A 72,089-nucleotide genomic window follows, 5' to 3' on the forward strand; every position below is an offset into this window, starting at 1 on the left:
CCTCTTTACTCTGCCTGCTGTCACTCCCGTCCCGCCAAAGGCTCCCTGTAATTAAGAGCTACGCACTGGGGAGTGTGTGTGTGTCTGCATTTATCTATGGAGCAATGCATGGAATGAGTATTATCAACAGGGGTAATAAAGCATACTATAGAAGATAACAGGGACAGGTTAACCCTGTAAAAATAATCTTAAAAGTCAGCTTCTGTGATTAAACTAATGTAAAAAGACTAAAACCAGCAATGCTTGTTCTGTAAACCACACGGTTGCAGGAGCTTCCTGCTGTGGCTACTCCATGTGAATAAGGGAGCAACTGAAAGTAGCTTCATGTATCGAGCACTACGACCTAATAATCTTTTTTTTAATTGCATACACAGAAATAAACGAGTGAGTTTCCTCCTCATCTCTAGTCCATCATAGTGCAAGTGCTGGGTATGCATGCGCACTGTACAGTAATAGGTGTAAATAAAGGGAAAAATGTGTGTGAGAAGACTGCTGAGTGCTGTTTATCCCTGCAGCTTTGCCTCATGTTTTCCTGCCGCCTCTGCCTCCCTGACATGGACGAAAGGCGAGGTGAGAGCGGAAGATGATGGACTCACTTCCTGCAAACGTGCTCATCAGTGCGCTGCATCGACTGCATTAGTATGTGCTTTGCAGCAATCAATGCCTCCATGTGCCGTCTCGGGCTGTGCTCAACAATTTCACCTGATATCATCGTGTCTGGTTTATGTCTCACTGCTGTTTTGTCTCCATCATCTAAGTCTGCTATCATTTCTATACTCACTAGCAATAACATAAAAAAAAAAGTTTAAATGATAATTACATAATTTTTGCAGAATTTTGTCTTTTCACTAATTCCTTTTGTTCTTTTACTACATGTTCATTATCCAGTAGGAAGAAGATATAGAAATTACAGCTATAATTCGACCCTAACAGAGCTGTTACCTGTGACTCTTGTGCGCTCTCCATCTCTGACAGGGTGGCAGGTGTTAGATGAAATAGAGAAAATGAGCTCAGTGGAAAGACCCATTAGAAGCCAGCAGCGGGGGCTCAATTGAACAAATAGAAACACTTTTGTCATCTTGGTTTCACCGTAGCCAACTGAATACAATCCTATCAGAGGCTAAACAGGAATGTGCAAACGTGCACATACAGTACATACAGGTTTGGATGTAATCCAATAACCACCCTGGCTAACTTGCAAGAATCACAGACATGCAGAGATGTGCATACACATACAAAATATTCCATTTTAGATCTAAAATGACAGAATGCAGCAGAGTTTTAGGTAGGATGCAAGATTTCACTTTCAAAACTTCAGCGACTTCATTTGAAGCCTGTGAAAAACACTAACTTCTCAATTTCAACATTCGAATGTCTTTGTACTGTTTTCATTTACATTTATTGGCAATATAACTCCCTATTCTTCAGATTCTTTATGATTTTTCATCATATTTACCCTTTATTCAGGTACTGCAGCCAATTCATTCTTTCTGTCCTGTAAGCTATTAGACAGCTTCTGTTTTCCACCTACAGGTTGCGGTAAATCATTTCTGTCCTGACCTTCTTTAATTCTGTATTTCCAGCACTAACTCAGTACTTACTGGACTGTACTGTATGCCATCTCTCCTCCTCCTCCTCTTCCTTCATCTGTTGACTTACTGTCACTGTCCCGCTCACCTTCTGGTGCTGGCACATGTGCTGAAATCCTCAGAGCAACTTCACCCCTCCTCCCCTAACTCTCACAAATTTATTAATATGATTTACATAAAGTTAAAGTTCTCCTGGCAGCCAAGGAGGCCGCTCTAAAATAAGCTGTGGCGGTGACAGAGTCAATGTGTTATGTGTGTCATAGGCCCGCGGGGCTCTGGGGGCTGTTGGGCAGGGAACGTTATAGAGGGGTCCCCGGGGGTCTGCTGGCCTGGAAATGACATGGAGTGAGGGAAGAGCCCCCATACTCCAGAATCAGTCATCTCATCTGCATGGGGAGAGGAGGAAGGACAAAGACGCATCGCTCCACCGCAAGGCACAATACACACACTCGTGGGAAATGCAGGCACGCACTCTCGCTCTCACACACATGCACAGACACACTCGCCAGAATATAATATTTTGTGTGTGATTTTTAAATATGGCTTTAGAGAAGGATTATGCAGGAGATGATGCGGGCCGATTATGGTTTCAGGACATCAGGGGCACTTGGGCTCTCCACAGGTGCCCGACACAAGAGTTGATTTTTTTTTTTTAATACAGCAAGTAGATTTTAAAATGAGGGGAAAGGACATTAATTTGGTACTTTTAAAGGGACTGAGCACTCAAATTACAAACATATGATAATGTATTTTTTTCCTCTTAGCTTTATTAGCAGATCGTTTAGGGCTTAAGGGTAAATTTAAAAAACACATACACATTTTTGAGAAATTTATTCATTAGAAAACACACATACTAAAACAAACAAAAAATATTCAAAAGTGAAATACAAATATTTGAAACTCAGTGTGTGTGTGTGTATATATATATATATGTATGAATATGAGCACTCATAACTGTTGTAGTCACCACCGCTTTCAGTTACTCAGTGGCTGCAACAAAATCCGCTGTGAACATCACTGACTGACCACCACATCTGAAAATAGCAGCGTGCAGTGTTGCTTACCACAAGGTCAATATCCGCCTGCACCTGATGACGACCCGCTGATGTCAGTCCACACTGACAGCTTTCTAGTGTGCTGATTTTTGAGAACACCCCCCCCCCCCCCCCCCCCCCCCCCCCCCCCCCCCCCGATGAACGCTCTAGAGGCTTTGGCCAACAGCGCATGGGACACACAATCTAGTAAAGCCAATAATGGAACAGAGGTGGTTTAAAGAAGAAGCAGAAACTCAAACCCACAACAACAAGTCGCACTTGAAGCTATCCAAACAAAACTAAAAGAGAAAATGTGAAAATCAAGACCTGCGAAAAGCGTTTTGCGCCTGCCTTCCATAAGCTGAAGGCCCCCCCTTTTTTCACCCAAGGAAGAATAAGTATGACTGCAAGAAATAACTCGCCATGGCCTGTGTTACAGCTGTGAAATTATCTCTGTGTGTTTCCTCTGCGCTGCATGACAATGAAAAGGCAAAATGTCAACACCTTGTTTTCCCTGCAAATATTTAAGAAAACTGTGACTGAAGGAGAAGTCCTGGGAGAGGGAAAAGAACACAGAGGGGAGAATCAGCCGAAACATTCATGTGCCGGTTTTTCCCCGATGCTTCATCTTAATTACCGCCGTGCAAGCCATGCAAATCCGATTGGTCGTTTATGCCAGGAAATTCATAACCACGGTGCGATATTAATTACTCCGGTAGGATTCGCTCCGTATTTGATATGCACAAGGCATTGCGGTCATTACCAGCCTTGTGTTTCAGCCTCAGCCCTGCGTGTCAGCGGTAATCAAATCTAAACGTTGACAACAACACATTCACTAATCAATATAGGATGGGAGGGATCCTTTGATGCTGGAATTTTAATCTCTTTTCTCTCGTGTGTGTGTGTGCGCCTCAATCTGTGTCAATATTCCATTAGTATCTCTCACACACAACTCTATTAATTTCTCTCCCAGGATGCTCATTGGATTTCCTGATTTAAAGCACGTCTTTTATGTCCCATTGTTCCTAAAGACATTAGATTAAGTGGAGTCAAATGCAATTACGGCACACGGTTGTTCAGCGAGGGCAAGTAGGGTTATGTGTCATATTTGAGGGCAGTATAGGGACAGAAGATGTATGCCATACTGTGATAATCACATAATGTTCCCCAGTTCTCCTAAAGCATGACCCAGAGAGAAAGATGGGGGGGCACGTGAGAAAGAGTAAACTGAAAAAAGAAAATGGACAGAAAGTGATGGACAGATGAAGAGAGCTGGCCCTTAACTTCATCAGTGGAGCAACACTGACCTCTCCTGGCAAACACGCCTCTCTCATCGGTGTCATTCATGCGCTTTAACTCCCCGCCAGTGGCTTTAAAATTGCTTTCTTAAATCATCCACCGCGTGAGTAAGAGGGAACATAGATCAAGCACGCTGAGGAGTAGAAATAATGAGGAAAAACACAAAGCACACTGCCAATTACTGACTCGGGTTCTACATTGCTCTTATAAAAATGTAATCAATCACTCGCTCCAGTGCAGGCCGCACACAATGCAACCCCCAGTTTAACACCCTGCTGCCACAGAGACAGGGAAAGGTCACCGGTGGGAGGGGGGTAACAGTGAGTTCCTGTTTATAACACAGCCGCACTTATAGTAAACTTGGAAACGAGGGTTAAAGAGAAATGAAGCGCGCACAGTGACAGTCAGCATTTCACTCTCATCCATATTCAGGGAAAACGTGCAGCTTTTCCCTGTGAGAAACCCGAGCAGGGCTCGATTCTTCTATAAGAGCTACAGTGCATTTTAAGACCGGCACCGAGGATGCCACCTGAAACTCATAGCAGCTTGGGCATGTTGGGGAGGAGACAGGGTGGAGATGACGGTTGCCCCAGGGGTCCTCCGAGGCCCAGACGTGCTCATTAATATCTCCAGCTTATGTGGGGTACCGTGGACAAACAGAGAGTGAAAAGGAAGCCAAAAACTGGAGGCAAGTACACTGATGTGAAAGCATGTGACGTGGTATTTATCCATGGGCTCCCATGATGCTTATGTGTGCTCATAAGCAAACATGAAACATCCACACACATGCATAAGCACACACACACACACACACACACACACACACACTTTACTTTCCCACTCTCAGTTCATTTTGACCATCCACACACTGAGTTTGTTCAACTGCAGCCAGAAAACCTTAAAAAATCCAGCTCCTGTGCAAACAGCTATCAGAAACCATTATTATGAAAAAAAAAATCTGTGTGTGTCTCCCTCACAGCCGTCCTCTGCCTCGACTAATGATGTATTGGCACGTGCACTGCAGCCACACAGCCATTCACAGGGCTGGCGCGTGTTAATGGTCCTGGCACCCCGAGCCCCCAGTAAAGTGATACATCCAACTGGCTTAGTGGGCGCACATGCAGTCAGGACCGAACAGATGCCACTCATTTCTGCTGGCCAAAGTGACCCAGCAATAAGCTGGCTAAGCACCTAAAAAAATCTCAGCAAGCTAGTAATGAGAGAAATGAAGTCTCTGCTGTGTGACGACACAGCGTGGCGCCCCGCCACGGTGACCACCTTTCTCGCTCTCCTACTTTCTGTTTGTCCTTTTCCTGCTCTTGCCAGTTTTTTTTGTTTTGTTTTTTTTTGGGGGGGGGGGGGGGGGTGATCCTGGCTTATTTGATATTTTTGCTGACCCTCACTCAGTCTCTTTTTCCATTCTTTCTCTACATCGCTGTCCTGCTCTTCATTTGCTTTCTCTATCACACAAAATTCAATATTCTTCTGCACCACTGTCCTTTCACTGGGCAGCACTGGTATGTCTGTGTGTGTGTGTGTGTGTTCATGCTTGTGCGGCTGTGTGTATTGCTGCTAGCTGATGCGCTCTATGACATATTGAGGAAATAAAAAGCTCCTCTGCGGGGACGGCTGTGGCCCACTAATTAAACACCTCCTATGCGACCTTATTGCAGGCGCCAGTTGCCATAGAATCCAGCTACATCTTCTGGGGCCTGCGTCAAACTGCATCTCCTCCTTCCCTGAATCACAGGAAAGAGGGGGAAGGAGAGGAAGGGCAGGAAGCTGCAAGGTCATTACCAAAAAAAAAACCCCTCAATTACCAAACAAAATAAGCTTGCACAGAGCACAGATATTGACTTGCAAGACAGACTTGTTTTCACAGCTCTGTGAATACTTTCAGTGTGGCAATTTTGGAACAATTTGCCCATGATCTGTTCATGTAAATAGCTTAATATGTAAACAGCGGCGTGTTTCACAATGTGCGGCTATTTAATAGCTTTTTAACACCATTCACTCTTAGGCGGCTTACTTTATACACAAGATTATGTTTATCTCACAGACGGTGACTCAAATAATGCAACAGTAACATAAAAAAACTGGTTTGTCAAAGATGAAATTGGTTTCATGACGCTAGAATCAACCTTATAAGCATTTTGATAACATAAAAAAATAAATAAATAAAAGCAGAAGCTTTAGCGGAGCTCTTGAGAATTAGTGCGGGTGACACTAAATATTGTACTGCATGGGAAAAAAGGAACGCAAACATCAAGGCCCGAGGGGAAATGTTTCTACAAATGTCTTCCTGAATTAGAAAACCAGGGACTAATTTGCACTGTCTCGTTTGGCCTTTCAGGTTTACTCCTAACAGCATTGCATCTTTAGTCGTTAGATGAAAGTACTTTTTGCGACTTGTCTGATTTCTCTTGTGGTCACTTTTTTTTTCTCTCAAATCTCTAAACCTGCCTGCGTGCATGCCCTCCTATGTCTGTGTTATGTTGTTTTGCTGGCTGTGTCTCAGGTCATACTCAAACTTTATCCACTGTATATACAAGTTTTAAGCACAATAACAAGGTTTGCAAAGTTAGGCCCAACACAACATTTAGAAAGTTTTTTATTCTCACTGGCATAGAAAAGTTTAATCTTCAGAGCCGTATAATAACCAAGGAAAGTCAAGAATGAGGATCCTACATGTGCACTAAGGATGGAGGGTTCCCCACAAGTGTAAAGGTGAATATGCTACCCTACCAGCAAATGAATGTAATAGTCGGAGAGATCTGTGTGTGTGTGCTGGTGTGTGTTTGTGTGTCTGCAAGGGTCAGGCCCGCTGAATGAAGGTGTCCTCTGATTTGGTCCGTTGTGGGTCGGGGTTCAGCGCAACAGACGACTCAGCACCTGTCACCGGTCGAGTCCCACTCATCACTCACCGCCTCCATATGCTGCCCATTAAAATCAGACATGTGGGCACTCGGCTGGCAAAGTCCACACACCCGGTGACCCTCTTCACATCTGTTGACAAAGTCTTAAACACATGCAGCACGGAGAGGGGGGAAAGGAGAGTCGGCAGGGGAGGCAGAACAAAGGGAAACATTTACATGCTAAAAATTCCCTTTCCCGAGCACACTGGAGTAAACTGTGTGACAGATATACCGATTTCATTGTGTGGTTGCTAGGTTAAAATATGCCCATATGGAAACAATGGCCATGGCAAAATGATTATTCAAGAAAAAGTTATGCTATAAAAGCAGCAGATACTGGATGCAAATCCAGTTATGTGCACAGCCCCCTAAAGGGTTTCACAATTTGCTTGCCTGAGGTGGCCAGAGGGATGGAGAGGAATTAGTCTGTGGTGGCTGTGGCACTGAGCGACTGGCTACACATTCCTGTCTTCTTCCCTTAGAATTTGTAATTTACACTTTCTCAGTAAAAAAAGGTTAATTTATTCAAAAAATAAACTACAAAATACTTACGTTGTGTTACTTTTAGTGGCAATTTTAGTCTTACAAGTCCAAATCTAAAAGGATAAGGTGTGATTTTATTTTTTCAGTGTCAATGAAATGCCTAAGTCACAACTTTCTAAATCTCCTGTAGCGCAAAGCCTCAAGTGCACTGATTTCAACTGCATACTTTTTTCTTTTTTTGTTTATACACGTAGATTTAATGCAAAATAAACTTAAAAAGCCCACGATCACCATAACAGCAACACGTCTCATGGACAGACATCCTCTCTATTTTTAAGGTTATAAAACTTTTTGATAAAGCTTATAATTACAGCTGGATCAGGTGACCCCGATCCATCCATTAATTATGCTGCAATAGACTTAGGCTGCTGGGGGACTTCCCATGACGCATCAAGCATTTCATCTTCATACATCTCTTTTTACTCCCTGTGTGTTTATGCACCACCATTGTAATTAGTAATTATTAAACTCTGGCTCTCTCTCACATAGTGTGCCTTTTGTCCTCTCTCCTCTTTCCCCTTATCCCCAACCAGTCGAGGAGAATGGCTGCCCCTCCCAGAGTCTGGTTCTTCTGGAGGTTTCTTCCTGTTAAAAGGGAGTTTTTTTCCTTCCCACTGTCACCAAGTGCTTGTCCATAGGGGGTCATCTGATCTATCAGAAACCACCTGCTCTTATAAAAATGTAATGATTTCTAATCTTGTAGGGTCTTTACCTCACAATATAAAGCGCCTTGAGGTGACAATATAAATAAAATGGAATTGAATTGAATTAAACTACTTTATACCAAACTCTGGCTAATCAGATACCTGAGAATACCAATAAGTAAAGTATGGACTGCTCCATACTCACATAACAAAATGTCAATGATAGTGACAACATGGCAGCTAAACCTCCAACCCTAACCCTAACCTTAGTCATATAGCAACTTAATTGACCTTAATTATATTGCCTACGTATACCTATACCCAGGGATTTTTACTCATTACTTCCAAGTTTCTATATGCAACACATTCACAGAGAGGGCTGAGATGAAACCTAGACTATTCTGCTGCTGTTATAAAATACTCCAAACATGAGTAGCTTAACTCAATTATTGGTTGTAATGATAACGGCATTAAAGTGAATTTGTAACAGCAGTGTATTTTGTGTTTAACAGATCTCAAACTCTCTTTTTTTTTTAAAATCAGGATAACTTTACTATAGTCAGGTTATCAGTATTTAGGCATGCAAACACAAAACACTGCCTGATTCTGTTCTACAAAGTCAACTTTTGTGCACAGTAAGTTAGTGAGAATATACATTTGTACCCTGCTTCATTTGTGTAAAACTTTTATCTTACTTTCTACAAAGGATGAATGGTATCTAGGTAAGTTCTAGAGCAAGTGAAACAAACTGTATCTGCATGCCTTGATATGATTCAAACTAAAGTTCATTAATTTTCTTTTTGTATTTTAATAGATCCAGCCATATAACTGCTTTGTTCAAGGCAGCAGCAGGAATAATCAGCTGTATGGCTTAAAAGCTGCATGTAAGCAGTTTAACCTGAATTAGACCTTTACTGGAGAATAGCCAGTAGCCAAGGTAAGGCCATGCATATAAGTGCAGTCTGAGAGAGAAGCAGAGAAATCAAATGAGGGACTTGGAGTTGAAAGGAATGAGATTCTCTGTAGAGATTACGCGGCTGGAATTTTATGTACTAGGTGTGCATGCATGTGTAATTTGGAGTAAATGTGTGAATCTGAGCATGTGTGCAGGCGTGTATGATTGCAAGAAGTCTAATATGCCCATGAGTTTGTGTATGTGTGTAAAAAAAAAATAAAAAGATTCTGAGAGTATGCCTGAGTGACTGTAAAAGAAATGCAGAGGGCATTCGCTTCAAACGGATAGTATTCAAAGAGCAGGCAGTTTCAAAAGAAGACAGCACTGAGGGCAGCTGAGTTTGAACGGTGTTTGTGCAAAGCAGTCTGCATTTAAAATAATTTTTTTTTAAAAAGACAAGAAGAAAATTAATTCCTGAAGTGCATCCACTGAGTTTTCTTAGAAAGGGAGCAAATATTAGGGAATATAAAGAGAAAGTGGTGGAGTTAGACAGATTTGTTTATAGGGTGTTTACTAACCGACCAGGGAGCAGAGAGAGGAGGGAGTTGTGGACTGGAAGGCAAGTCAGAGACCTACAGGGAGGGTAAGAAAGGGAGAGAGAAAAAAAAGGGACACATAGAGGAAGAACAGTGGCCTGGGGCACTGCTACGTGCTGTGCCTCCTTTCTCCTCTTTCTTCAGGAGACTCAGAGAGAAGGAAAAGACAGGAGACTAAAAGAACAAAAACCCACTTTCTGCATGTGCCTATGGGAACACTTGAGCCAGTGGTGCCCCATATAGCTGCACCGATCTGACCTCAACGCTGCAGGAGTGATGGCTAGTGAATTACCATGTCAGTGGCCCAGTGCCCTGTCATGCCAGCTCCCTCACACATAATAAACACACTCTATCACAGTTCGGCCCAACCACACCGCCCAAAGAGAGCATATTAATTATAGATACACATTAAATTACTTTCATTACCTCCCCTGCTCAGTCGACGGGACAGAGACAGGAATGATGGATGGAAAGGGGTTTGCTTTACCTCCCCCAAGTAGTGAACGCCCCTTCTTTTACTTTCTCTCACCCTTTTTCAGCATGTTCATTCTTCATTCTGCACCTGTGACTTGAATTTCCATGTTTGTCTTTCCCATCTTTCCCCAAATGATCCCAACTTTTTAATTGTGACAGGTAGACAATGTGAATGTCTATTCTTTGTCACATGGGAGAGAGCAAAGTGTCCAGTGGGTTGTAATGATAGAAAGATGCACCCTGGAGATTGCTGCTTGGATTAGCTGAATGAATGAATGAATGAATTAATTAATTAATGAGGAACCATGGTACCATCTGGACTAATCGAAATCTTGTACAAAATCTTTATTTTCCTTATATTGAATATTAAATGTGAATCATAGAACAAATACATTACCTAACTTCATCATGGGGATGTTGTAATACAGAACTGTGCAAATGAAGTTGTTGCTAATCAGAGGATTTCCAGATGTTATTGTGTGGTGCATCAAAATCTGACTGTACTTTTCTGCTTTCATAATTCCATCATTTTTAACAAAATCTCCAACACCACTGACTGAAATCCAGCCCCAAACCAGGAAAGAGCCACCACCATGTTTTACAGATGGCTGAAGATACTCATGACAAATGACCTCCTCCAGTTTGAACCCAAAAATTTCAAATTTGGATTCATCACTTCATGAAACTTGTCGCCACTGATTTTTAGTCCATTTCTGGTATAATTTGGCATGCTTCAGCTTTATCTTACCTTTTCCACCTCTTTGTCTTCCTTAAGAATCACCTTGTTGGTGCAAAAGTACTATTTTATGCCTGCCGGGCTGCATTATTTTTGGCATTTTTTGCCTCTTCAATTTCTAAATGTCTTTTTGTGAAAAGCTGCTAATAACAAAGTACTTAAAGATACAATTTTAAATTGGTTCTTTGAAAACGTGTCTGTTATGTGTAGACACAACACTTGTTTAGCCCTTGAGTTAAGTGCTTTTTTTAATGCTTGAATGATTCATTGGTCAATGTTTAGTGGATCAACAAATGTAAAAAAAAATCATTCCTCTGAAAATGTTCAGGTTCAAGCACTGGACTGAAAATGAGTGGAAAAAGCAGCCAATGTCCAAAGAAAAACTTCAGAGAGCCTGGAGAACTATTTCTCAAGACCCCTTTAAAAAATACAAGAATGTCTGGCTGCTTGGAAGCAAAATACAGTGCTCAAAAAAATTAAAGGAACACCTTGAAAACACACTGGAGCTCAATGGGGAAAAACATAATGGTAGACTGATATGGACTGGGTAATGTGTTAGGAATTAAAGAATGCTAGATTGTTTGATGGGAGTTAAAATAAACATACACAGGGCTGAATTCAAAGACACCCAGAAAAATAATTGAAAAATTTATGTGGCAGGCTAGTCCATTTTGCCAAAATTTCATTGCAGGAACTCAAAATGGTTCTCAGTAGTTTGTTTGGCCCCATGTGCTTGCATGCATGCCTGACAATGTTGGAGCATGATCATAATGAGATAACAGAAGCTGTCCTGGGGGATCTTCTCCCAGATCTAGAGGAGATCCCCCAGAGGATCACTGAGTTCCTGGACAGTCTAAGGTGCAACCTGATGGTGTCAGATGGACCGAAACATAATGTCCCAGAGGTGTTCTAATGAAGCTTGGGCATAAGATCAATAAGGAAGATCTGTATTTGCTGCTTTGGTTGCCTTGCTGGGTATTTGGCTGCTAGTTTATTCTTCACATCATTTCTGCTTTTCCATGCTGTCAGACTCAAAGCTGACTCTAGTCCAGTTGTCTCACTGCTTATCCATCATTCTTCCTTGCAGATTCATTTGTGCAATCCACCTCTTCCCCACTGCCACCTCATCCAAATCACTCAGTTCACCATCCAAGCCTCCATCTTTATCTTCACCACCATCACTACCAGCGTCTCAACTCCAGGGAGTACTGCCCTAATTCCCATCATCGCTGGAATTCCATTCTGCTTCAATGGGCCATTGGAGTCCAACTGCCAAATGGCTTAATTGAATTCTGTATATCAATAAATAGTGTTCAGCTTTTCCTAATGATTTCTTCTTATTGAACTGGATTTAGGTCAGGCGAGCATGCAGGACAGTAAATGTATCAATTCCTTCATCCTCCAGGAAGTGCCTGCATACTCTCGCCACATGAGGCTGAGCATTGCTGTGCACCAGGAGGAACCCAGGATCCACTACATCAGGTCTGACAGTGGGTTCAAGGATTCCATCTCAATACCTAATGGCGGTCAGGGTGCCATTGTCTTGCCTGCAGAGGTCTGTGCTTCCCTCCATGGATATGCCTCCTCAGACCCTCACTGGCCCAGCACCAGACCGGTCATGCTGAAAGACATTGCAGGCAGCATAACCTGCAGAGACACTTTCACATCTCTCATCTAGGAAAAGCACAGGGTGCCAGCGGTGGACCTGCCAATTCTGGTATTCTATGGCAAATGCCAGGCTTCGCGGTGCCGGGCAGTAAGCACAGGGCCCACTAGAGAGTGTCAGGTCCTCAGGCCACCCTCATGAAGTCTGTTTCTGATTGTTTGGTCAGAGACATTCACACCAGTGGCCTGCTGGAGGTCATTTTGTAGGGCTCTGGTAGTGTTCATTCTGTTCTTCCTTGCACAAAGGAGCAGATAGCAGTCCTGCTAATGGGTTAAGGACCTTCTACAACCCTGTGCAGCTCTCCTAGAGTAACTGTCTCCCTCCTGGAATCGCCTCCATTTTCATGACACAGCAAACCTTCTGGCAATGGCACATATTGATGTGCCATCCTGGAGGAGTTGGGCTACCTGTGCAACCTCTGTAGGGTCCAGGTATCACCTCATGCTAAGAGTAGTGACAATGACACTAGCCAAATGCAAAACTAGTGAAAAAACAACATGAGGAGGGAAAAAATGTCAGTGACCTCCACCTGTAAAACCATTCCTGTTGTGGGAGTTGTCTCATTGTTGCCCCTCTAGTGCACCCGTTGTTGATTTCATTTACACCAAAGTAGCTGAAACTGATTAACAACCCCCTCTTCTACTTAACTGACCAGATCAATATCCCAGAAGTTTATATGACTTGATGCTAAACTCAGATTAAAAACTGTTCAGTTTTTTGAGCAGTGTATAAAGAAATGAGGGGTGGCTCAATTTTGCACCGTACTGTATTTCCATCAGTACTTGGAGAAACTTGCTATATAAGATAAATTTGATTAACTTTTTCCAGTTATTATGATAAATTCTAAATCAATCACAAGAAACCTGACATCTAATGAAAATGTGGCTAATGTGGAAATAGCATCTCTCCTGTGTTATCTGGCCTTATACCACAGTGCAGTCCCTGAGCAAATAACCATGCACCACATCTCTGCTTTAACCCTAAATGCCACTGCAGGCTTCTCAGTGTTTCCGTGTATGTGTGTGTATATATATAAATATATATATATATATATATATATATATATATATATATATATATATATATATGTGTGTGTGTGTGTGTGTGTGTGTGTGTGTGCGTACACTTCTTTACTGTGTTCTATAAGTTTGATCTCACTGCAGCAAGGAAAGCATTACATTGGGCGCCTCTGCTTGCTCAACAGCCCTGGGTCTATCTAATCTCTGCTGCTCCGAATCATCCCATTCAATTTCTTGTGTTGATAGATGCCAGTGCTCTTTGAGCCCTTTGGGAGTACATTCTTTCTCTCCTGCTTGTCTCCAACTTTTCGTTTGTGTAAGACCACTCCAGATTCATCAGGTCAGCCCCCCTATTGTAAACAACTACGATCTGATTTGCACAGATCCAAAGGTCAGGAGAATGGCTGACAATCAACATCCAGACACCAGTCTGTGAACCTTATGTGGAGTAAATAGGATGCCTTATGAAGAGTGATGCCCACTTAGATTCACGCACTCCCGAGCTTGCTACTTGTTTAACAAGAACTGACAGCTACTGTAACTGATGGCTGCCTATTACACTTGGCACATGGGGATGCATTCTAATTGTAGTCTTCATTAAGAGATAAGAAAGAGGCACTCTACACTAGTTCTACTTATCCAGTTTAGGACCTCACTTTTTAAAATTTACAACCAGATGCCACTTACTGTTTCCAGCTATTTTGCAATTAAATTACATTTTGCTGCAACGTCAGCAGACCACCTTTGAGAAAAAAAGAAACTCCCTTCCTATTGAGGTATATTGAGCAAGACACTGCAACCCGTGATGCAAGGGGAATGAACACCAAAAGTACCCTTTAGTAAGGATGTGGCCCGTGTTTATTGAGAGCACGACCACATAACATTGCATTAACTGTGAAAGAACTACACAGCAACGCAGGAGCGCAAAATTCCTCAAGGCATTTTATTCACGACTGTTTATTTTTTGCTGCACAGCACTTTTCAACCAGCATTGCCTAGTCACCCGACCACCTCCAAGACCCTCTGGAGAGCCAGAAGTCTTTTTTTTTTTTTTTTTGCTATTGGGCATGGAGGACAGCATTTATGGAACTCCACAGGAGCAAACATTATGAGAAGGACAGCCTGTAGAGGAGGGTCAGCAGGCCAGAGGGGAGCACGAGGTGAGAGTGAATATAATAATGACAAACAGATTCCTGGCCGCAGCACCCGCAGCCTCGTCTCTGGGGTACCTTTCCACCTTGTCATGTCCAAAGACCTTGTATAATACTCAGCAAAGGGACAGGAGATGGCAAACACGTGTGTATGTGTACTCGCCTGTGCATTTCTAATTTATTGGCCCACTGATTTGCTGATGCGTGTGAGGCCGCATACAAGAGCACTAGCCCGGAACGCCCAGGCTTTGCTTCATTAGGCACTCACACCCTTAAGCTGCTGACATTTCCAAACTTGTTCCCCAGTTTTCTAATTGTCGTGAAACACAGCCACCAACATTGAAAAGCTGCACGCTATATGTTGATTTGATGGCATTTCTTGAGCATTGCTTACCTCACTGGGTGAAGCATGCTTTCATACATGCTGAGTGGTACAAAAAGTGAGGAAGGAAATGAAACAGGACTATTCTTCCTTCTCATTTGAAGACCCAAATAATCATCTACAACAAATAGCAGACCAGATTTAATAGATTTGGAATTATTAAGGCTAACCGCATTTGATTTGAAAAGAATCAGGACAGTATCAAAAAGCTACTCTAACCTTCAAACATAAACCTTAAAATTAATACTCATACACTCAATAATACAAGCAAATACACAGCATTAAATCAATTAACAGTTCATACAAATCCATCTTCCCTCTATAATAAATGTCACTGCTAAATGTCAACACAAAATGATTTCATCATATTTTATGTTTCAGTTTGAGCTGAATAAATACTGACAGAAAGTTCAAAAGATATTTGCTGTTGATTACAGAATGATCACAAGTCAGTACAAGAGTCTAACAGCAGGCTTTGTGTATGTTCATTACAGATTTTACAAAGAATAAAGATTAACCAAAGAGGGGATTAAACATCTGTTTCACCTGTAATATGTCTGGACTTGCACATAGAGTATTTAGGAGTTTACAGATGCAATCACTGCATGTGAGACAGTTCACAGTCCCCTGAGGTTACATACAGCGTGTTACCACACAGTGGAGATAAGAATCGCATAAAAGGAAAAGCAAATGTGTGTGTTCATGATCAGCGATAGAAATAATAGACACAGCCAACTTATGATCTCGCATTTTAAGGCTGTGCAGCTTTCGGGACGGTCTGTGATTCCACTGAGACGCCCAAAGAAGGACAATGGTGAGTTATTCTCAGCAATACAGCGCAAACAAAGATGGAAAACATCACAGGCTTAAAGGAAAACACACAGTTCAACATTACTGAAGAGTCGAGGCAGGTACAGTTGTATTATGCCTCTAGAGTGTAGACAGACAAACTTACAGAGTGAACCACTGACTATAAATTATGGTTGAAACTAACAATAGTTAGTTTGTTATTAATAACAAATAATTTTTTTCATTAATACACTGAATTTTAGTCTAAGAAAGAAAATGGTAAAATATAAAATAAACTTTGGAACAAAAACTGAAATAGAGAAATATAGCTGGAAGCTGCAAAAGTTTGACATATGTACTGTTTTTTTGCAACTGTGGCTCAGTCGACCACTTTGGTCCAGACAGAAACGTCTCTGAACCCTACCCACTTTGATCCACTGACTTTTACCTGCATCATCATCAGCAAGAGTTAAATGTCTTACCTTGTACCTTGTTACAGTATTATTATTTTTCTAGTAACAAGTATTGTAACACATGTTGCAATTCATGTCATCAGTTCGGTTCATTACTACTCAAACATTAATTTTTTTTTTTTCAGCATACAGGTAAACATGAGACCCCTGAAGGTTCTGCTCTATAACAAATATTATGATGTCATCACGCTGCCTCGCAACCACCCACCAATGTCAGTGACCCGTTTCCAATATTTATGCACCTGTAACACCTTATAAAACCATTGTACCATTTTAATTTCACAATTATATCATCTCATTTATATCCACAAAACTTATTATCATATATACGATATACAGGTGCTGGTCATAAAATTAATTCAAAAAGTGAAACTTGTATAATATATTCATTCATTACACACAGACTGATATATTTCAAATGTTTGTTTCTTTTAATTTTGATGATTATAACTGATAACTAATGAAAACCCCAAATTCAGTATCTCAGAAAATTTGAATATTGTGAAAAAGTTCAATATTGAAGACACCTGGTGCCACACTCTAATCAGCTAATTAACGCCAAACACCTGCAAAGGCCTTTAAATGGTCTCTCAGTCTAGTTCTGTAGGCTACACAATCATGGGGAAGACTGCTGACTTGACAATTGTCCAAAAGACGACCTTTGACACCTTGCACAAGGAGGGCAAGACACAAAAGTTCATTGCTAAAGAGGCTGGCTGTTCACAGAGCTCTGTGTCCAAGCACATTAACAGAGAGGCGAAGGGAAGGAAAAGATGTGGTAGAAAAAAGTGTACAAGCAATAAGGATAACCGCACCCTGGAGAGGATTGTGAAACAAAAGCCGTTCAAAAATGTGGGGAAGATTCACAAAGAGTGGACTGCAGCTGGAGTCAGTGCTTCAAGAACCACCACACACAGACGTATGCAGACATGAGACGGCGTCAGAAGCGTCTCGCCTGGGCTAAAGACAAAAAGGATTGGACTGCTGCTGAGTGCTCCAAAGTTATGTTCTCTGATCAAAGTCAATTTTGCATTTCCTTTGGAAATCAAGGTCCCAGAGTCTGGAGGAAGAGAGGAGAGGAACAGAATCCACGTTGCTTGAGGTCCAGTGTAAAGTTTCCACAGTCAGTGATGGTTTGGGGTGCCATGTCATCTCCTGGTGTTGGTCCACTGTGTTTTCTGAGGTCCAAGGTCAACGCAGCCATCTACCAGGAAGTTTTAGAGCACTTCATGCTTCCTGCTGATGACCAACTTTATGGAGATGCAGATTTCATTTTCCAACAGGACTTGGCACCTGCACACAGTTCCAAAGCTACCAGTACCTGCTTTAAGGACCATGGTATCCCTGCTCTTAATTGCCAGCAAACTCACCTGACCTTAACCCCATAGAAAATCTATGGGCTATTGTTAAGAGGAAGATGTGATACGCCAGACCCAACAATTCAGAAGAGCTGAAGGCCACTATCAGAGCAACCTGGGCTCTCATAACACCTGAGCAGTGTCACAGACTGATCGACTCCATGCCACGCCGCATTGCTGCATCAAAATTAAAAGAAATAAACATTTGAAATATATAAATCTGAGTGTAATGAATGAATATAATATACAAGTTTCACTGTTTGAATGGAATTACTGAAATAAATCAACTTTATCGTGATATTCTAATTTTATGACCAGCACCTGTATTATGGCACCATGACCTAATTAACCATCTAAAAGCCTAAATAACATTTACATAGTAGATCAATACATGGACACTGGCATGGATTTGTTATAGTACGATGGGTCTTACTGGCAGATAGCTGCATACTAGTGGAAGCTATCCAAACCTGCTCGTGTAAGATGGCAGATATTACAGAACTGATGTTTTGTGCTGTAAGTATGAAAAGAACAGCAACAATAGAAGGAATCGCAGACTCTGCCTGAGAGAAGAATGTCTCTCAGCTATAAACAGCTCTGCTTGAAATTTGATGAAGCACCTGCAAAATTTAGCAGAACTGCTTCACAATGCTGCTGGTGGAGAGGTCCACCGATAAAGGGGATGATGCCAGAGAAACATCTCCAAAATAATAACTTGTAGGTTTAGTTTCCCATGTCACTCCATTACAGTAAAGGAGCCAATATTGATTTGCAATGAGGTTGATCAGTACAATCAAAGGTTAATGTATTATCGGTTACATGCCTTCAGAACAGTATAACCAGCAGGCTCATGAATGAATTGCAAAGATGTTTTTGGTAACACAAAGGTGCTCTAACAAGATGCAGTTCCATCAGCCTTTGCTCTACTTTTTGCTAAATGGCAAATGTAAACATGCTAAATTAACACAGTGAATATAGTCAAACTTGTACCAGTGAGAAATCTGCATGTTTAACAGTGTTAAGCAGGTTAGGACGCCGATATTAGCAATCAGCTCAAAATGCCATACAACCTGTTTGCATGTCCGCAGTCTCTGCGTTGTCTGCTGGGTGAAAGACTTTACAGTTCATCTAATGTCAAAGTAATTGCTGGCTGACTGAATGAATAAATCAGTGAGTTAAAAATGAGCGTGAGCGAGCTCAAAGCAATCTGTACTGAGATCAACTTGTGCAGCTACACCTATCATCCCACTGCATTCAAGCTAAACGACGCAATCACATTTCATTTCGTTTCTGCGCTCTCTGGGTCCTGCTGGGCTGTGCTCATCTCCGCCTCCTCAGATCCAGGCTGCTCCATCTCTGCCGCTGAGATGCTCACCTGCTCCTGGTTCTCTGTGTTATTTTGGTTACGCTCTCCGTCTTCTGCTCTCTTTTCTTTCTCCAGCATGTGGTAGTAGTAGATGTTCATGACGAAGAGAAAGAGCCCACCAGCTGTGATAACTGAGCCACACATGAGGAAAAGGTACTTGTAGTCATGAAAGAGGTCCACCAGTAACCCTGTGTGGAAGAGGGCAAAAAAAAAAAACCCAAATCAAACAAAACACAGCATAGTGAGAATAAAGTGTGTAGATTGCAAGTTTGAAGGTGAACAGCAAGATCAGACTCAGATTTGGCTTCTATGTGTGTGCGAGAGAGTGAGCGTGAGCACAGGCCAATTTGTGTAGAGCCATTTCGGAAATGACAGGGGGCCATTACACCCTTCTTGGCTCTCCTGCATCTCTGGGAAGGCAATTTGGATGGCTGCTACCAAAACGAATCAGAAGAGAGGCCCATTCTCAGAACCACAAATATCCAGCTCAAGTCTGCAGAAAAGTGACAAATGTGGTTTAGATCAGATTTGAGCCTGCAGCTTTTTCCTAAGTGCAAAACTCGCCCCGACCCCCTTTTTTCCCCCCTCCAGACATGGATCGATGGGCGAGTGTTGCGGTCTCGCTCAGTTTCAGCATCTGTGACTCTCCACCTCACTGTATCACAATCCCTCTTAAAGCCTCGTGGAATCAATGGCAGCTTGCCTCAGAGGCTGAACTATTTTGAGCAGGATTAGTCTCTCTTTATGGTCCTTAGAGTCACACTTTTTATTTCCGTTATTACCATATAGTTAGTGAAGATGATTTTTTTTGTGTTATCAGTTCAGGAGTGTTTATGACAAATTTTGAGTGAACTGAGTTCACACAACTTTAAAGAAACATTTAAATTTGATAAGTCTGTCAGACATATTAGGAAGCACATTTAGTATAAACTATTAAAGAGAACATTAAACTATAAAGCAATTAAAAGGGTTCCCTTAGCAGATCGCCTTAAGTATACCACTTACCATCTGTACGATGAATAATCATGTTATAATAACAATAATGCTTGCGTGTATGCGTGCACTGTACCGTACTATACTAGGAGGGGGTCACTTTGCATTTGGATCAATTTCAACCATCTGAATGCAGGCTGTATTATCTGATTGATAGCACTCATCTGGTGCCTGTACTCCAATGGCCATCACCCTCATTAAGACAGCCCTTGATTGGCTAAGCAGTAATTAAGTCCATCTGGCATAGTCACCTCTTTTTTAATGTATTCACAGCTTAATTATGGCCCAGGTACAGGACTTTAATGACGAGAGTTTGAACTGAGCATCATTAAACACCCAAAGCAAAAGGCTAATTACACCCGCTTACCTCACTTCCTCCTAATTGGATTGACCCGAAGGTTTGGGGGAGCAGTAACAAGCAGAATAGGGAAGACATAACGATTGAGCCCTCTGGAGGAGATTGTTAGACGTGCAGGGAGGCACTTATTTACCCTATTAAATGAGCGCCTCAGAACAGGGTCGCTCCAGACAAACTGGGGGGCCTATAACTTTTCACCTCATTAAAAGTCAGGTTGGAGGCAAAAGGACACGTTTGTCAGCGGGATGATATTCACAGCTGATTAAGTCATGTGCAGCTAAACTACTGTACACCCTCACCTTGTTTATTTAGGACATTAAACAGGCCTGCCTATATGAACACTGGTGAACAAGTTGAGCAGTGTGCGTCTGTGTCTGACAGTTTTTAAACCCAGACACAGCAATGCAGTGTGTATTACTGGTAGGGATGCCACTAAAAAATGATGCTTAAAATATCTTTTGATACCAAAACACTTGTTTTTGTTTGTTTTAGCTTTTTTCTTTTTTTAGTACTGTATGTACTGTAGGTACGATAGGCAGCGCGTGTACTACGGCAGCAATTCTTCCAAAACTGAAGGGAGCAGCATACACCTACAAGTGTTTTAGTCTATTCTTACATGCAAGGAGGAGGACGCCCACAAACACAGGAAAAAAAAAAAAGCTACACATGGAAGAAGGTGACACAATAGGTCTGCCTTTCTTAACTTGTTTATAAGAAAGGCAGTAAGAACTGGGTGACAAAAGGAATATTCTAATGATGCTATTGTGCTTTTTTAGACTGAGTGAGGAAATACTTCCAGCACCTAAAAAAACATTACCCAGCTCTGTCGATAGAATTCAAGGAGAATGACTTTTAATCCTGAAATACACAAAAAATACTTACGCTAACATAATGCAACTCCCCATATAATGTATAATGTGTCTTTTATACTTTCTATGTAACTAACGTTGTATCTCATAGTAACGTTAGTAGGCTACTCAGCAACCATCAGTTGAAAACAGTGTGTTAACATTTTCAATAAGCCGGCAGCAACATGTCTCAAAAAAGCTGGGACAGGGCCGTGTTCATCGCTGTGTATCGCCCCCTCTTCCTATAACGACAGTCTGTAAACATCGAGGAACGCTGTCCCATTCTTGCCTGATAGAGGATTCTAGCAGCTCAACAGTCCTGGGCCTTCTTGTCATATTTTTCCATTTCGTAAAATACCAAATGAAAACATCTGGTAAAAGGTCTGCACTGCAGGAAGGCCAGTTCAGCACACAGACACTTCTAAAAAAAGAAATATTCAAGGCCTTCCCTGAAAAAGACTTCAGCATATGTTGCTCTAAAACCTGTATGGAGACTAACTATTGCGAAAAGTATTCACTAATCCATCCAAATCATTGAATTCATGTGTTCCAATCACTTCCATGGCCACAGGTGTATAAACCAAGCACCTAGGCATGCAGACTGCTTTTACAAACATTAGTGAAAAAATGGGTCACTCTCAGGAGCTCAGTGAATTCCAGCGCAGTACCGTGATAGGATGCCACCTGTGTAACAACAGCAACTCAGCCACAAAGTGATAGGCCACATTAGTGCACAGAGGTCCCTAACTTTGAAAGAAGATTTGAAGCTGTTATAGCTGCAAAGGGTGGGCCGACATCCCATTAAACCTTGTGGATGAAGAATGGGATGTCACTCAAGTTCATGTGCGTGCGAAGGCATTTGAGTGAATACTTGTGGCAACATTAATGTACCTTTCAGTGTTGTGCAAGTTACCAATTTCACAGGCACTAATGCACCCCCCATACTGTACCATTAGAAATTAAGGTTTTTGAACTGAGCACGGATAAAAAGCCAGATGGTCCCTCCTCCTCTTCAGTCCAGCATCCATGTGGTGTTTCTGGATCACGTTCACATTTGGCTTCTTCTTGCATTTGTGGATTTCACAGAAAAGTGTGTTCACAGACAGTGATTTCTGCAAGTGTTCCTGAGCCCATGCGGTGATTTCTATGACAGAATCATGCCGGTTTTTAATGCAGTGCTGACTGAGGGCCTGAAGATCACAGGCACCCAATGCTGATTTTCAGCCTTGTCTCTTGCGTACAGAAATTTCTTCAGATATTCAGAATCTTTGGATGATATTATTTACTGGAGATGATGGCATATTCAAAGTCTTTTTACATTGAGGAACATTATTCTGAAACTGTTCCACCATTTGTAAAGCTTTTTGCAGACTGGTGAACCTCTGCCAATGTCGACTTCTGAGAAGCACTGCCTCTTTAAAAAGCTCTTTTTATACCCGATCATGTTACTGGCATGTTGCCAGTTAACTTAATTAGTTGTAAAATGTTCCTCCGGCTGTTTCTTTTTAGCACCACTTACTTTTCCAGCCTTTTGTTGCCCCTGTCCCACCTTTTGAGACATGTTGCTGCCATCAAATACAGAATGAGCTAATATTCTTCATTAAATAGTAAAATGTCTCAGTTTGAACATTTGATTTGTTTTCTATGTTCTATTGTGAATAATAGATTTGTTTCTGAGATATGCACATCATTGCATTCCTTTGTTGACATTTTTACACAGCTTCTGAACTTCTGGGGAAATGGGGTTGTACATTCTTTATATTCGACCATTTCTATAAAACAAACAAAAAAAACCAACCTGTTATATTTTTGTTTCAGGCACAAATGGAGCATCTGCATTGTAGCATTATTTAATCCAACTAGCCAGAGTAACTTTTCTGAGCATGTGTGTCTTTTTCAGTAGTGTGTTTTCACTCAGTACTCCTAATCGTCTCCTTGCATCCCCTGCCGTAGAACTTAGGCTCAGCATTACTTTAGACTAACTAAACTTAACCCCCCCTCTGTGTTTCACTTCATGGATTCACATGAGTACTGAACAAGTCAGATTTTGCAGAGACAGTTTTGCTGTCACTGCCTGGTTCACGTCACACTGCTAGCACCACCTAAGCGTCGTACATGACTATTTTTTATTAAAAGGTCACACTAATATACTTATTGGGCTGTACAAGACCGCCATACCTTGCCCCTCATACACTTGACTCCTAACTTACAAAAACATAAGTATAAAACTTTTAATCCTGCAGCTTTTTTGGTTGGACAGTATACTGATGTGGTTTAAGTAATGAGTTTTTTTTTAATAGCTTGTGACCTAGATACTCTGTTATTTAAGCGCAGACAGCTTCTTTCCAACAGTAAATCACTGTGACGAATTACTTCTTTGTGTGGGCCTCTCATACAATACAAAACATCCATACTCATCAATGATAATGTGGCTCTATCTTATAGTAATGATACAGTAACTGAGTTCTGCTGCAACATAATGCACGCACTATGAATGAAAGAGATGAACACACACATATACATATAATTGCGTTGACTACACTGAAGAAGCAATTTTAAGTGATCTAAAAATAAATACCTGCACTTATGTCACAGAGAGAGAGAAAAGGATTATGTACACAAAGTGATTGTGTGTTACCTGCAGCAGGTGGTCCCACTAGCATGGGGAAGCACTCTATGATAGTGACGAGTCCAACGGCGCTGGGGAAGCGTTGATTTCCCATCAGATCCATGAGGCATTCAAATATCAAGGCGAAAACCATGCCGAACCCCACACCAAAAAATACCGCGTAGACCACCAGGAGGGTGTAGCTCTTCATCAGAGGGCACAGTAAGTGGCACATTCCATTAAAAACCATGGCAAAGCTGAAGAAGTACTGAATTCTGGGCCTGATCCACTTGCTGTTGGCTACCAGGCCAGTGCCAGGTCGAACAAACATGTCAACAAACCCCATAATAGAGAGCAGATAGGCTGCAGAGTACTTCTCTACACCTTGGCTAACTGCATAGGTAGATAAGAACACAATGGGTGCATACGCACCAAAAATGAACATGACATTTCCTATTAGGTAAATGACAAAGCCTCTATCCTTGAAAAAGGACAGATTCACAAACTTCCCTGTGCTCTTCACACAGCTTCGATTTATCTTAGATGTGCACTTTTTTGGCTGTTCCACATTTTTCTGCAGTGCACAAGATGCTGGCTTATGAACAGGTCGCATGAGGGCTCCAGCAACGCAGCAATTGAGCATCAGACCCCCCAGGATAAGCAGACTTCCTCTCCAGCCATATTTGCCAAGCAGATATTGGTTGAGGGGGGCCAGGAAACAGAGGAACACTGGACTCCCAGCCATAGCAAGTCCATTGGCTAAAGGACGCCTGGTCAGGAAATATTTACTGATGATGGTGAGAGATGCATTCAGGTTAAAGGCGAGTCCACAACCTGCATGTAGAAAGATTGAAAACATCTCAAGTCACATTCCAATAGCCCTCAGGAAGAAAACCCTGCTGGACCTCAGCTCCAGAGGGTACTTAATTAAATTAAGACCAAATCTGCTTGCTGCTCATTAAGGTTCCATCTCATTTCACTTTTGCCATCTAAAATCTCATTACAGATCTCTGGAATTATTTCAGAAATAATTTCTCCATTCAAGTAGAAATAAATTGGAGAGCCTGGGTAATACATTTACTCCCTTGCCTTTCTACGCAGAAAAATTTGGATTTAATAGCACCTTATTTTGAAGAAGATGAAGAGCTACAGTTAGGTGGCTAGGGTGTTCATAATTTTTCCCTTCAACGTCAGTTTATTCTTAAGATGCATAAAGTTTTTGTTTGAAGTACATTTAAACAGGGGTTTACTATGGTTGATTTTTTGAGAAAAAAAAAAGTGCAATTTAGGGATATTTTTCTTCCCTAATGAGGAATCTCACATTACCTTGACTTTAAAATAAAAATAACTAATTTAATCACAACAAATATGACATCTACAATTACTAAATAACTACACTGCTCACAAGAAATGAAGGGGAATCATCACAGTATAACAAAAAGTCAGTTAAGCTTGCTGCTAAAACTGCTTTGGGGCAACTGAAAGAGACGAGACGTGGGGGCACTGGGGAGGCAACAACATGACAACCTCCAGAAAGTGAGGTGGTATCTGCAGCACATTCGAGTTGCACAGGTAATCCAGCTCCACTGGGACGGCACCTTCTCAAACAGCTGTCTCCCACAGCACAGTCTCAAGAATGTGAAGATGCCAGGAGATGGGCCGTTACACAAGGACAGCCGGACGGGTCCGTAGAGGGACGCCAACCCAGCAGAACTGGTGTCTGCTCCTTCCTCAGGAGGAACAGGAGGAGCACTGCCCGTGCCCTACAAAATGACCTCCAGCAGGCTACTCGCGCATTTTTCTGACCAAACTGTCAGAAACAGACTCCATGAAGGTGGCATGTGGGCCTGATGTACTTCACTGTGACCTATGCTCAATAACTAGCACTGTGCAGCTTCCACTGACATTCGCCAGAGAACACCAGAACTGGCAGCTCTGCCACTGATACCCTGTTCTCCTCATAGATGAGAGCAGATTCACACTGAGAACATGTGACAGATGTCACAGAGTCTGGAGATGCCATGGCAAAGACGATGCCTGCATCATCATCATCTGTGATCTGTGGCCACCACCTGCACAACGATTCCTTTTTTTTTTGTTGTTGTTGCCTTATTGTTGCCTCTCTGGTGCACCTGTTGTCACTGTCACTGGATTAACAATGGTTTCTGCTTCCTTACTGGACAGACAGACATCCCTGAATTTTGTGTGTTACTGTGAGTGAGAGAACAAGAATATACAAGGATAAATAATTATCAAACATATTTTACTGTGTCTGGGGTGCTTTTATTTTTTTTATTGAATAGCTATCTTTCTGCATGTGCAGGTATTTGCCTATGTGTAAGCATATGTCTGCATGCCTTCTAGGTAAAACCGCCTAATGCCTGTGTGTCAGTGCACCAAGGCACAGGGGAACAGAGCAGAGCCCACACATGCCCCGGGCACCACACATGGCCCAGCCACTTGCTGTGCCTATTAATCCTTCACAGGGGCCCTTGGCTGGGTAATGAGCCTCTTAGGGTGGCAGAGAGCCCCCATGTGAGGAACAGGATTGGAGCTTACGGAAGAGTACAGAGGGCCACGGAAGATCATGCTCTCTGGGATCAGAGACCATTCTGTCTTAATTACTGTCCTGGTCCCGGTCCCCTTGGTGCTCTAACTGCACCCCAGGAGCTGGCGCACGTGCCCAGGGCCTTCACAAACAGCACAGCAGCCCAGTTATGGGAAGCAGATCTGAACCAAGAGATTCTAAAAAGGATGTGAAAAGATGCAGACTGCCAACATCCCTATCCCACACGGGCTTAACCAGGATTGATGGGAATGTAAGTAAACAAATTTGGGATGATATCTTAGTTTTGGTCCGTGATCAATTACAGATTCCCAAAGTGAGATCACAAAAAAAATAAAAACTAATTAAGCAGCTATAACATAAAATATTATAAAGAGAGGATACGTAAAATGAAAAGTACATTACCTCCAATGATGCCAATGCAAAAGTAGAGATAAATGATGGAGTTCCCAAAAGAGGCAGCTACCATAGACACCCCACACATCACTCCACCAATTATGACAATTGGTCGGCTTCCAAAACGATTGACCAACATGCTGCTCACCGGTCCTGCAAAAAAAAAAAAAAAAAAAAAAAAATGAGGATGACTAAGAACAAACTATACAGTCTTGTATTATGTTAATTCTTAATGTCTCCAAAGTTTTTGGCAATCCAACTAACCGCCTACTACTTCAAAGTAAGCTGAAAGAGCCAAACTATGAAATTCATTCTTGTGATCACAGGGCCAAACTCTGCCATGGGGTCACACCATTTTGTAGTGAACAGCTCAGTTCATTTAAAAATAAATAAATACATTCAAAGGTGAGTTTTTATGTTTTGTTTTGTTTTTTAAGTTCATTCATTTTATCTGAAAAGCATCCCTGATCTAAACCAAGGGCAAAAGGACATCACAGAGGGTGACAGAAGAGCTCCACAGCAAAGCAACCTGGCAACTCATTAAACATTCCCCTGATAATGTAAAACACTACACTCAGTGATCAATCAGCAATTAAAAAGCCTTTTATATGCCGTCACTCTTCCCTTCATTCACAACCTTGCCTGAAAGAGTGACATTGCACCACCATTCTCCAGCATAATGAAAACCCCTATATTCATATTGCTAAAAGATCTGTGAGTATATATTTATCATATTAGACATTAGACATTAAAGTGCATCAATACCTGTCGGCTGCCATGATTACTGAAACCTGGACTACTGTTATTTTTTTTAGTTTTGAAGAAAAACTGGCAAGGTCGTCTGTGTGGATGGTGATAACTGAAAGCAGCATAATAAATATTAAAAGGATTAAATGTTTTGTAAACATTTCATGAGTAGGTATACTACAGCTGATGAAGTCTATGATTCTCAATTATTTTCTCTCTTTTTTTTTTTTTTTAAGACAATGACAGGACATCATGATGAAAACTAATAAGAAATGTATCAGCTGTAGATGGTTTTGGGGTGAAACTGCAGGAACAATTATTTAGATCAATACTGAGGATCATGATTTTTCACTGATTCAGTGACAAAAAAGTTTTTATTCCACTTTGATGTAAACAGCATTGGTTTCACATCCATGTTACCTTCCTGCTAACCTAAAACATTTGCTGCAAAATAAAACTGGTTCTCATTCACCTAAATTCGGTGATAAATTCTCTTAGAGGAAAAGAAAACTATTAAAACTTAAGACAAAATTAAATCCACACTGCACTGTTTTCACTTTTACATTGTGCTAAATTCCTGTGCCACACGCAAGAACCACCTTTGTAGCCGGAGGTGAGACCATCCCTAGGGTGGACAAGAAACCGCCAAGAAGCCTTGGCAGGGAATACACCGCAGAGCTGTCAGGGAAGTTAGCCAAGCAACGACTAGCAGAGGGCCTGGCATAGATCGAAGCACAAAGTGTGGTGCTACTAGTGATGTGGCCCCTAAAGGTCTGTGAAATCCCCATATCAGCAATTAGCAAGATGGACAGCTTAGCCAACAGCTTCATCCGTAAATGGTTGGGTCTGCCCCGCTGCTTTATGGACACAAGCCTGTTTGGCCAAAATATGCTGCAGCTCCCCCTCAAGACCATCAGTGTAGAGTACAAATAAGAGAAGGCATGGCTGGTACTGGAAATGAAGCACTCGGCAGACCCACTCATAAGAAATGCACATGTCCCCATTTGTACAGGTTGCAAGTGGAGGGAGCAAGCTTAAGTACAGCACACCATCTCCAATCTGCAACTTGCAACACTGTGAAGTTATGGGTTTGGTCCAGTCTGGCTGTGTCAGAGTAGGTTGGGATGCTTTGGGGTGTTACCATCAACAGGTGCATCAAATGGCAGACATCTGGAGGACACCACAATCCAGGATCAGCTTCCTGCTAAGGGTGACCTATGACACCCTCCCATGCCCCCGGAATCTCACCCAGTGGTTTGGAGATGAGGTCAACTGCCTCCTGTGTGGTAACATCAAGGTAAACCTCCAACACATTCCATCAGGGTGCAAAGTGGCGCTGACTAAAGGTCGCTTCAGCACCAGCCTCCACGAAGCCTGCACTCATAGACTCTGTTAGGTCTCAAAGCACACTCCATCTTCCCACAGGGGAAAGAAATCACATCCTCACTCCTGGAAAAGACTGCAGTTGGTCTTCCCATGGGAGAGCTTAACAACTGCGTGCCGACCTGACATGGTCATGTGGTCTGCGGTGGAGAAAGGGTCCTCTTCATTGAGCTTGCCATCTCCTGGGAAAAGGGCACGGTAACAGCACATGAATGGAAGTACAGTGATCCCTCACCTATCGCGGAGGTTACGTTCCAGAGACCTCCGCAATAGGTGAAAATCCACAAAGTAGTGGCATTGTATTTATTACATATTTATTTTATTATTTATATATATTTTAAGGCTTTATAAACCCTTCCCACACTCCTATAACCCTTTCCAACTCCCTTACTACAACTTTAATGATGAAGATGAATTATATAGCTGTGCAGTACTGATGGCAATGAAGGTGGTGCAGTATCTTCGCCCTCGGACTAACTTCTATTTCCAAAGGCGTAGGCGTAACTTATCTCTTCGTCTGAGTGATGAAGATAGTTATGGGTTGTTACAGAAATACCTATATACGGCAAAATCCTGCAATATAGTGAAAACTCTGCGAAACAGAATCCGATTTCTTTTTTTTTTAATCTGCGATACAGTGAAGCCGCAATAGGTGAATGTAGCGAGGGACGACTCTACCTCAATTACACTGAGCTGGCAACAGAATGCCAAGAGACTCTGGCAAAGCCAGAGGTTACCCCATGGAGGTTGGGTGCTGTGGATTTGTGGGGAGATCCACAGTCCAGCTACTCCACAGAGCAGGAGTAGCAGGGGCACGCCTGCGAAAAGTCTTAAAGGAGCTAGAGGAGGAGGCTGAGAGAGCGAGCTACTGGCTATGGCTGAGAAGAAAAGACAAGAGTTCAGGACCCACACCCCCAGTAAAGGCAACTGCAGGGGGTGGTGGGGAGACGTCCCAGTCCATATCAGTTGCCCCCACCCCACCAGGACACGCACTGGCTCAGGTGACAAAACATCAGCGAACAGCAGTTCGACCCTGCAGCAGACCTAATGGCAACGGCAGAGGTGCAACAGGCCTAAAATGCCAAGACAGGAAGCACCTTACCTATATAATAATCTGTAAATTAAAATTGACTTAATTAAATAAGATGCTTACATGGCCTAAGTGCATCTCGTAGAAGCTAAATATAAAGTCTTTCACTCTCATTCATTGTACCTGGAAGGTAGATGTGAATAAAACTCGTAGCAAAGCAATTAACAGCTGTGAGATCCCTCATTTTCAGAGGGTTTAATAAGTTAGTTGTGTTGTTTTGTGGTGCAAACACAGCTCTACAGCACTTTTTGATCACTATCACTTGCCAAAAATCCAAAAGATTTCCAAACAACAGATGATGATCGGCACTGAGGGACAAGCTCTTCACCTTCTACTGTGCCAGACTTTTGAAGTTTGTTGTATATCTGTTTTTAAATGTAGTGTTATGAGTAAATTATAGTTCAATGGTAATAAACTGTTTCTTTTAGCACTTTGTTACAAGCAGCCTATCAAAAAACATAATATGTTCCCATTTCTTCAGTGGAATCAACAAAAAAAATGTCAAAGATAACAGTCTGACTGGAGTAAATATATATATATTTTTTTTGCACCAAGAAGGTGATTCCCAAAGAGCTATTAGCCAAAAACTTGGCATATCTCAGCATGGTGCACAGTGAGTTCTTAAAAGTATATATATATATAAAAAAATATGAAAAAAACTTGCCCCATATACTGTATTTCCATATAGGTTTGCACATTTCAATAAATAGCTACACCTATTTCCCATTTTCCTAGTAAAATATTAAGCAATGATGGGTGACTCAAGACTTTTGCACAGCACTGTATGTGAAATAAAAATATCCATCCAGCTGTTTAAACAGTTACCCAGGTTCCTGCGAGGGTCAAAGATAGATCATCGTTTTCACTGTAGCTGTGTCACAATAGGGCATCTCTTGTTCCACCACCACATCCATTTCCATTAAAAGTTTATCATTCTGACTCGTTGAGTCAGAGGTTTCCTGAAAAGGCTGTCATGTCTCTCCCATGGGAACTTAGTGTCAGACCCCACTGTGCTGAACCTTCCTCTGATATATTCCCTCTTTCCTTCTCCTCTGCTAGGTGACATTGTGGAAACCTTGCCAAGGACAATATGATAAAGTCCTGTGCCTGAGCCACATCGGAGGGGAATATTTCACTAGTTAGGCCGCTCTGAGTCGAGTGCACATACTGTGCACATACTGTGCTGTCCTGCAACCTTGAAAGCAGATACAAATAATGTAACAAAAAAAAAAATCCAAATGCCTGTTATCTACTGAGTTTTCTGTACATACAGTTGAGTCCATAATTTATTGTTTCTTACCAGTTTCAATTCTTAACTTCAGTTAATTTTGAAGACAAGTGCAGAGCATTATCTGTTACAGTTACCTGTATCAGAAACCTGTTGCAGATTCTGGGGTCTGAGTGGTGATGTCTGACTTCACTTCCACAAGCCCAAGTGCACGTAGATAGCAGCATGCAGTGGTACTTACTTCCATTAATTCTCTATGAGCCTGGATGAGCAGTACCAACCCAGCGTAAACTGAATCAGTGAAGATACTCAAGTTTAGGTCAGGTGACTTGCATTCTAGCAACATTCCCCTTATTAGACAGAGGGTGCAGTCACTCATGTGAAGTCAGTTTAGCAATTACTGGATTGCTCTGTGCAAATTACAACCATACACAACAGTTGTTTCATTGTAGAACACACAGAGTCAAAAGGATTGTTATAAAACTGGCATTTTATTTATTTTTTTGTTCCTAATGCTGATTGACAAGTACAAATACACACCACAGAGTCCTCAGAAATACTGGTCTGTCTGCAGTCACCTGGCTGGTAGGTATATTTTTGCAATGTTTGCTGTTTTCAACTGCAGCTTTTAACAGAAGATGTAATGCAATTTAAAGTCTGACCACTGACCATTATCAGTGCTAGTATGAGGTATGAGTGGGTCAAATGAAACTCTTGGGTTCCCCAGACGACCCTATTCCTCCCCGACTGTTTAAAGAGATTTTTTTTCCTCTGTGGGTCCTTTAATACTTACACTGTTAAACAGCAGTTTGTCGTTTGGTGTCATACCTGATCATTTAAAAAGATACAGTGGTGCACCCGCTTATTAAAATTCCATGTTTGGCCTCTTGAGTTTAAGCAAATTTTAGACCCATTGCTAAACTGTAGTTTGTTTCTAAAATCCTTGAGAAAATAATTTTTGGTCAATTAATGGATTTTTTAGAACACAGTATTCTTGAGGTTTTTCAGTACGTAAGTATGCACAACACATTTTTAATTATACATTTTTGGCAACTGACTCTGGTGACTGCATTATTTTAGTGCTTTTAAACCTGACTGCCACATTTTCTACAGTGGATCACAATATTTTCATTTCTCTTTCAGAGCAGTGGGTGGGTGTCCGGTGTGTGGCACTAAAATGGTTCTGGTCCTTAGATCGGGGAGTACCAAAAGACGGCTTGCTAGTGCTAATGGTCACAGCACCTGCTAGCAAACTGCAACAATAGCGATCCATTCTAGTAGCTAACAGCTGAAATTCTCAGCCCAACACAGCGCCAGGTGATCGACCGCTAGCTAGAACCCTGGGGTATCTTTAAACATTTTAAATTTTAACAAACGAAAAACTGAAGTAACGATTTTTGGCATTGTCTCCACAGCTACTTTGTTTAATCTTGGTTCTCTGGCTCAGTCCACCAAACCAATAATCACAACATAGGGGTCAAAACTGTCAACAACCTAAAATTTGCGAGCCAGATTAGGGCAGTGGTCAGTTCAGGGATGTTCCATTGGAGGCAGCTAGCAAAGATAAAGCCAGTTCTCTGAAACTGTGATCCATGCCTTTGTCACCACTCAGCTGGATTTTTGCATTGCTCTTTACATTGGTGTCAGTGCATCTTCTCTTGCCCATCTCCAAATGGTACAAAATGCTGCTGTCCATCTTTTAACTTGGAAAAAAATAGGACCATATGTCTTAGCTAGTTTTAGCTTCCCTTCACTGACTTCCAATCCATTTTAGAATCCACTATAAAGTTACTTTATCTGTTACCCTGCCCCCACAGGGGGGAACCAGGAATTGATTTTTGGTATGTTTGTTTATTAACAATACTACAGCAAAACTAACAGTCCAATTCATACCAAATTTACATGAAAGTTAGCCAGTGACCCCTTAGATCACCTGATTAAATTGGGTTATGGTAAAAAAAACAAAAAAAAACCCCATCTTTAAAATAAAAAAAAAAATCATCTCTCCCTCAAAACCTATCGGATTTATCTAATACAGTTGTGGAGAGCCAAGAACTAGTGCCAAACTGAACACCATCTGATCCAGATCCTGGATTTGCAGGCTACTTGAATTTAACAAGGGAAACTCCATTTAACACATATTTTTGGCAACATCTCAGCTGAAAAAGAAAAGACACATCATCCCCATTTGTTACAGTAAGAAGCATATTACTATTGTCCGTGAACATGTAACATTTGATTAGGATATGATCCAGATGTGCAAATATATGAAACAACTTTTGACTCCATCAATCGATCACTCAATTCCCCTATTATAGCCCACCTGAAAAACTGCATATTTTCTCATTATTAGAGATAAAGTTTTTACAAAATGATCATAAAATTAAAGTTATCTTAGTCCAACTTCCTAAACCTTGGAAAACTATGGGCACTGACAATAGGACCTATGTGTTCTGCCGGTGATTCAATGTTTGGAGAGTGACGTGTTTGTCACAATATTCAATTCAGCTAAAATGGCTGCCAGGGGCGGGGTTTGTTTTACCCCACACCACTTAGTTTTAAATCTTTGAATGGCCTTGCCCCACCCTACCAGTCTGGGTTGTTACTCCCCTAAATACCCACCCAGTCTGTCAGGTCAGCTGTTCCTGATTGTACCTAAAACCAGGTGCAAGCTCAGAGGGGATCGTGTTTTTGCTGTAATGGCGGGGTCTAAACTTTGGAACGATCTGCCTTTACAGCTCAGGAAAGCTTCAACATTGCCCGTGTTTAAATCCATGCTGAAAACCCATTTTTATAATTTGGCATTCAGCACTTTTGATGTAGATTTTATGGCCGTATTGCTTTATTGTTTTTAGTCTTTGTACTTACTGCTTTATTTTATTTGAATTTTATGTTCTTATTGTTTTAGTATTTGTTCTTTTATCTATTTATGCATATATTCTCTGTCACTGTACAGCCCTTTGTGCCATCAAGGCCCATTTTAAAGTGCGTTATAAATGAAGTTGGATTGGATTGCAGGTATACTTGGAATGTCAGAGTTCTAGGACAACTAAATAAAACACAAAAGATCAAGAAAAAAAAACTCAATCTGGTTAACCTATTATTTTTTTTACCAGCCAAATGTGTTATCTAGTAGTGATACAAGTATTGACTACAGTGCTGACTACAGAACCTGTGATGTCCTAAATGTATGAGCCCACACTACACTCAATTCCAAGCAGCTCTGTTGCAACTCTGGGTTTGAGGTTATCATATTTATGTCTACTGCAGAAGAGTAACGCCAACTATATGGTCAGGAAAGTGGATTCAGCTTACCTCCTGCATACATGACAGCCAGCATAATGGAGGAAATCCATGCTATTTCACTGTAGCCAGCCTGCAGTTCTTCCTGAATATCCTTGAAGAAAATGGAAAGGGCTTTGGATGTGGAGTAGGCAAACCCAATGGAAATATGGGCCCCGAACACCACCATCCAGCCCCAACCCCCATCCGGGGGCTTGGTGCCCAAACCATCTGCTGGAGCAGGAGGCATGTTCCTGTTCAGAGTGCACAATGTAGGGGACACTGTTACAAAGTATCTGAATACATGTATAGTCTAAGAAAAACACAGAAGTGCATGTTAAAAAGGAGCAATCATATTTCAAAATAAAAGACGTCATGTCATCCTAAAACTTACTGGCAGGTAGTAAAGACGTGGACTCACACTGAACTAAAGTTTGAACTGTTTTTGATTCGTAGACAGGCACCAGCCGTTTGTAAACAGAAGCGGGGGAAATAACTGGCAAAATTTCGCAACAAACACAAATAAATCTCTTGTGTAATAACCCGCTGCTGGTGATCGTCATAATGTGTGATCCTTTTTCAAATAAATGACCCAGTAAAGCGTTAACCCAGAGTTTTTATTCCGCAGGGCGCCAAACAAAGTGATTAAACTGAAAGATGTAACATGTTTTATAAAGCAGTGTAACATTTGCTATAGGCATCAATAAAACCTCATATATTTGATTTCATTCATAAGTAAAGCCACATCTGTCCAGGGAAGGCAAGAGCACTGGACTGTACTCAAACATTAGCACAGATGTATGAAAATACAGCAGGTCTGCAACTCTGATTCCACATTAGAGTTTAAAACCAAACTAAGTAAACTTTTCCAGTCACTTTCTTATTAAACTTTTTTTTTTTTTTTTCGCCGAGTCGCGCAGGAGCGCTGCTCACCACGTGGACAAAGAAACCAGTTAAACAAAGCAGCTGCGAAACTGCAGACAGTGAGTACATCTTACCGTTCACCGAGCGCCCGCACAGCCCGTCTTTCCGCCGCAGCAGCGCGCCGCTTTATCTCACGGCGGGTCACATGTCGCGCGCATGGGCTTCGACTGATTGACTCAATCAATCGTACGTGATTTTTCTTTCCTCCGCATGTTTTCAGCCTCTTAGTCACACTGCTGTCTGTGGCAGCACACAGTATGACAGCCAAAAACCCCAACCGGCCACTATTAACCCCTTACAGCAGATTTAAACCCCAAAGCGACCGTGTCATTGTATTTGATTGAAATGTCCGAGAGTGGTCATTTAAGCTCATTATAATTTTAGACGGGAATAAAACTGATACGGCTGTATTAGTGTTTATCATATCTTTACCGCATTCTTTCGACAGATGTAAACTGTTTTGTTGTAATTAATTATGGTCTTCAGTCATTTTCATGTGAGAACGTGTTAACGTGTTAATTTGGGGGCATTAAGGGCCTCGAGGCTTCTACAGGAGTAAATCTCAGTACTCAACATCTCTCTGCCACGCGGTGACAGACAAATTATTAGGTACACCTTGTTAGTACTGGGTTGGTCCCCCTTTTGACTTCAGAACTGTCTTAAACCTTCGTGGCACAGATTCAACAAATTGCTGGAAATATTCCTCAGAAATTTTGGTCCATGTTGACATGACAGCATCACAAAGTTGCTGCAGATTTGTCAGTTGCACATCCATGATGTGAATCTTCCTTTCAGGTGCATCCCAAAGGTGGTCCATTGCCTGTTATCCTGCTGGAAGCAGCCATCAGAAGATGGGTACACTGTGATCATAAAGGGTTTGACACGGTCAGCAACAATTCTCAGGTAGGCTGTGGAGCTTAAACGATGCTCAGTTAATGCTCAGTTAACAGCAGCCTGAACTGTTTAATACAAAGCAGGAAGGATCCATCATTCTGACCCTACAGCTGAATGTCAGAGCAGAAATCGACATTTATCAGATAAGGTAATGTTTTTTTTTCAGTCTTCAATTTCCCAATTTTGGTGAGTCGGTGTGAATTGTAGCCTCACTTTCCTGTTCATAGTTGGCAAGAGTGACACTCGGCGTGGTCTTTTGCTGCTGTAGCCCATCTGCTTCAAGGTTCGGCAAGTTGCGCATTCAGACGCTCTTCTTCTCAGCTGTAACAAACGATTATTTGAACTACTTTTGTGTTCCTGTCAGGTGGAACCATTTGCCTCTGACCTCTGATGTCAAGGCATTTTCTCCCAGAGAACTGCCGCTCACTGGATATTTCTTTTTCAGACTTTTCTCTGTAAACTCTAGAGATGGTTGTGCAGGAAAATCCCAGTACATCTGCAGTTAGAAATAACCAGACCAGCCTCTGTGGCACCAACATCCATTACATACTCAAAGTCCCTTAAATCACATTTCTTCCCCATTCTGAGGCTCAGTTTGAACTCCAGCAGGTCATCTTGACCATGTCTACAAGCCTAAATGCACTGAGTTGCTGCCATGTGATTGGCTGATTAGATGTTTGCAATAATGAGCAGTTTAACAGCTGTACCTAACTAAGTCCACAATGAATGTAAATGACCCAGCATAACTTTCCATTATCCTTGCCACACTAGTTGCAGGACAAATATTAGACAAGCTCATGGTAGGAAACATTTTTAGGATTAAAACTATCACAATGGAACATATAAATATATGCCTGGGGTCAAATGGCCTCAGTCACTTAAAGGTTTAAAAAAAAACAGAAGAAGAATAACATTTCACTTTTAATAGTTTTATTTTCAAATTATGTGCAAGGTGAATTTCACAGTTGAGCTCAATAACCACTATAACCTGAAACCCAAAAAACAGACAAACCAGCAAAGTGGAGAAAGAAATGGATAAAAAAAAAGACACAATGGAATAGCACCCATAAGTGATGCACAAAGATGACCAGAATGAGCCACGATTGGCAGCGCAGGGCAGCCAACTCTTCAGAGAAAGCAATATTATAGCTTGTTGTGTTACATGACTGGTGTTTGAAATATGCTGTAACAATGTAGTTACTTTAACTGTAATGCTTAGATTCAGTGAAATGTTACAAAGACACTACTGTACTATTGGGGGGGGGGGGGGGGGGGGGGGGGTGTAAATCAAAATATAGCACTCGTGCGGGTAATAATTTTTTTTTCCTCAACAGAGCAGGATTACTCTATTATAACTAAACAGATAAGTATATAAAGAAAACAAAAGAACAGCCACTAGAGACAACAAAAAGAAATCACATCTAATTTTCAAGTTATAAAAGAAACTGAAGATAAGTTTAAAAAACTGTGCAAGTACAGCAAACCTATAGTACAGTATATTACACATAACAAAACAATTTAAATACAGTACTGGGTATCAGTAGAAATCCTGAGAGTTCTCCGTTCCTGGTTTGCAAATGGCCGTCTGTAGACAGGTGAATGAAGCTCAGACCCAGTCTGACCCCTTTCCTGGGAACACTGTTCAAGCTGGGTCGATTAGAAATCAGCTTAAAGTCAGTCAACAGTGAATCTTCTCTTGGAGAAGTTAATTAAATCCTCAAGTCCTTACTGAATGCAACTCTTCCAGTATTAAATGCCAATGTAAATCTCTTAGATGATTGCTATATGGTTAATAAAATGTTCTTACTTTAAACAGAGGGGCACTCCTTGCTGAGATAAAATACACAAGAAATGTGTAGTGCAAAGATGAAACAGGAACCTGCGTGAGGAAACTGACGGCACTAAAAATGTCACACTTTGACAGTGAATGCCCTCCAGTGGTGGCATTTTGTACAAGATTGTCAAAAATAAATGGGAAAAAAACGAACAAACAAAAAAAAAACCCCAAAAACAGCACCAACAGTTTGTATCCTCTCTGTGATGGCGTGTAAAGATGGATTCATAGCTGTTACATGAAGTGGCACACAACCCAGGCCACACCCCCCCCCCCCCCCCCAACTTGTTTAAATAGTCTGCTTGTTTGCGAGGGTGCTTCGTAAAGTTTGTGGTTAAGGATCGCTGAAGTGGCGAGTTATTCAGTGCAACGCTGAGTAAGACTTTTCAGATACTCTTCATCAGGAGGAACAGTTTTTGATTCTGATGCCCCTTTTTCTAGCTGCAGGCACGTTGGCATCAAAAATGATCTCCACAAAAATCCACATCACTTCAGGCCTGCACCCATGCAACAGCCAAACAATCGTTATTGGTACTACTGATCTTCACTAGCAGAGACAAGCACACAAAACAATTAATGCACTTTAATAAGGTAATACAATGTAATATAGCCTAATCACAGTTCCATGATTTATTGCTACCACAAAATTCGTTTCAGCATCCACAACAACTATAATAAGACCTCAAATGCTCTTGGCATTTAAGAGGAAGGCTATTTAAACCCTTTTTTTCAACTGTTTATCACCTGGTGTCAAAGAACAAACTCAGAGCTCGATGCTGAGCAAACAGTTGTTTAAATCAACACAATGGCCTAAAATGTCCCTTTGCCCCTAATCAAAAATCTCTGAAGTTTCTGAGGTAAACCTGTTAGTTGGTCTGAATGAGCCACTTAGTGTTGCAACAAATCTGACTTTGTCCTTATTTCTCCAATGTGGAGAATGAATATTCCAAGATTTCACTTAAATTTTCTTTGTATATGACACAAAACGGATGCCAACTCAAAGCGGAATATATATATATATATATATATATATATATATATATATATATATATATATATATATATATATATATATATATGCTTGGAAGCCGCACATAGTGTATGTTTGACACACTGACACCTGTGGAAGAAGAGTGGACAATAAAAAGTTTAACTTTCAACCTTTGAAAACACTAATGTAAATCACAAGCACACTTCAAATTAAAATTTGCATATAAAATAAGCTGAAAAGAGGCATGAACACACAATAGGAAAAAAATCCACACAATCCTCAGAGCCAGCAATCTACTAATGACCTAAGGTACTCATCTTACCCGTATGAATATATAGTTTATATCGCTATTTGTATATTTCTATATCTACATAGAGTTTCACTTTATGCTGACACATAGCATCCATATCTCCAGAGGCAACACCCTCAGTCGCATGCTTATCATTTATAAAACTTCATACACAAGACTGATCAGCCACAACATTAACACCACTGACAGTCAGCGTTAATACAAGCCTGATCCACAGAGGCCCCACCCTGCAACTCTGAGGACTCAAAGGATCCACTGCTAACGTTCAAGCGCCCAGCACCAAATGACACAATGGGTCAGAGTTGCTTTCCAGGCAAAAGGGGAACACACACAATATTTGGTTCATGATTTTAATGTTGTGGCTGATTGGTATATTTATGCACCTAACACAAAAATAGAACATGGCTCAACAACAAGCAAAAAATAGTATAATTGCACTTATGAGTCATTGTACGGTTTTGTTAAACAAGCCTCAGTGTGGGTAGTTGGTGCTGTATCGAAAAGAAAAAAAAAATACTGCAATCTTTAAAAGCACCCCCATTTTGATCATATTACACCAGAAGTTGAACAACTTAAGACTTAACCAAAAATGGTGCATGTGGTGCAAACCCAAGGTAACACCAGGCACAAGGCAGACAAGACCACACTACTCCCCCTCCACCTCACAGATGAGGTTCACAAAATTCAGGTACCTCAAAGCACTTTCTGTAGACACTGTGGATATAGTTTGGCCACCACACATTCAAAATGGCGACCCAAATCCCAGAGGCGATCGGGTGTCTCATAGACTTTGGTCCATATGTCTGCCTCATCATCATACTGGTAAAGGGAGTTCTTCCGGCTAGTGCGAAACACATGCTCCTCCACCATGACTTGAGTGGCTCGTACAAACAGATGTAGCTTGCCTTGCAGCAGCATGGCCTTGATATACGGGCTTGTGGCTTGGTCAAAGGGTAGATCATTCTTGTGGCTCCATGTGTTCTTCTCAATGTCGTAGACCTCCACAATAAAGGTACGCTGGTGGTTCCTGCAGATCCCGGCTATGTAGTAGATGCAGTTTTTATACAAGGCAGCCAGACCCTGACTCCGAGGGACACTCATTGGAGCCAGATGACTCCAATAGTCCTTACGGGGATCATAGCAGAAGAAATATTCACCTGCAACAAACAAAGAAGGCAGTTATGATCAGCTGCTTTCAAATCGTTTTCATATATACAGTATGTCTCTCGTATTAGTATCACTTTATTTACATATGTTTTAAAGATCACTTTGAATTCAAGAAAACAGTGACCACATAGGTTCCCCTAAGCAGGGAAAGACTCACCTTGGAGGACATAAATACGGTCTTTGTACTCCACAGCACTGTGAAACTCCATGGCCACTGGCATAGGGCTGACTGCAGTCCAACAGTTGTCTCTGGCATCATAGCACTCTACTGATTTTAATGCATTTCGCCCATCACCTTCATAAACACGGCCTCCCAGTGCGTACAGCTTTCCACAGCAGTGCACAAGCCTGCAACCAATTCGAGCTCTCAGAAGAGGTGCACGTGGAAGCCATCGGTTGCCTGCATGCTCGTATTGCCAGAAGTCACTTTCTGCTCGATGGTCTATGGACACCTCGCTGTTGCTCGGCCGGTACCCACCGGCAATGTAGATGTCATTTTCTGGGGATACCAAGATACCAACCTCCCGGAGATCATTAGGTGGTTTGCAAAGTTTGAACACCCTTCCTGTGGCTGTGTCCAGGCAAGGCACCGTCTGCTTCTTACCTGAGTGTTTATGAGCAGCATCAAAGCAGATGACCATTTCGGAAGCAGTCATACCCAGGCGCTGTGGGCAACCATTTGTACCAGTGAGGCGAGCTTTGGCCTCAGCGGGGTCTTTTGACAGGGACAGGGCGCAAGCAAAAGGCGCGGGTATCCGACTGAGAAAGGCCTCATCCAGCAAGGGCAATCGGATGCACTGGGAAAAAACCTCAGCTAGATGGGCTTCACGGCCAGTCAGATCATGTTCTAGCCAGCGCACAATGCTCTCATAGACATGCTCTTCCTTTTCCACATTGAGGTCATCATTATTCAAAATGCTGACCAACTGCTCCTTGGTCATCTGGAGGAACTCTTGCTCCCATGATACACACAAGAACTAAAACAAAAAAATTCAGAGATTCAGACATCACAAAGTTTGATACCAGTGTTTTGACTGCTATTGTCCCACAGCAAATAAAAAAAAAAAAAAAAAAAAAAAAAAAACAGCATTTGCCAAAAGCAGGGGCTGATATTTTTCTGCTGTGTCACATACATTCTGCACATTAAGAGTCTTTCTTAGGGCTGGGTGATATGGACCAAAAGATAATGTCTTGATATTTTTTAGCTGAATGGCGATATATGATATATATCTCGATATTTTTTCTTCCCAAAAGGTATTAACAAAAAGCCACTTCTGAGTCAAAGCTACATGTCCCAAATGTCACACAGACATTTTTATTAACATTCAGCTGTAGATGTACATGAGAAATTGCTCAAAAATAAACTATTGGCATATTTAAATAATAATGCTCCTGTAATAAATTAATGCTTTTTTTCCCTCCATAACAGAAGACTCACAGCTGCGCTATTAAAATGTAAACAGAAAAGATACAGAGCAAAAGTAGCAAAAGGCTGACTTATTCTTTAAAAAGCCAGTCTGCAGTGAAGTAGACTTCACCAAAGTGCTTCCTCCTGTGTGTACTCCTGTACATCTAGTACTCTGTGCAAATAACAAAACATGTAAACAGACTGAATGAACAAAATCCCATCCTTCAGTCAGCAGCATTCTAGCCATCTCAGTAAATCCATAGACATATGAGCTGATGTAGCACACCAATGAGTGCACCCACTCAATACGACGTCACTGGAAAAAGTCGCTAAATTTGTCGCTAGTCGCTTTTTGGGGGGAAAAAAGTCGCAGGGGGTGGGGTGTCTGAAAAGCCGATAAATATAGCAACAAAGTCGCTAAGTTGGCAACACTGCCATGCTGTCGCTTCCTGCATGATTTACGGATGAAGCGGTGAGGGAGAGAGGCAGGGCAGTGTGAAGTTGGGAGAAGAGACAAATTGGGAGAAGAGAAAGGTAACTGGTGGATCTACAAGTATGATTGTAACGCGACAGACGATATCGATATAAACAATAATGTCTTATCTTATATAGCGTATGAAAAATATACTGATATTTCTTAAAAACTCGATATATCGCCCAGCCCTAGTCTTTCGGCTCTTGATGAAGACCTGAAAGACTTTAAAATAGTTTTTCAAATTATTTATTATTTCCCTAGCCAAAAAAACAAGGAACAAATGACTGCATATTAGTACCAACCAAGAATTGTACACTCAGTATATTTGTAGTTTTTTTTTCAGCCAAATGTACTGGTCACAAAGAAAGCCCTATTACAAGACTACATATCAAAAAATGGTGGAATAACGCAGCTGAAGACTGTTAAGAAACCAATCCAGGGCTTATATTTAACTGACCTTCTTGCGGATATAATCCTGCGAGCGTTCCCTCAGTTCCTGGTGCCCATATGCATCAGCAAACATGAAGACTCCTATACAGTTCTGAGGGTCAAGCCGGCTGATCATGAACTGGGCACACTGGTCCTGCAGGGCAGGAATCTGGAAAATGCTGGCTGCAGTGAACAGGGCTTGGACATTGGATTCAGAGAGCGAGACCCTGGACGTGTAGGCATAATCTAGGACGAGGTGCATGGATTCAGATTCCACCCCAACGATTCTAACCTCACGCTGACTACTCTCTGTAAGGCCACTGGTGAACATGGACCTGGAGGTGCAGGTGAGAAAATAAATTATTTTATGATGATCAATTCCGATCTTAAAAATTAAACATCATAATTTCTAGTCAACTGATAGTCAAAATAACTGAAATCAAGGAAGACTTTTCTACCAAGTAATAAATATTTGTAAACAAACATTTGTACATATGCAGGATTTCTTACCTAAAATATGGGCTGATTGCAGCAAGAACATTTCTGTGGCATGAAAAGGTCTTGCCATGGTCCACTTCTACAACGATGTCTGTGAGCTGTGCTTCATCATACAAGGCTTTGAGCTGCTGCAGGATGTTACAAGCATGAACAGCATCTACCCCATTGTAGTTGGTGATTGGAGGTGTCCCATTTTGTACTTGTAACAGCTTCCCTACCTCTGAACAAAAACACGAGAGAAAAATGTGATCACTGGACTTGGAAAAGTGGATAAAGAGAACAGAGGACTAAGTGTTCATGTGGTATGTATCCTAACCATTCTGCCATCAGGTTCCCCAAGGTTTGCTTAGTTTTGGGAGATTCCAAGTGAAATGATAGTGTATCTATTATAGATTAGATTAGATAATAGATTTTTCTGTATTTCTGCATAGTATCTGATATCTAATATATCAGATAATCACACGTCCTAAGAGATGATTAAAAAAAACAAATATTTATTTTTTATTTATTGACAATAAATATCCTCCATTACATATCTAAGTAGACATATCTATGTCTAGCATGACTATGTGAACCTTTACTTTCTGCAAACCGACTGGAGGGTTTTCTCAAATCAAGTGTTCTCTTCAATACCTTCCACATTTCTGTTGTATTAACCCTCTGGGGTTAATACAACTTTTACCTTTAGAGTTCACCTTAAAAACTGTTTGCTATGCCTTGTTTGGTATAATTTTTTTCAGTACAACCTCATGTTTGAATGTACTGTTATTCTTTCATTTTGACAGACTGTAATAACTAACACATTAGACCTAAAATCACACAAAAACATAAAATCCAAGTACAAAAAAAGTAAAAAAAAAAAAAAAAAAAAAAGTGCCGCATGCGTATAACGGGCTTGATACAAACCCAAACTGCAGAAAATGCAGCAAAAAGATACTGCCTCAAAAACACTCTAGATATGCCAGCTCTTGTTTGCTACAACAGAGAATATGGCATGCAGTATGCCAACAAAAATATACTGGAAGAGGAGAGTAAAGATGCTGCATGAGGTCTGAAATATTTAAAGCACTCTAATCTCAGTAATTACTTGTTTTGACCTTATACATTTGTTTGTATAAAAGTTTAGAGTCCATTTGAGGTTGAATAAGAAATCAAAAATCACTTTGATTGTTTTAGCGTAATATATAGGTCAGGTCCCGAGGATGTCTAATAGGACGACTCAGGACAATAGGAGCAGCTATGTTGTCTCCTGTTTTTTCTCGCATTAATATTAGCTTTCATTCTGAATAGTAAATCTCTTCATGAACTGAATTGTCTGTAAACTTTTTACTTGTTTTGGATAAAAAAAAATCTTTTTGATTTGAAGTAGGACTTTTGTACAGCAGCCATTTTTATTTACTTATTTGCACATTATATTTTTATTCAAAAATAAAAATTGCATTACTTTAATATCCATTGTTTATTTGATATTTATTGTGATGGCCACATTAATGTTAAAAATACATTTGATTAGTTTCAAAGTTGTATTTTTATGGGTCATTATTTTAATTGTGAGAATCAACAACAAAGTGATATTCACAGGTCGGCAGGCTTGAACAGGTGAGGTAAGATTGAAATAATTGTTGACTAATCCACTAATCAATAAAATAATTGATATTAGTTGACTACCAAAATAATCTTTAATTGCAGCCCTAAAATTGAGTAGGAAAAAGTATGCACATACTTCTTAATCCCTACCACATGTTCAACACTACCAACTTACCACATCCATCATCATTCCAGCTTCTCCTCAACATTTATATATACTTGTCCCACATTCATATGATAAAAAAAAATCTATATATAATCTATGTATACATATAATGAATGTCATGAATATGTGTACCAATTAATCTTTCTACAGATGTCAGACATCTATTTCATATCCTTTCAAAAGCATTTTGAATAATGCTTGAGCATTGCTGTAGTCCCACAGGAAAAATATTCCACTGTTTAACTCCATAAATGGAAATACAAAAAGGAGTAAAACTGTGGAACAGTTATTGTTAGGTAAATGTGTAAACCACTACACTATGTTGGCATAAATATTTATTTATAGTATAATAACATTAAAAGAACATGAAGTGTGGAGAAACCTGATGACCAAATAAATGATCAAGGTGCATACCACATGGGTTAAATGTATGCTAACATCAGCTGAGTCCCAAGAGTCCTTGCAGTACAATTGTAGAGACCACAACAGTGTATTTGGTCCAGCTATAATAATGACTGTGACAGCTACATGAATATATTTGTGGTTTTTTTCCAATGCATTTGCTTGTTTCTAAATTTGTACCAAGGTTGTTCACTTTCTTACAGACTGAATGAAGACAGCAGGACAGCACACGAGCCTCGATACTCGTTGGCACAGCAGTATTGCCTTTATAACCATATACTAACTTAACATGGTTCTTATCACTTGTGTTATATCAAGATATACAGGTGGTATCACAACTTTATGACCGCTGTAAAGCTTTACTTTGACTGTTCCGGTATAAAAACTTTTGCAACAAATGCCTCGGATTGTGCAATGCAGGCAGGACAAAGACTCTCAGTGGGTAAACAGAAAACTACTATCACGCCAGGTGGTAGCTAGCTCGCTAACATCTCCCATCGTTTCCCTGTGCCTGCTATAAACGGTCTGGCTAGCTAATAAGACTGAAAACAAACTTGAAGTATATAAACTACTGAAGAGTGGGGCTGTACAAATCTTCGTCTGAATGCTTATGTATCGCAAAATCCAGCAAAGCTTGCGGTTGGCTTAGCTAGTTGAGCAGGAAGCTTAACTTTTAGCAGACAGCTAGATACCAAGCTAATGTTAGCAAAGCTTTCTTTGACACAACACTGCGAGATATAAAGGGCGATAAAAATCTGAAGTGTTTGAAGTGTTAATGTCTTTATCTCACAGAAGAGTAAGAGTGTGTAGCGCAATGCCAAGTGTATTCGTTTGGTGACTGTAGTCATTACTACAAATTATCTAACCTTTGTCTGTGTCATAAACAAGTGTTTACATAGTCAGCTGTGCTAGCGTGCTAACCGGCCGAAAGTTAGCCACACAGCTAACGTTAGCTACATAGCCGGGCTAACGACAGCCAACAGTTTTGAGGAGTCGCTAAGAACCTGACCTCTTTTAATGAAACTGCAACATGTCAAGACTTCTTCAGTTAATCTGTAAAGCTACACTCGGCGAACATATAAACTCACATATTATAACTTTAAAAAGCAGTACTTTTAAGTATACAAAACAATGAAGATTTTGCTAACCTCCACTGGCAGCCATTCTCTCCAGTCTGTCTCAGAGCAGACCGACAGAAACGTCAAATGAGTGCAGAGCGGAGCCCCGGAAACAAGGAGCAGCCAATAGCAAGAGGAGCACGGATCTCACAGCCAATCGTCGCCCTTTTATCTGAAATAGGAAAAAGTTAATACTGCATGGGCAAATTACACAGAGGGCACTCAGTTACAGCCGACCAAAAAAAGTCAAAGCAGCAGCATCTAAACGGGTGCATCCGAAACAGAGGTGAGTCATTTTTGGTTTGATATCTTGTTGGGGAGGCAAACATCAGCTCTTCTCCAGGCAAGCGGATAACTGGACATGGGGGAGAAACACATTCAAGTGCCTTTTTTAGTTTACAGAAGTGCTTTTTTTTTTTAGTTTGCAGAAGAGTACCATTGTTGATCTTTAGAGCTGAAAGGAAAGCTATTTAGACTTTGTATGAATAGTGTAATGTCAACTTTGAAACAACAGATTTGTGTAACAGTGTGTTAGAATAAGAAAAACATTACAAATACTGGTATTATACTCGTAAATCTCAGAAAATGAGATTACATTGGCATAGATTAATAACCTTAAAAAATATTTTTATCATCTATTTTGAATAACATAAAGATAATAATAATTATATTACAGTAACTGTAGGCAGAGGACTCCATATTCTTATTCTAGCCATGTGATGACACACATCAAGGTCCATAACCAGGAGGTTGTGGATTGTGGCACCCCTGCATTTAGGCAGCTGGATGTGCACAGTTTTTCAAAGGTTTGTGCCAATGCACTTACACTATATTGGTAAAAGTATTCACTCATCTCCCTTCACACGCATATGAACTTGAGTGACCTCCCATTCTTAATTTAATATGATGTCAGCCCACCCTTTGCAGCTATAACAGCTTCAACTCTTCTGGGAAGGCTTTCCATAAGATTTAGGAGTATGTTTATGGGAATTATTGACCATTCTTCCAGAAGTGCATTTGTGAGGTCAGACACTGATATTGGAGAGAAGGCCTGCCTTGCAGTCTCCACTCTAATTCAGCCCAAAGGTGTTCTATCAGGTTGAGGTCAGGACTCTATGCAGGCCAGTCAAGTTCTTCCACACCAAACTCACTCATCCATGTCTTTATAGACCTGCTTTGTGCACTGGTGTGCAGTCATGTTGGAACAGGAAGTTTCCATTCCCAAACTGTTCCCACAAAGTTGGGAGCATAAAATTGTCCAAAATGTCTTGGTATGCTGAAGCATTAAGAGTTTCTTAAGGGGCCGAGCCCAACTCCTGAAAAACAACCGCACACCATAATCCCCCCTCCACCAAACTTTACACTTGGCTCAATGCAGTCAGACAAGTCAGACTGGCAACACCAAACCCAGACTCATCCATCAGATTGCCAGACAGAGAAGCATGATTTGTCACTCCAGAGAACACGTCTCCACTGCTTTAAAGTCCAGTGGCGGCGGGCTTTACATCACTGCACCTTTGCATTGTGCTTGGTGAAACCCATTCCATGAAGCTCTCTGCGCACTGTTCTTGAGCTAATCTGAAGGTCACATGAGGTTTGGAGGTCTGTAGCGACTGACTCTGACGCACTATGCACCTCAGCATCTGTCATTTTACGTGGCCTCCACTTCGTGGCTGAGTTGCTGTCATTCCCAATTGCCTCCACTTTTGTTTTAATACCACTAACAGGTGACGATGGAATATTTAGCAGCAGGGAAATTTCACAACTGGACTTGTTGCAAAGGTGTCATCCCATCACGGTACCACGCTGGAATTCACTGGGCTCCTGAGAGCGACCCATTCTTTTGCACACGTTTGTAGAAGCGGTCTGCATACCTAGGTGCTTGGTTTTATACACCCGTGGCCATGGAAGTGACTGGAACACCTGAATTCAATTATTTGGATCAATGAATGAATGCTTTTGGCAATATAGTGTGTGTGGTAGCATATTTCTTAGGATGTGTTCAAATCAGTGTGACAGAGCTTATATTTTAAAGGTTAATCAGCATTAATTGTGACTGCCTAATTTTAGACATGTGGTTGTTTTCTAGTATTTCAACATCATTGGAATAATTGTGTCCCCTGAAGCCTACATATGATTTTGGTTCTAATTCAGAGGAGTACATTTTTCTATGAAGGCAAAACAAGTGATCTTTCCCTGCGGAAACACTTAAGATTTTGCTATAATATGAGCTTGGCTTAATACTCATACTGACAACAAGGAGAGAAAGAGCCTACCTAAATCCACCTGTGCTGTAGAACTATATCCAAATTGTAATTGCCCTCTGAGCAAAATGAGTTTCATTTGATTTAATGTAATACCAATGAAACACCCTACACACCAGTGTAGCATCATTCGTGTTGTGGCATAATACACTCACACTAATCTTATATTATCCATTTGTGGTGTAGAACCTGTGACAGAAAATGTGCTGCAATGCATTATTGGGTTATTGTATTTACCTGCTCTCAGTCTCATGTTGAATTAATTTCGACACACCATAGTGAGAACATGTAATGGTTCATCTCAGCTAAAAATCCAGCCGAATAAATACATAAATAAAAATAAATCGGCATTTAAATTAAGTTAAATTTCAAAATGAAGCATCACTCTCACAACTTCTCTTTTCTTTTTATGTGTGGACTGCAGAGACTGATACCCACACACCCCATCACACCCAGCACAAAACTGGTTTAAAGTTATCGTCTGCCAAAAAGTGGCTGCTGATGTTTCTATGTGGTTTTTTTGTGTCTAATATTGTTGCTTATATTGGTAAATAGGCTGTAATAAACAGGATTTGTGAAGGGGTTATATATAAAGTAAAGAAATGACCTGTTTTGCAATGACCCTAATGCACTTACTCTCTGTTCTGTATGTAATCAATCTGGTCCTTTGTGGTCACTTAAAATGTCCTTATAGAACTGTTATGTTCTATTTATTGCAATTTCTGCTGCCGTCTTGACCAGATCTCAATGAGACTTTTTATCTGGATAAATAAAGGATATATAAAACTCATTTTGCCAAAAAAACTGATTGCAGCTATTACTTTGTGACAGCCACCGTTTGGAGAAAGCTCATTTCCGCCACTTGTATCGGCAGTCTTGTTCTTTCGGTCACTACCCAAAGTTCGTTACCATAGGTGAGTGTAGGGACATAAATCAATCGGTAAATCAACAGCTTTGCTTTCACACACAGCTCTCTCTTTACCACGACGGACCGGTACAGCATCTGCATCATTGCAGCCACGGCCCCAATCCGTCTGTCAATCTCTCACCCCCCTCTTCTCAGCCCTGGCAGAGTCGAACACCCACCAGGAACGAGTTCAACTTATTGCCAGCAATTTGGACCAAGCTCTCACTGCAGTTGTACAGGGACCGAAAGGCTTGTAACAATGGGCCAGACACGCCCTACTCCCGCTGAACTTCACAGGATACCCCGAGGGATGCAGTTAAATGCCTTCTCCAGGTCAAGATCTCCACGTGACGTTGCAGAGGCCTACAACATCCAGTGCCTTCAGGAACTCAGGGCGAATCACATCCACCCTAGGGGCCCTACCACCAAGGAGTTGTTTAGCTAACTCAGTGACCTCACCCCCAGTGTTGGGCAAGTCATCCCTCTTGTCCCCAAACTCTGCTTCCACTACAGAAGGCATGTCAGCGAGATTAAGGAGATCCCCGAAGTATTCCTTTCACTGCCTGACTATATCCTCAGTTGAAGTCAGCAGCACCCCACCTGCACTATACACTGTGTGAGTAGAGAACTGCTTTCCCCTACTGAGTCACCTGAAAGTGTTTTTCCATGGCCGCTCCGAACTCCTCTCACACCTCAGTTTTTGCTTCAGTCACCGCCCAAGCTGCTTTTTGCTTGGCCTGGTGGTACCCGTCAGCTGCCACTGAAGTCCCACAGGCTACCATCTGTCCACCATCTGGTTTGGGAATTACTACCATGACAGGCACCAACCACCTTGCAGCCACAGCTCCGTGCACCAGCCTTAACAATGGAGATGCAGAACATGGTCCATTTGAACTCAGTGTCCTCAGCCTCCCTCGAGATGCTGTCAAAGTTCAGTCAGAGGTGGGAGTTGAAGAGCGCGCGGACTGGAACCTCTGCCAGGTATTCCTAGCGCACCCTCACTATACATCTAGGTGCGTCAGGTCTGTCCAGCATCCTCCCCCACCACGTGATTCAACTCATGACCAGGTGGTGATCAGTGGACAGCTCAGCTTCTCTCTTCACCGAGTGTTCAGAACATGCGACCGCAGATCTGATGATACGGTTACAAAATCAATCACTGAGCTGCGACCTAGGGGGTCTTGGTGCCACATGTCCTTATAGACATCCTTCTGTTTGAACACGGTATTCGTCACTGACAAACAGTGGTAGCACAGAAGTCCAATTACAGAACACCACTCAGATTCAGATCGGGCAGGTCGCTCCTTCCAATCACAGATCTCCGGGTCTCTCTGTCGTCACCCACATGAACACATTGCAAATGATGCACTGGAAAATCCCTCAACAGCTTCATCTTTATCTATCCTGACTGCAGTAATCCTAACTGCATGTCAAACTGCAAATGATGTGCTCTGATTCAATTGGATTCCTGGACTGCATTATAGACAGGGGCGGGTAATGCTAAGATTCAGGTTGTGGTGTTGTGCCAGCTTGTCAGTTCTTACTGCTGCTTTATAAAGGATTAAAGCCATGTAACAAACCCCTCCATTGCCTTACCTTCTCTTCTACTCACTTAATTTAGAACCCAAGGCCAGTCATGCTTGAGAACACTTCTCCACTGCCTTGTACACACCCAACCAGCAACTTGAGGTTGTTGGCTTTCACTCTGAGAAGCAGGCAGTACTCTCCCAACATTTAACCACTGACTAAAAGCTACATATTTGCTCATTTGTTTCTTGTCATTTGTCTTCAGAGCACAACTATGATGCTGCAATAATGCTACGCTTAGGTGAATGGAAGCATTGGGAGATTAGAGCTGCAATGAAGCACAGCACTTCCAACACAGAACACCCCAACTCCCACAATTGCCTTTTTGTTCCATCTGGGCTGGTTCACTGGGTCCACCTCTCATCACTCTAAAACCAGATACACAAACCTGTGTCTCAGGATGCTCTTTGTACTCGTGGGAATGCATGTCATCCCTCACTTGCTGGCCCATTCTACCCTTTGCCATTTCCTACTCCCCCATGGTCACATATTGCATATTTTAATTCTCAATCATATTCTTTCAGCCTGCAAGCTCAACTCATACCTCTTTTGTACTCCTTTCCCACTCATTCTCCATCTCATTTTCACCCCATATAACCATGAGTATTGAAAGGCTGTGAAAGGCTGAGAGTTGCTATGTTACTATTTCCTAGTCTGCATGGAGTATACATGCACTTGTACTGTAGTGCCTGCACGCTCACAACAACCCGGATAACTCTGCACAGAGTCTCATGTTCACCATCTGACTGTGAAATGCCACTCGAGTTCAAGTGACATAACTTTCAAGCACTTGGACACTTGTCGTAACACACAATGTCATGTCAGGGTCTGTCCATTATGTCTCCTTCTAGAAATGGTCATTGACCCTAACACTGCACTCTATTTTGACTTGGTTTGTTAAATTTTCACATCAAGATGAAATTGGAAAATGTCTCATTAGATTCGCTTTTGATAGTTTAACCCATATAGAAATAAAAACTTAATGTAGCTTTTTGTAAGTTTGATAAGGAAGAGCCATTCTCTAACATTCTGTCGTGGTGATACAGGCTGTCCTGCTGCTCTATTTTCTTCAACACCTCTAAGGAGTTTTTGAGTTTCTTACTACTGTTGTCCAATGATCTGTCCCTGTTCTTTAAATTTATCCCTCCTCCCCATCTCCACCTCATCCAAGGCATTACAATCAATCAAGTCTCCATCAAGCATCTGCTCTCTCTTTCTCACCAGTATTAGTGGCTAGACTCCGGAGAAGCCCTTCCCCTATCTCTATCAAAACAGTTCAGTTTTGCTTGTTTGTATTTCTCCAATAAATTTGTTCTGATTTCATCCAAATAAATTCTCCTTATAGAAATTCACATTTCGCAGTTTAAAACACCAAATGAGTCTTATCGCGGCGCTTCATATCTGAAGGACACGCATTTTAGAGCAGCAAGACTGTGCTGCTTGAATGACTTGGTAAACTATGTATACTGTGGTTAATGTTTTTAAAGTGGAATAAATTGAGTTTTTAATTCAGTCTGGCATGTTTATGCTTACCTTGAAAAAGCAGGTGAAGGTTTGATTAGCAGTGACAGTAGATGAAAAATGCCTTTGGGCCATAACAAGCTATTATACATTTATACATACTTGAATTTGATTTAATATGTGTTTATGTATGCTTTTTTGTTGCAGTTTGTATACAGTTTTTCATTGAGAAAGACAAAGACTATTAAAATTGTGTGTTTTTTAACTTTTCTGTAAAAAGAAAGATGGGTAGATTTGTCACTACAAATCCTGTCCTTGTCTATTTCTGTTAAGCCCACACGTGCGTGCACTCACACACACACACACACACACACACACACACACACACACACACACACACACACACACACACACACACACACACACACACACACACTTTCCACCCCTTTTTTAATCAGATAAATGAGGCTTGATGGCAGAAAATAAAACAAGCGTTCAGGCTCACTGTAAGATTTAAGCCTCCATTAATTTATAATGTAGGCCAGTTTCAAGCCATTTAATTCTGACATTGTGTTAAAGGTTTAAGATCAATACTTACTGATTTATGGCTAACAATACCGTTTTAACATAAATGAGCAAAATATTTTCTTAGGGAAACAACCATTTTTCTTCTACAAATAAAGTCAAACTTGGCTATTTCATTTCAGTTCTCTATTATTATGTTGATTACATCTTTCACACTCTTCACATGCTGTCAACAGTAATGAAGCAAAGCCCTGGGCGGCCATGGCAGTTGATAATTTGCTGTCTATCTGGACTTTGCTGCGGTGGGTCATTTGGCATTCATGTGACAGCACCTGAAACCCTCAAAAGAAACAGACTAATTACTGTGCTCTGAAAACTGTGATTGCCATGTAATCCCCACATAGTAACGCGCTGTCTTTTAATCACTACTGCTTCTGCTAATGGATTTGTGCCTCCAGTTGTGTAGTAGTTAACACGTTCGCCTGTCGAGCGAAAGGTTGCTGGTTCGATTTTAGCTGGAGACACAAATCCCGTTTGGCGTTGTGTCAGGAAGGGCATCGGGCATAAAACTCAAACACTCTGAGCTACCCGCTGTGGCAACTGAGAGTAGCGTTTACTCAGTCCTGTCTGGCTACGGCTTAAAGTTCTGCAGAAATCAGCTGAATACCCAAAGAATAAACTTTCAGCCCATGGTAAGTGACAGTTCAAACCCTTACAATCTCAAGTGTGCACCGTGGAATAAAAACACAACAAAAACTTCAAGTTTTCTAAATCCTACATGTTGTACTCTTCGTGCGCAATTCAAAAGCTTTGCTAACTCCATTCAAGTGATACTACAGCTTCACTCAGCATCTGCATATAAGCCGACACTTCAGCTGCGTCAGTACTACAATCGTTTTTAGTTGTTTTCTTTTATTTGCTGCTATTTTCACGTTTTCATGAAAAGTTTCATTAACCACTGTTAATAAATGGCAAACTGTTAATAAGCTATTTACTTTTAACAAACAATGAAATGATCATTAATGCTGTTGACTGACTGGTCAGAAATTAGTTTGTACGCTGTCTCCAAACATTATCTAGATGGTTTTTGTGATGTTGCGACTTATGTTTCCAAACCTTTCTAAAAATGCTTCGTTAGGTTGAAATAGGCGTGTTCAAAACATAAACTTTGCATGTTGAAAAAATGCATATGAAGGTATCATGTGGATTCGGGGATATGACCGGTGCGCCATGGCATGGATGAGCCAAACACTCACATGACACTTTATTAAGTACACACTGCCAGTATTGAGTTGGATCCCTTTTTTCCCTTCAGAGCTGCCTTAATTCTTCATGGCATAGATTCAACCAGTTTCCTCTAAACATTCCTCAGAGATTTTGGTCCGTATTGACCTGATAGCGTCACACAGTTTTTTGTCTGCACATCCATGATGAGAATCTCCTTTTCTACCACATCCCAAAGATGCTCTATTGGATTGAGATTTGGTGAGTGTGGGATTTGAGTACAGTGAACCTATTTCAAGAAATCAGTTTGTGATGATTTTACCTTTGTGACACGGTGTGTTATCCCGTTATCCTGCCGACAGAAGTGGCACCCGGTGTGGTCTTCTGCTGCTGTAGCCCGTCTGATTCAAGGATCAGCACGTCGTGCACTCTACATACCTTGGTTGTAACATGTTGCTGTCAGTTACTGGGTTACTGTTGCCTTGCTATTACCTCTAGCCATTTTCCTCTGAGCTCTGACATCAACAAGGCATTTTCACCCAGAGAACTGCCACTCAGACCATTCTCTGTAAACCCTAGAGGTGCTTGTGTGGGAAGATCCCAGTAGATCAGCAGTGTCTGATATACTCAGACCAGCCCATCTGGCATCAACAACCATGCCATGTTGAAAGCCACTTGAACCACATTTCTTCCCCATTCTGATGCTCAGTTTGAACTTAAGCAGGTTGTCTTGACTGTGTCTGCATGCCTAAGCATGTACAGAGATGCTGCCATGTGATTGGCTGATCAGATATTTGTGTTAAAGAGCAGCTGAACAGATATACCTAATAAAGTGTGAATCTGAAGTATTTCAGTTGTAACTTTTAGCAGTGAAACAGAATTTGTTTTCAATAAAGTTTAGTGTGTTCTTGTACAGTGATCCATTTTTAATGTCCCCTGAAACTGAGCAATGAGAAGGTGAGCTGCTGTTTGTCAGCTTTAATTTGAGGATTTACATGGTGTGACATGTAGGTAAGATTGCCCTATCCTACAATACTAGTCAAATATGAATATATTAAAGAAATTTGGAAAAGAGGGTCACATACATCTTACAGCAGACAGTTATTTCATTTCAAACCGTGACCACTAACCTTAATCATTATACACACCCACCATGGGTTTAAAGATTTAAACAACAATTTTCATGTACATAAACCTGTTTGATAAGAAAAGTTCCACACAAAAAACATACAGTCAAAACCAACATTATTAACCAACATTGGTTAACAGTATTTCCACCTGGATTACATTCCACAGCATTCTTTGCATGCAGCACAAGGTCGCTGCAAACCTAAAGGTAGCACCTTGTTCCAGTACCATCATCAGTGCTGTGCAGGCTGGAAATGCACTCTAATGCTGCGTAACACTGTAAAAATGACAGAAGAAGAGACAAATAAAAAATACAGCTGCAATCTTAGCAATCGATTTCACATTTTTTTTCCAATTTCTTTCCATTCAGCCACAGTGCAGCTTGTGAAATTGGGCCTGGCTACTGTTGAATCAGAGGAAAAAGGCTTCCTGGGTTTGCAGTTATTTGATGATAGCTCTCGTTTCTGATTACCTCCACCGCCCACCCATAGATGTCCTTTTTGGATACATTGAAACTGTTCAGCCGATATCTACTCTTTTTACTTTCTCCCCATCTTGTGCAGAATTTTCTGGTAACAGCACTCTTAAAAAGAGATTTTACTGTAATAGTGTGTATTTAAAATACAAAGCAGTCTAAGCCCAGCAAATGACATTAAAGGAGGTGTCTCAAAAGAATATACAGGGATAAATTTGATGTTCAACCCCCCCAAAATCCAGAAACTGCTCTTTCTATCCCATGCATATCAGTCATTTGTTGATTCTAAGTGAGGTAAATGCCCATATTCAAGTTAATCTACAGTATATCAGCAGTTAATCATGTTAGTGAGTGTCTGTAGAATTTGTCTACAATTTGGCAACGATTAAATTGTAGAGCAAACAAAGAGGAGACAAGACGGAATGTGCGAGGAAGATGAGGCGGGGGGTGTAATTGCGGTTTTTGTCAGAAAGGGAGGTAATGGGTTATTATATCCCTCTGGAGGCCTGCAGTGGAAAAATGCCTGCAGATGTTATGAAGGCCATGGGTTCCCCCACCACGCCACTCAGGAGGAGACAAATAGGAGCACAATGGGAGGCTGCTGTAAATACAGAGTCGGAGGTCCTTCTCCATCTTTATAAAAATCCCCTTTCTTGCTCTTTTTCTCAGACTCTCTTTCTCAGTAACCCCACCTGAGTAGCTGGTGAGCAGATGGTCTGAGTTTCCTCAAAAGCGCTTTAATTTCCAAACGGTCCCACCATAGCGGCTCAAACTGCTGACACCGATGTTTGTTAATGGTTGTTGTTTAGCAGTGTAACTTCAAGCTTAGATTTTTCTCGCTTTGTTTTGGACTTTTTATTATGACACAGTGATACAGTAGAAGAAGACAGGAAACTCTTTTCCCAGCTCAGGGCTTCAGAGATGGGCCATTTACCAGTGTCGATAGACTCACAGGCCACTTTGTTAGTTACACACAGCTAGTTCTGGGTTGGACCCAGTTGCTGCAGATGTTGTCAGCTGCACATCCATGCTGCGACCCGCCTGTTCCGCCACATCCCAATAGTGCTCTATTTGCTGGAAATCTGGTGACTGTGGAGACCGTTTGAGTGCGGTGAACTCATTTTCATGTTTAAGAAACCAGTTTGAGATGATCTGAGCTTTGTGACATAATGCGTTAGTCTGCTTGAAGCAGCAAGCTGTACCCTCAGCTTTCTGTTCTTAGCTGGCAGGAATAGCACCCCGTGTGATCTTCTGGTGTGGTATCCCATCTGCTTCAACGTTCAGCGGGTTCAGAGATATTCTTCTGCATACAGTTATTTGAGTTATTGCTGCCTTTCTATCAGCTCAAAGCAGTCTGACCAGTCTCCTCTGACCTCTGGCATCCACAAGTCATTTTGACCTAGAGAACTGCTGCTCACGAGATACTTTTTAGATCTTTGCTTAGATTTTTTTTTAGATCCACATGATTAACTGATCAGATATTTGCACTAATGAGCATTTGAACAGATGGACTTAACAAACTGGCCAGTGAATGTATATCTGTCTTCTATATGTAGTCCAAGGAAAAATTCAACCCAAGATTCATGTACCAGAAGCTCTAAAACTCTTTAAAACCGAAGTCTGTTTCCTTTACATACATGCAAAGAACGTACAATCCCCTCCAAAGGTATTGGATGTCGAGCATTTCTCTTAATGGTTCGACTAAAGATTATTTAGTTTGCTTTATTTGAAGCATGGAGTTAAAGGTGCAAGAAAAATATTTTTATATAATTCTAAACAACATAGACACTGAATTCCTCAAAATAAATTGAGTTCATTTAAGGAGAGATGAGATTGTACAAATAGTAAAGTCTTTTGGAAGCGGTCTGAATATTATCCAGTCTGATGCAAACATAGCGGGTGGCCTTATCCTGCGGTGATATTAACCATTCATGCTTTCATAGCTATGAGATGGAAAGCAAATCCTCAGTTTAGCAGAGATGAGCCCCAGAAGGATAGCTCTTTTTTTTTCTGTGTGTGTTGCTGCTCTGGCAGAAATGTAACTGAGCTGATAACACCGGATCAAAGCATTCTGATCTGGTTGCCAAAAGCCACAGGGCCTAGTAGGCAGCCGAGGTTCGCATTGCTCCAACTTTGGGGACGGTTTCAATAGGCTGCTCCTGGGTGACCGCGCATTGTCTGCCCTTCAAGTCGTAGAAGCAAACAAATAAGGCTATGCTGCCTCCCGCTGTGAGGTCGACTCATTTGTTCCACTTGTCCGGCTGATGGATTTGGTTTTATAAAATTTGGCTTTTTTTAGCCTCCTGCTAATTAGTTAAGGGAAAAAAACATGCACTCCACATTTCGTTCAATTTGACTAGCCTCTTTTTTCTCCTTCTAAATCGCCCTCCTGTGATCTTCTTCACAGACTGTGAGTCCACAGCATGGTTGCACTCGGTCTATGAATTAGGCAGAGCCTGAGTGGCCTGGAGGCTCTAGTCACCCAGTAGGAAGGTCTATGAGCAGTATCAGATTAGGGGGCTCCCTGGTGTGTGCCGCCATGCGCCCATGTGTGAATACTCTGTCTGTCATCAGCATTAAGGCAGTGGCATGGGAAGATCCATCAGCAAAGCCAACTGCATGGAGAAAATTCTTAGGTCCCAGCAGAAAAGGCTGGGATGGGCTTCCCCCCCCTCTCTCCCACTTTCCTTTTACATTATTTCAGGCCCCAGGAGAGTATTCTCCATCATGTCAATATAATGTAGCACACAGAGGCAATCATGCAGCCTCTCTGGCCTCGAGGCTGCCTGCTCAGAGGAGAAAATGCAACTTTAGCACTTAATCATCTCACCAGTACCTGCTGCACCAGTCTATGAGAAGGTTTTCCACACAATGTGAAACCAGATCCCCAGTGGTGGCTGTGTTGTTGTGTATTCCCCAATGGTTAGGGGCTTCTCCTTCGTCTCCCCTGCCCCCACCCCATTTGAAGATCAGTGAATACTCGAACCTGTGCGTATGCCACTCCAACCCATGCGGAAAAAAGACCTCAGCTGGGCGCAACGTTACATGCAGACACCTGCTGAAACATTTGGATTCATGACTCCCATCTCCTCACTGAGGAGCGCACTGCAATCAGAGTCATTCTAGTGTGATCAATGCCACGCCGCTGAGGAAGACCATGCATGGCGAAGCAGTGATGTGAGGCTTTATTGATATTGTCTTACATGCATACCAACATCACTGTTTCATGTTTCAAAGCTGCAGAAACCGATCCAATACAGCCTGAATGTGCTGGTCACACAAAAGCCAGTGACAGAAAAAAAAAAAAGGAGTATGCACGTACATGCATAGAAATGAACAGAGTGGTGTGTGTATTATCAAGTGATTGATCGGCTACATGCATAGCTCCGAGGGAAGACATAGGGAGAGGTCAAACAAGACTGTTCCAAATAGACCTGTCGGAATGAGCCTCAGGGAGGCCTAACTGGTAAGACAAGGGCAATACTTTTTTACCACAAGTGCCCTTGTTTTACTGTGCATGGGCTGGACAAGCCCATGTATTATTCACTGGTCTCACTGGGTGATAAATGGGAGACCTCTATTCTAAGCAATGGAATATTCACCAGTGCTTATCTCTTTTAATCCCATGACTGCAGGCCAAGTCACTGAGGCATAATAGTGCTTTTTAAACTGCAGGGGCAAGGTTGTTTAACTAGGAGCTATTTCCAAAAGCAATTTTTTAAAATATAAATAAGTCTGGTGTTAGCCAGCATTCTTTTTAGGACATAGAGTATTTAAAAGGAACACATGTTTTTATGCTTTTGAATAAATCACAGTTATGTCCCTGCTCTGTATATTATCGCAAACAGTTTGTTTACCATCTGTGTGTTCGTTCATTTCTCTTCTCCTCTGTGTTTTATGTACAACATAAAACCAAAGAATACACATATCTGCCAGTGCTTGGTTGTATTTATTAAACCATGCCATCACAGGCAACCATATGGCAATATTTTAACGACTAATTCATGTCATCTCATAGAACTTGCAGTGATGAGTTTCTTTTATTTCGGGCTATAAAAAGATTTTTTTTTTAAAAAACTCCACACTCGGGTCTTTGTTTCATAACATGATGTTTTAGGGTCTGTTTGGTATACAAATAATGAGGAAGAGAATGATATCTTTATTGATCCATTAAAGGAAACTCACGCTATGAATTTAGCACATCCTAAGTATGAGGCTGTATAACTTGGAAGAGGATTATTAACCTAGCCTGGTACCAACGGTGGGAGGAACCAGCTGCACACAAACCGGCCCAGGTTCGAACCCATTTTATTGTGAGGCAGTGTTAACAAAACTTAAATCTGAGCCACTGAAGTGTTATATGCCTGTGTTGTTTTGAATTAAGCCAGTCCTCCTTACTGTCTGATGTGCATGTGGCATACATGATACTTTGTTAGCATTAGTCCAGGCTTACACAGCTTTTAGTGGCTTCTTGGCGCTCAGTGCTTTGTTTCATTTCCCAACACACAATTTATTTGCAGATTAATACATATTCGGATCCTTTTACTTACAGAATAAGATTATTCTTTTTGTTCACTTCATATGAAAAGTGGTTGCACACTGACAAAAAAAATAGAAAGCTTTAGGTGCGAAAAGAACATTTTTAGTCAAAGGATAGCATTTTGCAAGCCCTTACCTTGAGGAAAAATACTGTAAATATGTAACTTAAGAAAAGAAAAGAGATCAAACCAGAGGCTACAAGTGAACTCTCATGTGACCTCTAAAAATGAGAGCATGCATAGGATTCACAGCAAATGGGCCAGTGGCGCAATGGATAACGCGTCTGACTACGGATCAGAAGATTCTAGGTTCGACTCCTGGCTGGCTCGAGATGCACTTTTGATTTAATGGAGGAAGGACAGGAAAGCATTTGAAGGGAAATTTTGGCAGAAAGGAGGTGGAATAATCAGGGAGATGAGAAAAAGCAAGAGGCTAGGTGTGTGGCAAAGGAAAAGGCTTATAGTGAATTATATGTGAGTCTGGATACTAAGAAAGGAGAAAAGGAATTGATTGTATCGATTGGCTAGGCACAGAGAATGAGCTGGAAAGAATGTGCAGCAGATTAGAGTGATTAAGGATAGAGATGGAAATGCACTAATGAGGGAAGAGAAGATGATGGATGGAAGAACGATAGTAGATCAACGAGGAAGTAAGTGCACCAATGAAGAGTGGGAAGGCAGTTGGTCCAGATGACACACGTAGATTTCTACAAGAGAGACATCTTGGAGATTCTCAATCTTGGAGAGTGAGAGGATGCCTGAGGAATGCAGAAGTGCAATGGTACTGATTTTCAGGAAAAAGGGTGATGAGCAGAACTGTAGTAACTATGAAGGGATAAAGCTGATGAGATTGTTGGTGGAGAAGTAGAGAGAAGGTCAGAAGGAGCTGCACTGTGTCTTTGTGGATCTCAAAAAAGCATCTGATTGGATGCCAAGAGAGGAACTATGGTACTGCATGAGGAAGTCGAGAGTGGCAGAGAAGTGTGTGGGGACATGTGTGGTGCAGGACAGCGAGACAGTGGTGAGGTGTGTGGTAGGAGTGACAGATGGGTTCAAAGTGGGGGTGGGATTGCATCAGGGATCGGCTCTGAGCCTCTTCTTGTTTGCAGTGGACAGGTTGACACGAGGTCTGATGATGTTTTCGGACGACACTGATCTGTAGTAAGAGTAAGGAGCAGGTGGAGGAGAGCCTGGAGAGATGGAGGTATGCTCTGGAGAAAAAGTTAGTAGGTGCAAGATAGAATACATGTGTGAATGAGAGGGAGACAAGTGTAACAGTGAAGCTGCAGGGAGCAGAGGTAGTGAAGGTGAATGAGTTTAAATACCTGGGGTCAACCATCCAAAGTAACGGACAGTGCTCAGGAGAGGTGAAGAAGAGAGTGCAGGCAGGGTGAAAAAGATGGAGGCAAGTGTCAGGGGTGGTTTGTGACAGGGGGACAGCAGCAAGAGTGAAAGGGAAGCTTTCCGAGATGGTAGTGAGACCTAAATGGTGGCACTGAGAAAAAGACAGGAGGCAGAGCTGGATGTGGAAGAGTTGAAGATTTTTGGTGAGAGTGACCAGGATGGACGGGATTGGAAATGAGCGCATCAGAGGGACAGATCAGGTTGAGCAGTTTGGAGACAAAAGCAGAAGGCAAAGTGAGATTAAATGATCAAACATAAAAATGCTTCTTATGCAGAGTGATGTAAGACTACAATTATTGAGCCATTAATTTATAAGCGGCATTTAAATGTTCAAACTGCAACTTGTAAAATGTGATTAGACATAACATAGACTAACATAGCTACTGTAAAAATCAATGTATTCTTCTACTTTCTTTTGGAAACTAACTCTTGTATTGCTACAAAAAAAAAAAAAAAAAATCAGTCACTCCACGCAGCCCTGCCATGGTCATATCCCAGCAGCATGGAAGAACCTGGATCCCTTAGTACAACTACACCACCAGCCTTTGTTTTCTCTGCATAGAAACTGGATGTCTGCCATGGAGCTTTCTGGAATACTAATGAGAGTGGTTAGCGAGTCAAAGTTACTGACCTGAGGTGCTGAGATAGAGCACAGACCAAGGAGTGGTGGAGCTGAAGCGCAGCCATAATAAGACTGGAAATGTCATAGTTTATTACCTCTGGTCTGGATTGCAGTCCACAGGTTGTGGCTGATAGCAAACTACACTCATTCGTTCTGTTGCATGGATCCAGGGTGGATGATAATAGAGGGAAGCACGACAGTCGATGCAGATGGGGAAAATGTTTTGCATTCCTCCTGCCCTGTAGGGAACATGTCTGAAAGGCCTGCTGTAGTTAGTGTTCAACTCCAGAAGAAGCTCTCTTTAATGGATTGGCAGAGAAGGAGCACCTGAACAGCCTGTGGAAGCAGTGTCTCTCTCTTTTTACTTCTTCACACTGGTTTCACTCATCTCATTGTTCACTTGCCCTCTTCTCTCTTGTTATTTTTTTTTTTTTCATTTTGGAACCGTGTTTCTGTCAGCCCATTTCTCCCATTTTCTCTGCCCATCATGTCCCAACTTTTCCAGCTTCATTTTAATTCTGTTCCACCCCCTTCCCTCTTTCTCGCTATCTCCCTGTCTCTCTGCAGGTGGGGAGGCTTGGGGAAAAAAAACTGAAAGAAAAAATAAAAGAAAGGCAGCTATGCTCCTTTTATGCCCCTCATGCTTTTCCATGAACAAGGCAAGGGTTGGGCTTGTCAGGCAATTAATGTACCTGCACAAAGCTACAAGGAGACTCTCCATTAAAAACAAAGCCAATTCATTCATGAATTGGGAGATAACCCCCCCCCCCATTTGTATCAGGTTAGAGTAATTACAGCTAATCTATCTCTGCAGCTACGATTCATCTTCTGCATGGCAATCTGTTTGAGGGGGTCCCCTCTCATATTTAATCTTTTTTTTTTAAGTCACTTTTTATTCAGTTTTTTAAAACCACGAATTACAAAATCTTTGATTTCCAGCATGAATTTCAATCACTTTGGGAGTTTAGCTGAAGCCTGGGCTTTAATCCGACCTGCATCTCAACCACTTAGTAATAATCCACGCACAGTGATTTATGCATTAATGGAATAAGGTGTAGATATAACATAAAATATAAATTGGCATTACAGCAGATTATAGATAAAAGCAGTTGTAAGAAGAAATGAAGGATGAAACTTTTTTTAAGTCTGAAAAGTTCAGAAATTTTATGGAAAAATATGAGAAAAGGCAAGAAAAGGTACATTTAGTCAAAGAACTGAAGAACAATCTGGTGCTTCACACATGCTGCTCAAGTGTAAAATTCAAACACATTATTATATGTTAGTGTTTCTCCCCACCCAGACAAAAAGGCCTCCTATCACACGATCCTTAGCTTCATAACATCGAGTGGTTCCTGAATTAGTGCATCTGTATCAAGGTGTTTGCCAAAAATGCTTTCCAGAAGGCTTAAATTGAGCGATTACTGAGTACACGTTCAAAGATAATATCCAAAGCTTCAGCCGCAGTCCGTTTTTATGGAAGAGCAACATTGCCATCTATCACTGAGAAACAGCAATACAGCACACACACACAAAAAGAGCTGCGTTTAAGCTTTTTTTTCTCTGATGTCTATCAAAATCTCAAAGCATCTAATTAACCTTTAAATATTACCCCTGCGCCAACCACACTGTTTTGTCTTACCTGTCTTTATGCTACAAGAGAAAAAAAAAAAACCCTAAATATCACTGATGCAACAGCATGAGAATAGCAAACTACAGATTAACACCAGATGAGCCAAAATAATGAAGCTTTGGAAACAGCAGCGAGGTTAACCTAAACGAGCCAAAGCCGATCTGTGCCCTCTCTCCCTCTGCTCTGCCGCTGGTCCATACTCGCGTTCCTAATGTGTGCAATTCCGCCACTGTGGCCTTAGATGGGAATACTCCACCTCCAGTGTGAGATTTATTCATCACATTTGCTTTCAGGTGTTTTATTTTTATGGGATGAGGTGATGCTGTGCATTGTGCCGGTCCCCGAAGTCCCACCAATGGCTTGTGTGGATGGGATTTAATTTATCCCGGCTAATTCACTGAGGAGTGTGGCTTATTGAGTGGCCTGCCGGTCTGTGTGAGAGATTACAAATGAAGATGGCTGAAGGGCTTTTATTTGGTGCTGTGTTTGTAATGGTGACATCAGTGTGCAATGTATGACCTTTTTTTTATTATTATTAGTGTGGATGAAAATATATAAAGTGCATCCATCTACAGAGACACTTGCAGTGAATACCACAGGAGTGTATCATCACGACTGGGAGAGATGGCGTCTTTCTTAACCATAATTTCATGCATAATGTCACAGATCTGGATGCCGCACAGCCCAACTGTTCTCCCCTGAATCCTAATTCCACATTCAGATTGGTTTATTTCTGAGACGCCTCGGCAAATCATGCCCTTAATTAATCGGAATGATGCATCGATTCCAACTTCCTTCTTCCCTTTCCTTGACAATTTTCAGGGGCTTATGAGGAACGCGTGAGGAAATAGAAACACAATCAAAGCAGTGGAACTACCCAGAAATAAAGACTTTATCAGATGTAGCTTTTGATTACCCAGCCTGTGCTTAAAAATCTGCAGAGAAGAATCAGAAAAGCTAAAACTATGCAGGAGAAATTCAAGCGCGTGCGTGTAAGTGTACAATCAGAAGTTCCAGCGGGCTTTGTTGCCTATTTTTCAAGATAAGTTTGTCACGTTTCTTTAGGGGGGGGCTCTTTCTCATCTTCTGGTATACGTTCCCTCCCTCCATCCTTTGCTCTTCAGCTCTAACAGCCCTTGACAGCTGGAGATGAAATAGAAATTTTGATATCAAACACCTACACAAAGGAGGGCTGACCTTTGATCAGCGTGCCGTTTGATGTTGTGACATAAAATTTGCATCATGGGAGCCCTGGCAGCGGACGTTTCTGCAAAGGGGTAATGCCAGAGCCCTGTCAGGGAGCTGCGAAGGTCAAGGGCCTATTAGGAAGGAACAAGCCCTCTAATCCCACACAAGGGCCCTGCAAAGCATTTGATGTTCAATGCACAGAAATAGAATGAAAAATTGAGCCCTAAGAAAAGAGCAAAGACAGTGAGAGGTTATTTCGTATTAGCCCGTGAGTGAACAGGATAGGCCAGGCATTACAGAATTATTATTATACGTGATGTTGTGTTTAGATCAAAAAATTCATAACCTCAGCTGGTCAAACAAGATTACGCTCTGCAAGTCAGTCGCTCTCCTCTCTTTTTTTAAAAGAGAAAGCTGTTCATCTTTAAAGCATTTCATACTACACACAGTCTCGCAGGTGTGTGGTGGCGCAGGCTACTTTAGAGCATATGGCACGCTCCGTCTGAATGTTGTCTATTGATCTGTGGACAGGTTGATCAGTGGAGCTCTGAAGTGCTTTAATTATTCAAGCTGGCATGTCATTTTTCATGCTTGCTGTTATTTCAGAAGACCAAAAATAAATCTGTCACTCCCACTTTCCATCTTTCGTCTGGCCATCGGCTTGCAGCCTCATTAGCTGCACAGCACAGTTGAAGGAGGAAAGGAAAGGAAAGGAAAGGAAAGGAAAGGAAAGGAAAGGAAAGGAAAGGAAAGGAAAGGAAAGGAAAGGAAAGGAAAGGAAAGGAAAGGAAAGGAAAGGAAATTAAAGGAAAGGAAAGGAGGGAGAAACTGACATACATACCTCATCCCATGTTCAGCATACACTATTTAACAGGTCTGCAGCACTATGTCAGGCAATCATTTGATCTCATTTCAGGCAATATCATCATCTTTCCTCTCAGTCCTGTAATCAATATTTCAGTTACATTTTTGCTCTCACTTTAAAGTGCAGTCGTAATGCATCGCAAAGGCTTTTATAATAACGCTGAAGACGGTGTTTTGCTTGGTTAATTTATGACAGTTACTCATATCAACTTTGACTCTTTAAATGAATATCCTCAAAATGTGTTGCGTTACTGTGTTACAGGTTTTTCTCACGTTGCTCCTCCCCTGCACCTCTGCAATGACACACTGGCCAGAAAAAAAAAAAAAGATCAATACTTTTTCTTTAAAAAAGATTCATTTTTAAATATATAAACTTCACTAACTCAGTTTCACTTTAGCTTTGCCTGAAATATAACCCCGTCGGTCATGATGCAGGAATTTTTAATGGAAAAAAAAAAATTGACCTTCTGCCCACATAATCTTAGTTAGGAGATGTCAAAAAAATGAGTATAACAGTACAGTATATATCTATAGAAAGTGATGTACACATGATGTATGCGGTGACTGAAGGGCTTAAGATGTATTGTTTTCCACAGAATGAGAATTTTAGATTCTGTTTGTCATCACATATCCTGACAAAATGCCAAGAAGAAATCTTAAAAAAACTATGTCCACATACACAACACAGGTTAATGCACAGGGGTACTCACTAATGATTTATTAATACTACACTATGAAAATAATCAAGCAAAAGTTTACTGTTGTAATCAGAAAATATACAAGTATGCACAAAAAAAATTCCCTATAACATGTACTATTACACAACATGCCATAATATATACATTAATAATCTATCATTATCATTGCTGATGGATTAGCAGCATTTTCTCGTTAAAGCACCGGAACCATAGTTTATTTTTATCCTCGACTAAAGTCTGCCCAGTTTTAATCTACAACAAAGAATCACAAATTTTCATGTTTGTCATTCATTGTGTATGCGAACATCATATTTTGTAAAGCAATTAGTAACTAAAGCCATCAGATAAATGCAGTAAAGAGCACGTCCTCTGAAGCGCAGTGAAGCAGAGGTGTGGAGCACCTTTAAAATGGAAATAATGTACTTTTATATTTAGTAAAAATGCTCAAGACTGTGACCTTAAAATGACAGTTAATCAGAATCAGCTTAGAACAATGTTTTAAAAAAATGACACAATATCTTATTTAATGGTGTCTTATGCCTGTGTTGAATTCCAGCTCTGTGTGTACTGTCAGTGTAAGCCCTGATCAGGGCATCGTGTTTTATGATATCCTCACTGCATTATCTGAAGAAACTTGGGCTAGTGTAAGAGCAGACAGAACACAGACACAGCTGACCAAAATACCAGCACACATCAGCTGATACCTTTCTGTGCACCCCACTGCTGCTGCCTCTGCAAGCTGCTTTGCAGCCCCCCTTCAGTCCGGCTCCTCCTGTTCGTGCTGTTTTAAGGTCTCTTCTGTTTTCACTGCGCTGTGCTTGGCATCAGTTTTATCCTTTCCTTGATGTAATAATGGTATTTCCCCCCCTTAATGAAAGAGCAGTCATAGATATCCATCCCTAATGAGCCTAAACAGGTCAAAGTTCAAGACCTTTGCACGACTGACACATTTTTATGCATTTTAATAATCCATCAGGAGGGATGAAAAAAAGACCAAATAGAATCTACTGTATTACATTACCTCATTCTCCATATTTTCTGACACCAGCATGAGGTAAGACTTTCCAGGTCAGACATTTTTAAGACTCAGGAGTTTTCTGGCCTGATCGATAATTTTGTTCTCTATAATTATCTCACCATTGCACTCATTAATTACACTTTCAAGGCTCATTTCCAGTGCTGGCAACAGATGCCCATTCTGTTGGAGCGTCCAGAGAGGCGAGGGTGAGCGAGTGGTGGCGGCGCAGAGAGTGAGGCCTGATTAATACTCCGTCTCTCTGTCTAAGGTTGGCTGCCACTCGCAAGGGCTAAAATGCAAGCACTCTGTCATCTGAGACTTCACCACGTGGGAGACAAATGAGGCCTCTGGTGGCCAAATCGATAAGTTCCTCTGATGAGCCAAATTTAGTGAGTGCTGCTTCTGCTTTGAAGTAATCTTCTAACAGTCCAGGGTGAGGCTTTTCCAGAGAATTTCCTGTGTAGTGTTTTTGACTGCAGGACACATGACGTATGGATCAGAAAAGTAGGAGGAAGCTCCCTTGGAACAGTACTTAATGCTAATTCTAATGCCCAGGAGTTTACATCATAAGCAGCTTTTTGTTGCTGGATTAATGCATCAGTTGCTGATCTTCAGATGGTCTTCAGTTGAATCTGTGTCTATGTCTTCGTTTCTCTAGGTTCTCATTGTCTAGAAATGCTGCCAATCCACCTCCATGGAGAGAAAAATGATGAGAATTAGTTTGGCTGATGACAAATCCAGAGTGATGTGTGACGTTGCTAAATGCGATCACTATCTTGCCAACCTCTCCATCTGTCCAGGAGGCGGGGTCGCCAGATTGGCTGAATAATTCCACTAGACTCAGACAGCTGTCAGTTCCTATTTACGCCATGCTCCCATGACAACACCTGGATACAATGGGTGGAGAAGTGAAGAAGCTGTCATTGTAGTCATTACTGTGTCAAGATTAGAAAAAAGGAGACTGTCATTTTGGATTATTGATGTAAGTCTGAAAATACTGACCCTTTTATGACTGTCTGCTTTTGTTGAGTACACTCCAGGATAAACTCCCCGGAATGAGTTAGAAGTGCAGCGTCAGCCCCCAAAATGTTCCTTTTTCACTGACATTGCTCTGAATCGCTCTCGTGCTAATTATCATATCATCATGATTAGAGTTTCGGTTTAAATCCAACAGAGGGGAGGCAGAGGTCACAATTAGTTATACATTCAGTCCCTATAATGTCCTTTTAAGAGAAACCAGAACACAGCATCAGCTGATCTGAGCACAGCTGAAAATACACTGCACTGGCACGTGGATGCCATCTGCTGTCTGTTACCTCAAAGCCTGATTACAAGACCAGAAAGCTACATTTTAGATCCATACATACTGATTAACAGTGTTTCCTGTTCATACACAATCAGTTAAGGAATAAGATATTTTTCTATCCATTTTTATTCAATGTATCCAATTCAGGATCGCAGTTGGGCGATCTGGAGCCTATCCCAGAGGTCACATCCCGGAGACGTCTTGGTGCCCACAGAAAAAGCATTAAGGTTAGTCATATTGAAATCTGCAATTCTTTGTAAGTCATGAAAGAGTTAGTTCAGCTGTTCTTTCAGCAAGCTCTGCATACATCTGGCTTGAGAATCAGTCGCTCGGCAGTGGGGCAAGCAAGTGCAAGAAAGCCTGTTAAACTCCTGAGTTCTAAGTGCTTTGGCATGTGGATGGAGAGAAAAGAAAAACAGAGAAAAGGAGAGAAGAGAAATGGAAGAGGAGGTGGAGCGAGATGAACCAGCTGGGTTTGAACCTTCTCGATCAGGATACAGCTGTACGCACAGTTGAGTCCTTAGGCCAGACCAGGTCTAAACATGGAGCCGTTTCATGCTTCAGCTGCGGTGAAGTCAACTGGGAAACAGACAGCAAATAAAGAGACTGGAATCAGATGATTTTGTGATTTTGGAGAGCTCATCCCCAACACAATCCTGTTTAAAGACCTGCACTGTATGAATCTGTAGAACTGAATTTTATGTCTATTTATATTTGATATATTTTTTCTTTTTTTACAATGCTGAATGAGAGAGTGGTCCAGTGTTAGATTTAGGATACAGCAGACTTATCAGACATAAAATAAAGTGCTATCTTTCTCCACAAGAGGGCAAGCTCTCTCTGTAATATTTGCATGTGCAATCATGAACACAATAGGCAGCAGTTACAGCACTCTCATCTTCTAAGTATGATGTGATAGAGGAGTAACTGTTTGGGTCAGGGGTTCAAGTTTGTGCCCAGCTTGACATTCAAACAAGGCTTTAAAGCAAAGTGACTCCTTTTTCTTGCCTGCGTCTTCTTTCACCTCAGAATGAACATTCACACACACACACACACACACACACACACACACACACACACACACACACACACACACACACACACACACACACACACACACACACACACAAAATTGGCTGTTTCAACCTTTCAGTGATTTTTTTTTCTTCTTCCATAAGAAGGCAGGAAACAATCACAGGAGGTTTTGTGCTTCACTGTGGTGGAGGTTGAGACCCCCCCGGCCACCCCTCTCAGACTCAACTTGATGTTGGGCGATGAGACGGGAAACAGGTGTCACCCATGACCTTTGGTGCTCAGACGCTCTGGGCCTCACAATCAGGACTGCTCCATGAGGGAGCTGGCCTCCTCACGAGCTCCTTCACCAGTCTTCCTCTCATCCTTTGCCTTCTTACTGACAAATATAAGGCAACCCCGCACACTCCCACATATGTCATCAAAGATTACGTCCATCAGCACAGATGAGCGTTCAGGATTGTGTGTTTAACATCAGTGCTGCGTTACAGTTACAATGCATTTCTCTTGTGCTCCCTCCTGAGCTCAGCTCAACTCAGAAAGATGACCCCTCAGACAAAGAAGGGAACACAAAGTAATAACCTCTAAATCCCCACGACTGGCTTATGTGAAGCCGGAGACGACCGGGAAGTCTGCTGTTGAGAAGGCTAGCTGTGGGAGCTGGCGGTGTCTGTGTCCTCAGCATGTCTGTCAGTGCGCCTCTCCTATCGCCCGCTCTGTTTTCCTCATAAGAAAAAGATTAATTTTGCAGATTATCAAGCTCCAATAAAGTGCTTACTGTTAACCAGTAATTGAGAGAAGCTGATGCCTTGTCCAGAAGCAAATAATGGATGGTCAAATAGAGGTAAAGAACAGAGAATACACTTCTGAGGAATATAAAAAGTGCACTATACCACACCAGTAAACACAACGACTGAAAGTTTCTTAAAAGTACAAACAGGCTTAAAGTTTGGGACTCCAAAATAAACAGCATGAATATTAGATCAAAAATGAAATGTATCCAAATGCTGACTTCAGTTATGGATGGAATGGCTGCAAGCTGCAACTTGTGGGGCCCAAACAGGATAGCCACACAATTTAAACTAGCTTAAGCTGTTGGGACCTGACCTGAGATTAATCTAAAAGAAAATATTTTTGCACCAATACCTGGATAATTCATACAAGCATTAGTGACTGAGTAGTGAGTGAAAATTTAAACCTGCTTCAGTGCTGTTTTCCACCTTCTTGGTTTTACTGTGAAGAAGGAGGCAAGTGGAAATCCGGCACTTGTTGCTGCCTGTTGCAGGATTGTTATGCTGATATATGGGGAAATAAATACCAGATATTATTAAAAAAAAAAAGCATAATTATAATCCAAGAAAAAGCCCTGTGCTAAAAATCACATCACATTATCCTACATGATCCTCTGTAAGTAACCCAGATATTTTTTGACACATAAACAAACTCGTCTCTTTAAAAAAAAAAAAAAAATCTTGAGTCAGGTTCCATTTAGCCTGTATTTCACATGAACAGCTGTACATCATAGCTTCACAGTCATTATCTCACCACAGACATGACCATAGAAATCCCAAACCATTTGTCTATAGA

The 72,089-nt window shown here is 41.4% G+C and overlaps 2 protein-coding genes and 1 non-coding gene across 4 annotated transcripts; 1 reads left to right on the plus strand and 2 right to left on the minus strand.

Annotated features, from left to right (window-relative positions):
* Positions 1–17,788: 17,788 nt before the first annotated feature.
* On the minus strand, positions 17,789–35,550 carry LOC115780353 (monocarboxylate transporter 2-like). 2 transcript variants are annotated; one of them, XM_030729504.1, is made up of 5 exons: positions 35,427–35,550; positions 34,462–34,682; positions 26,708–26,851; positions 23,767–24,570; positions 17,789–19,117 (listed from the first exon to the last, which is right to left on the minus strand). In XM_030729504.1, exons 2-5 carry the CDS (start codon positions 34,676–34,678, stop codon positions 18,843–18,845), a joined length of 1,440 nt encoding a protein of 479 aa, XP_030585364.1. In that variant the 5' UTR covers positions 34,679–34,682; positions 35,427–35,550; the 3' UTR covers positions 17,789–18,842. The 2 variants fall into 2 exon arrangements, with proteins under 2 accessions (XP_030585364.1, XP_030585365.1); XM_030729505.1 differs by lacking the exon at positions 35,427–35,550 and adding an exon at positions 34,823–34,880.
* A 3,623-nt stretch (positions 35,551–39,173) lies between these two features.
* On the minus strand, positions 39,174–46,677 carry kbtbd8 (kelch repeat and BTB (POZ) domain containing 8). The gene is made up of 5 exons (XM_030729692.1): positions 46,662–46,677; positions 43,371–43,578; positions 42,889–43,195; positions 40,706–41,525; positions 39,174–40,538 (listed from the first exon to the last, which is right to left on the minus strand). The coding sequence occupies exons 1-5, from the start codon at positions 46,675–46,677 to the stop codon at positions 40,075–40,077; spliced, it is 1,815 nt and encodes a 604-aa protein (XP_030585552.1). The 3' UTR covers positions 39,174–40,074.
* Positions 46,678–60,997: 14,320 nt separating this feature from the next.
* trnar-acg (transfer RNA arginine (anticodon ACG)) lies at positions 60,998–61,070 on the plus strand. The gene has a single exon. It is a non-coding gene; the product is annotated as a tRNA-Arg (tRNA).
* The last annotated feature ends 11,019 nt before the right edge of the window (positions 61,071–72,089 follow it).

Source organism: Archocentrus centrarchus, chromosome 5 (assembly GCF_007364275.1).
Source record: "Archocentrus centrarchus isolate MPI-CPG fArcCen1 chromosome 5, fArcCen1, whole genome shotgun sequence".
NCBI classification, from domain to species: Eukaryota; Metazoa; Chordata; class Actinopteri; order Cichliformes; family Cichlidae; genus Archocentrus; species Archocentrus centrarchus.

Bases quoted from the DNA above. Each gene is read 5' to 3' on its own strand.
- LOC115780353 (XM_030729504.1), bottom strand. From the start codon at position 34,678: ATGCCTCCTGCTCCAGCAGATGGTTTGGGCACCAAGCCCCCGGATGGG. The intron at 26,852-34,461 runs GTAAGCTGAATC...TTTTTTTTGCAG, and splicing joins GGCTGTCATGTATGCAGGAG to GACCGGTGAGCAGCATGTTG. The intron at 24,571-26,707 runs GTAATGTACTTT...TTCTACATGCAG, and splicing joins TTGCATTGGCATCATTGGAG to GTTGTGGACTCGCCTTTAAC.
- kbtbd8 (XM_030729692.1), bottom strand. The intron at 41,526-42,888 runs GTCAGTTAAATA...TTTTTGTTTTAG, and splicing joins AGGATTATATCCGCAAGAAG to TTCTTGTGTGTATCATGGGA. The intron at 40,539-40,705 runs GTGAGTCTTTCC...TGTTTGTTGCAG, and splicing joins CCGTATTTATGTCCTCCAAG to GTGAATATTTCTTCTGCTAT.